Here is a 72,089-nt window from a genome sequence, read left to right on the forward strand (position 1 = left end):
CCCTTGATGGGGCCGCGGCCTAGGGTACACTGGGGCCCCCTCCCCCCCCCACTGTTGAACTCTCTGTTGCGCACTACGGTGTCCACAGAGGGCTTTGACGTGGCGTGGTGTGGCTGTCCTAAGCACCCCCCCCCAAAGCCTGTGGGCTCGTCTACTTCGGTGGCGTGGTCCCGCAGTGCTACGGGCAGGCCGCCGCCCCTTTGCACATGCACAAGGGTGGAGCCGACCCAGGGCTCTTCATTGAGCTGCGTGCCGCAACTGACCCCGCCCCCGGGCGGTGAAGGTGGCCACACGCTCCCTGGGTCGGGCGATGTCCACAGCTGTGGTTCGGGAGAACACCAGGCCTTACCTGGTGATGTGGAGGACGTTGAGCGGGCCCGCCTCCTCAACTCACCCATATCCCAGGCTGGCCTCTTCGGCGGCGCGGCTGAGAACTGCGCCCAACAGTTCTCGGCCGCCCCAGAGCAGACTGAGGCTGCAACACGTACTGCCCCGGCGGCCAGCTGCTGCACCAGCCGCCGGCCCAGTCGCCTCAGTCCGCTCGCCGCCGAGGGCGCCCTCCCTCTTCCCGCCCGGCCCCAGCAGCAGCCTTCACCTGGGCCGCGCCGTGGAGGTGGTTGAGGATGTCGCCCAGTCCGCTCCCCAGACTGGTTAAACGCCAGGATGGAGGTGGACAACTCAGAGATGGGTTCCAGTTCTTCCCAGGGGATGGTAGCAGGGCCTCTCCTTCCCCCGGTGGAGGGCCGGGGGAAAATCCTTCCGCTGCTGGCCCCCGGGCTAGCAGCGCTTGGGAAGAACTCATGTTCCTGTCTCTGAGCACCCAGAGACCGGTGATGACAGTGCGCGCCACCCTCGGGTCTCGCCACTCGCATCCCTCTCTGTCGCCAGCCCCCTGGCAGAGCAGACCCCAGTGGAACGCGAGTCCTTCCCTGGTCTCCTCTGTCAGGGCGCAGCCGTTAACCGTGCTCCGACCCGGGGACGCCCAACAGCCTCCCCTGTCCGCGCCGGTAACGCTGCCTCGCTGCCCCACCCAGGGTACGTCTGTCGTCCGGATGACCCCGTTGGTGCAGTCTCTGGAAGCCTGGCTTCAGCTTCCGGGGCTGTCCCGCTGGGCTGCCCGGACCATCAGGCTCGGCTACGCGATTCAGTTCGCGCAGGCTCCTCCCCGTTACAGGGGAGTCCGCTATACCATGACCGGGGCCCATGCCCCCGTCATGCGTGCGGAGATTGCCACTCTACTGGCGAAGGGTGCGATCGAGCCTGTCCCTCCAGCCGAAATGAGGTCGGGGTTCTACAGCCCCTACTTCATTGTACCCAAGAAAACCGGTGGGTTACGGCCAATCCTGGACCTTCGCATCTTGAACCGATCCCTTCACCGGCTTCCGTTCGAGATGTTGACTGCGAAACGCCTTTTCGAATGCGTTCGTCCGTACGATTGGTTTGCAGCGATTGACCTGAAGGACGCCTACTTCCATGTCTCCATCCTTCCTCGACACAGACCGTTCCTACGGTTTGCTTTCGAGGGGCGGGCATACCAGTACGCAGTTCTCCCATTCGGGTTATCTCTGTCCCCTCGCGTCTTCACGAAGATCGCCGAGGCAGCCCTTGCGCCCCTTTGGCAGCACGGGGTCCGCATCCTGAACTACCTCGACGACTGGCTCATACTAGGCCACTCTCGAGAGCAGGTTTGCGGACACAGAGATCTGGTTCTCCACCACTTAACCCGTCTGGGCCTTCGGGTCAACTGGGAGAAGAGCAAACTTTGCCCCGTGCAGAGGATCTCTTTTCTCGGTATGGAGATCGACTCGGTCGCCATGTACGCGCAGCTTTCGAGCGAGCGCGCGCAGTCTCTGCTGACTTGCCTCCGACAAATCGAGAGCAAGAATGCGGTTCCACTGAAACTTTTTCAGAGGCTCCTGGGGCATATGGCATCTGCAGCCGCGGTAACGCCGCTCGGATTGCTTCATATTAGACCGCTTCAGCACTGGCTTCGCGGTCGAGTCCCGAGATGGGCATGGCAGTCTGGCACGCTCCGGGTCCAAGTGACTCGGGCCTGCTTACAGACACTCACCCCGTGGTCGAACCTCAGCTTTCTACGGGCCGGTGTGCCCTTAGAACGAGTTTCCAGGCATGTTGTTGTATCGACGGATGCCTCTGCCACGGGCTGGGGTGCCATGTGCAATGGACAAGCAGCCGCGGGCTCCTGGACAGGACCCCAGCGTCTCCTGCATGTCAATTGCCTCGAGTTGCTGGCAGTACGGTTCGCCCTGCACCGCTTCCGAGCGTTGCTGAAGGGTCAACATGTGCTTGTCCGGACAGACAACACGGCCGTAGTAGCGTACATCAACCACCAGGGCGGTCTACGCTCCCGCCGCATGTCTCAACTCGCCCGCCATCTCGTCTTATGGAGTCAGAAGCGCCTGAGGTCCCTTCGTGCTGTCCATATTCCGGGAGTCCTGAACCACGCAGCCGACGAGCTCTCGCGGTTTCAGCCTCTCCCGGGAGAATGGAGACTCCATCCCCGGACGGTTCAGCTGATTTGGGAACAGTTCGGCGACGCACAGGTAGACCTGTTTGCCTCCCACGACTCTTCCCACTGCAGCCTGTATTATTCCCTGACCGAGGGCACGCTCGGCACGGATGCACTGGCGCACAGCTGGCCGCGGGGCCTACGCAAATATGCGTTTCCCCCAGTGAGCCTACTCGCACAGCTTCTGTGCAAAATCAGGGAGGACAAGGAGCAGGTCCTTTTGGTCGCCCCGTACTGGCACGGCCGGACCTGGTTCCCCGAACTCATTCTCCTTGCGACAGCCCCTCCCTGGCCTATTCCTCTGAGACCGGACCTCCTTACTCAGAGACGGGGCACCCATTGGCACCCGCGTCCCGACCTTTGGAACCTCCACGTGTGGCTCCTAGACGGGACCCGGCAGGTTTGAGTGGCCTACCACCTACGGTGGTCGCCACCATCACTTCCGCTAGGGCAGAGTCCACTCGGCATGCCTATGCGTTGAAGTGGAACCTCTTCGTCACCTGGTGCTCTTCCCGCCAAGAAGACCCCTGGAAATGTCCGATCGGGTCCGTGCTTCAGTTTCTCCAAGAGGGGCTGGAGCGAAGGCTGTCTCCCTCCACCCTCAAGGTATATGTGGCCGCAATATCTGCCCACCACGATCTCTTGGAGAACAAAAAGGTAAGTCAGCACGACCTGGTCATCAGGTTCCTGAGGGGAGCTAGGAGACTGAATCCTCCTCGCTCTCCTCTCGTACCCTCTTGGGACCTCGCAGTAGTGTTAACTGCTCTGCAGAGACCTCCCTTTGAGCCTTTATTGTCGGTCGATATTAAGTTTCTGTCTATGAAGACGGCTCTGCTGACCGCATTGGCCTCAGTCTAGAGGGTCGGGGACCTGCAGGCATTTTCGGTTGACGAAGCGTGCCTGGAGTTCGGGCCGGCTAACTCTCACGTGATCCTGAGACCCCGGCCTGGATATGTGCCCAAGGTTCCCACCACTCCGTTCAAGGACCAGGTGGTGAACCTGCAAGCGCTGCCTTTGGAGGAGGCAGACCCAGCCTTGGCATTGCTCTGTCCAGTACGCGCTCTCCGCGCCTACGTAGACATGACGCAGTGTTTCAGGACCTCAGACCAGCTCTTTGTCTGTTATGGTGGAGAGCGGAAGGGAAGTGCTCTCTCAAAGCAAAGGCTGTCTCACTGGATAGTGGACACCATTGCTTTGGCTTACCAGCAGCAAGGCCGACCATGTCCCCTTGGTGTGAGGGCACACTCCACCCGGAGTGTGGCCTCCTCTTGGGCTCTAGCGCATGGCGCCTCGCTAGCAGACATCTGCAGAGCTGCAGGCTGGGCGACACCCAACACATTCGCCAGATTCTACAATCTCCGAGTGGAGCCAGTGTCCGACTATGTACTCGCCCCCCCGAGGGGCCGGTGATGGGCCAGGCTCAGGTGTCTTCGCTTGCTCGCCACTCCACTCCACGGACTGGATACGTGCGATATTTTCCTCAGGTGAGCTCCCCGAGAGCCCTGAGCTCCTCCAGCACTGTCGACGCCGACATCAGTTCAGTCTGCCCTTTCGAGCCCAGACCCTCATGTCCGGCCAGGTGCCCCATGTGCATGGTTCCCTCCGGCGACCCCCACATGTGTATTTCACCGTAAGTCTCCGCAGTGAGCGGGGTTCTTCCCTTGGCGTGTCCCCGCCACCCCTAGGGTTAAAAATCCACCTTCGGCTGGTACCCTAGAGATCTTCCATATGCAACCCTCTCCGGGTCATATGTGTCTCTTAAGTCCTCCCCACGGGTAGGCATCTTTGGCATTCCCTCACTGGGATATGCTTCCCAGTGTACCTTGGTATTCCTGTGTTAAGTGGGAGTCCTTCGTCCGTACTAGTCTTACGACAGGGTACTCACACTTACGCAGGGCACTGGAAGACAGCTGAGTGGCGGGATTATATTGGGACCCCCATTCGTTAGTCACTAACGTTACGTCGTAGTGACTGAACGAAAGGGAACGTCTCGGTTACGGATGTAACCCTCGTTCCCTGAGGAGGGAACGGAGACGTAACGTCCCCTTGCCACATCGAGCTGTGTTGCCTGGAACGCAGGAGTTCAGTCTTGGCTCCTCAAGCAGGTAACATAATGCGATATTGCCTCGTACTTCCTTATATACTCACGCAGTGAGGCGGAGCTACGTATGCAAATTCCGCATGCCCCATGGCATTGGCACGCCATTGGGCGTTTTCTCAAAACTCGAAGTTGATAGGCTTCTAAGCGAAACCCCCATTCGTTAGTCACTAACGTTACGTCTCCGTTCCCTCCTCAGGGAACGAGGGTTACATCCGTAACCGAGACGTTTTGCTAGTTTAGAAGTGTTTCTGTTATGTTGGTTACCATCATGGTGACAAGCTCAAACTATGAGCTTAGTTTGAGAACAGATATATGTTAAATTATCTACATCACTGTACTCATCCAGCAAGTGCCATGCTAAAGCTATCAAATCATTGTGTTACCAATTAGTAAGGTAGCATTTATTGAATTAGCTAGTTAACTCTCTGAGGTTGGCAAAGGTGCTGGCGCCTTAACCTCGTTTTTTTCTTTTCTTATCAGTGCAAAAGAGACTCAAAATAATGTCAATTTTGGTAATTCAGGCAAGTGTTATATATCATTATAATCTGTTAAGTTTCTACTTTTATATGTGTATACTCTCAATACTGTTTTGCACAGATTTTATAATAAATCAGCATATTAGAATGATTTCTGAAGTATCATGTGACACTGAAGACTTGAGTAATGGCTGATGAAAATTCGGTTTTACATCACAAAAAATTTATTATATTTTAAAGTATATTAAAATAGAAAACCATTATTTTAAATTGTAATAATGTTTCACAATATTAATGTTTTTTTCTATATTTTGATCAAATAAATTCAAGCTTGATGAGCATGAGATTATATACACTGTATATAATTTAAATATAATAGGCCTATACTAAATTTTGTTCACATGCTGTGCAATATCAGCAATCATGTTTTATTTTAAGAGTGGACATTATATTAATATTGATACAATAGTTGATCCTGTTATCAGTATCCCCACAGATGTTTTTTTTTAGGTGATTTGAGAATCATAGTGACCTGACACTGGCCCACATAGGACATTGTGCCTTTGGCTCTCACTTTATATTGCTGACTATATTCTAAATAAACTAACAAAAATATATATTTATTTTGTCCTGTTCCTTAGATCTCTCTCTCGTATAAAGGCTCATTCATTATGCGGCTCATTGTGTGGTTCTTTTGTCCTCTCAGGTGTGAATCACAGCATTATTCTTGATTATTATTATTCTTGAAAGCCTCTTTGCATATGGGCATGAGAAAACGTCTTGGTTATGTATGTAACCCTGAGGAGGGAACGGAGACGTAACGTTAGTGACTAACGAATGGGGGTTTCGCTTAGAAGCCAATCATCTTCGAGGATTCAACAACGCCCAATGGCAGTGCCAGCGGCCAGCTGTGCGCCAGTGTATCCGTGCAAAGCGTGCCCTCGGTCAGGGAATAAAACAGGCTGCAGTGGGAAGATTCGTGGGAGGCAACAGAACTACCTGTGCATCGCCGAACTGTTCCCAATCAGTTGGACCGACCGGGGATGGAGTCTCCATACCCCAGGAAGAGGCTGAGACCGTGAGCTTGTGGGCTGCACGGTTCAGTTCTCCCGGGATATGGACAGCACGAAGGGACCTCAGATGCATCAGACTCCATAGAACGAGATGGCGGGCGAGTTGAGACATACGGCGGGAGTGTAGACCAGCCTGGTGGTTGATGTACGCTACTGCCATGTAGTCTGACCGGACTAGTACATGTTGGCCCTTCAGCAATGCTTGGAAGCGGTACAGGGCGAACCGTACTGCCAGCAACTCGAGGCAATTGACATGCAGGAGGCGCAGGGGTCCTGTCCAGCCCGTGGTGGAGGCATCTGTTGATACAACAAAATGCCTGGAAACTTGTTCTAAGGGCCCACCGGCCCGTAGAACAGAGGTTCGACCACGGGGAGAGGGTCTGCAGGGAGGCCCGTGTCACTGGGACCCGGAGCGTGCCCCGAACGCCATGCCCATCTCGGGACTCGATCGCGTAGCCTGTGCTGAAGTGGTCTCATATGAAGCAACCGAGCGACGTTGCCGCGGCTGAGGATGCCATATGCCCAGGAGCCTCTGAAATAACTTCAGTGGAACCGCACTCTTGCTCTCGATTAAACGGAGGCAAGCCAGCAGTGACTGCGCGCGCTTGCTGGTAAGCTGCATGCACATGGCGACCGAGTTGAAAACCAAACGAGAAAAGAGATCCTCTGCACGGGGCAGAGTTTGCTCTTCTCCCAGTTGACCCGAAGGCCTAGACGTGCTAAGTACTGGAGCACTAGGACTCTGTGTTCGTACCCTGCTCTCAAGAGTGGCTCAGTGTGAGCCAGTCGTCGAGGCAGTTCAGGATGCGAACCCCGTGCTGCCTGAGTGGCGCAAGGGCTGCCTCGACAGACTTCGTGAAGTCACGAGGGGACAGAGCTAGCCCGAATGGGAGGACCGCGTACTGAAATGTTCGCCCCTTGAAGCAAACCGTAGGAACGGTCTGAGTTGAGGTAGGGGACATGGAAGTAGGCGCCCTTCAGGTCAGTCGCTGCAAACCAATCTACTGGACGAACGCATTCGAGAAGGCGTTCGCTGCCAACATCCCAAACAGAAGCCTGTGAAGGGATCGGTTCAGGATGGGCAGATCCAGGATTGGTCGTAACCCACCGGTTTTCTAGGGTACAATGAAGTAAGGGCTGAGGAACACGGACTTCATTTCAGCTGGAGGGACAGGCTTGATCGCACCCTTCGCCAGTAGGGTGGCAACCTCCGCATGCATGACTGGGGCATTGAGCCCCACCATGGTGAGCGGACTCCCCGGAAGCGAGGAGGAGCCTGCGCGAACTGAATCGGGTGGGGCAGCGAGGCAGCATGACTGGCCCAGACATGGGAGGCGTAGCGTCCCGGTGTGGGGGCACAGTCAGCAGCTGCGTCCTGACAGAGGAGACCAGGGAAGGACGCACGTTCCACTGGGGTCTGCTCTGAGAGGAGGCTGGCGAGAGAGAGGGACGAGAGCGCCAGAGTGTTCAACAGAGTGTTCAACAGTGGGGGGGACACCAGTGTACCCTAGGCCGCGGCCCAATCGAGGGCAGAGAAGGCGGTGGAGGCCAACGAACGGTCACGGGAAGCACAGGGACTTCCGGGACAGCGTGATCTCCTCATGCACCTCGGGAGCGAAAGGCATTGGGGGCGGGACTCAACAGCTGTCGGGTGCAAAAACCAATCGCGCAACCACGAGCACTCGTGACAGGGCGGAGTTCCACACCAGCCCGAGGCTCACAGCTGCCCGAGATAACATGGCTGTCAACTCTAGGTCGGATCCGGCAGCGCTGGCACACCCGAAGGTGGAGCACAACCTAATTGTCATCCCCAGGGGACTCTAGCCCACCTTGAGATGCGGCGATCGACATCTCGCTGCTATCTGGAGTGTGAACGAAACGAACGAGGCATCAGAGACGGGCCGCTGTTTCAGTCCAGCACTCGCGGGAAGCGATGTGCGAGAGGGGGGCGTGGCCCGAGGACCACGGCACTGCCCTCAGGTCACCCTGGCCACCAGCCAAAGTACCAACTCACTCGGAGACGGTAGATTGGGGTGTGGCAGAGGGGACTCTCTCTCCTCACGGAGATCACTGAGTCTCGACTGCGACATCGCGATGGTCACGTTCCCGCAGTGGGAACATGACACATCCACAAACACTGCCCGAACGTGCTGAAGCCCAAACACGTCGAGCAGTGAATGTGTCCATAGACAGCAATGGAGATCGATCGCACCCGGAAGTGCGCGGACGAACCATCTTGAAAAAGACGTGCCACGCGTAAGCTCTTTTTGTGAGAGCTCTGCAGAGTGCCGAAGCGCCCAGGGAAAACACACACAGCTGTTGCAGATCACTGCACAGATCAGCAGGCAGGCAATGTGAGATCGCTGGAATGCGCCGTCACACCAACACCCTAGAGAACCGCTCGTATCTAAGACTGAAGAGAGGACTTCAGAATTCAGGCTTGCAGGAGTGAAGAGATGCTCTTGGCCCCAAAGCAGAAACATAATGCGATGTTGCCAGCGTACTTCCTTATATACCCACGCGGTGGGGCGGAGTTACGCAAGCAAATTCCGCATGCCCATGGCATTGGCACTGCCATTGGGCGTTGTTGAATTCTTGAAGATGATTGGCTTCTAAGCGAAACCCCAATTCGTTAATCACTAACGTTACGTCGTAGTGACTGAACGGAAGGGAAAGTGATTTTCATATCCGTTTGAAGCAAAAACTCTAGGCAACAACACCCATTAGTCAAAAGTATTGTGGACATATATCAGTGTCTTAAATTTTTAGTTTTTTCAAAAACCAGGCATAGACGTTACTTTCTAAAAAATAAAGCATGTACATACATGTTGCTCACATTTTATGGTAGCCCAGTTTGTGCTGAATACAGTGTAATGACACTTTTGCCATTAATATGTTTATAAGCAACTGAAAAAAGCACAAATTTCAGAGTATGTCAAAACTTCTAAAGGGCACCTGGCTCAGACCCGTAGGCGTTAAAACTAGCCAAGTATCCACTACTAAACATATTTAAGTTGATAATTTGAATTACTGAATTATTTACTGAAATTTACTTACTGAAATATTTGAAATTAGCATCAATTAAAATGTATGAGCACAAAATAAAAATATGTAAGTTCTGCTTACTTAAACTTTACATTTCTTAACTTAAAAATGTTGATGTAACCGATTGCCTCAATTCTTTTCAGTTTTGCCAACTTATTCATCTTTACAGTGCATTCATTTCACTGTTTTGAACTAACTCTAAGGCAAGCTCCCCTATTGTTGTTACTAACCCTCTTCAAAACTTCTGTTTAATGACTCATGTAACTCACTAATAACTCAAATTGTGTGGCTTGTTGAGAATTTACTACTGAAGACAAAGACAAAACTTGCTACTTTCTATCAGGACTTCAGCATTTTAAAATGAAATGTTGATTTTGAAAAATAGGTTTAAAGGAATAAGAAGTGTTGTAAATCTGTTTTGAAAGAAGTTTTTCAGTTTTAAGAAAAACAACATTTTCAGAGTCAGTCTTATCAGATTGTGCGTGTGTGTGTGTGTGTGTGTGTGTTTTCTTTTGTAATAGTTTTACTTGCCTTGAAACACAGAAGTTTCAAACTTTTGAATGGTAGTATGGAAAATAAATGGCTTCAAAAGTGTAAAAAGTTCTAATTTGTTACATACTGCATTAAGTTAAATTATTTAACCAAGCCGACATGAATATCATTCCACGTTCCCTGCCCCTATAATGAGCCTGTATATCAAACATTTTGGCTAATGCAATTATAGTGTTATCAGCTACCAATAAGAGTGCAGTACTTAGAGTTAAAGAGTTAACACTTACCATGTTTAAATCCATTCTAGTGAATAATGCAGATTTCCATACCAAAGTCAGTGCACAAACTGCACAAATCAAAATATACATTTTCAACTATAGCAATGTGTTGTTGGCACTTTTAGCCTGGTTGAAGCTATGCAGTTGATAGGGAATCTAATTTTAAACACATGCAAATGCTCTCACATCTCTTCCGACATCTTCCTTTGTAACTAGTCATGTCCTTCCGCATTTCACCTCACACAGACTGACCCCAGAATTTTGGCAGTGTATGTTGACACAATGGCTGTATGATAACTGGGTTCTGGGCTGTCATCCAGAGGTATTCTCTTATTAATTAAAGTGGCTGGTGGCTGTGCCGTCACCCCGTCACACACATACTCGCACACACACATTGCACCCTGTATGAACAACTGTACACCACTGTTCCCATAGACTACAGGACAGTAGTACTTTATGTGAAGCAGTAAATTCTCTCATTCTGTCATTTGCTCATCACTCCTGTAAGAACGGATGTCACATGGGATGTAAATCTGAAATACGACATATCAGAAGCTGAAGTGTGCTAATCGGTCGATTTTAATTTGATGAAATTCCTTGATGAATGAGCTCAATGATTTGCAAGTAGTAGCAATGGAATGTTTTATGGTTTTATCATACATTTTTGCATTATTATTGTTTTCCTGATGTCCACTTATAAAGGTTTTTTGTGCATTAAAACTGTTGTTTATTTTGATCATTTTCAACCCTCTCTGCCATTTATATTCAAAAAGGGATACAGGCAAGGCTGGACTGACGTAATCGTGGACCTTTTGCTTTAAAATTTAGGACCCATCAGAAGAACATTCAGTAAGGTAAGTATGGATGGGAATGACGGAAAGAGATTTAACAATTCTGGTTCTGAATTCAGGGTTTTTAACAGTTCAATTAACAATTCATTTGAAGAAATAAATGTTTCGAAAAGATGATATACTTTCTTATTATTTGTATTTTATATAACAGACATCAACCAGAAATAAATTCAATACAATTAATTCAAGGTCTATGCAAAGACTTTTTAATGACTTTTCACAGTTATTTTTATGGAAGCTTGTTTCCACGACAAAAAAAAAGAAAGAAAAGTAATTGCAAGTTTATATCTCACTGTCACAAGTGCACCGGTCCTCCCTCACTCACACTCAGAGCGCTAATGAGAGACACTTTCTGTTAATTAACAGCTGTTTGGACATATAAGCACAGCACAACCAATCATTCTTTGTCTGGTCTTTGTGTGTGCTATACGGACTCACCTCCTGTTTGCTGATTGTTCTTTCTCATGTTGATGATTACCAGTCTTACTAGTTCTTATGTGCTCTGGACCCTTTTGATGGACAATTATATGGATCTTTACCAGTGGGTTAAAATTATATGGACAGATGTGAAATGCACTTCAGTTTGACAACAAGTTTAGTTACTGTGTGATACTTCCCTTAGTTGTCTTCTCTTTGAGACTATTTATGTTTAACCTTTTGAGAAGCTGCCTGTGTTGAAAATCCTGTGTTTCAGTTTCGCTGGAGATCTGTGTATCTGTGGCTGTTGTATCCAATATCCAGTCTACAAGATACTTACCTGTGTTACTCTCCTGTTGTCAACCTGTATCCAGCCTACTTCGCTCCTGTGTTATCAACTGTATACTCGCCTGCATATTTACCTGTCTGGTACCACAGCTGTTAATAAACTCCTGCACTTGGGCCCTAACGCTATCGTCCTGTTTGGTGTGTTCGTTACACTAAAAATTATGAGATTTGAATTCTTGAATATTGTGAGATCTGAGAAAAAAAGTAAATTTTCACGTCCAGCGCCATGTTGTTAAAATGCCAAATGCACTCGCGTCTATCTGTTTGCCCATGGGCGTGCTGGTATGGAACCGAGGTGTGTTCAGGCGCATTGTTGGCACGTTGCTATTTTGAGGCAACTGAAAACGAGTGCGCCATTGACCAAAAAACCTGTGGTCTAAAGTCAATAGTGCTGTATTTTTTTGTGTTATTTAAAGGACACTCTGCTTATTACACATACAGGGATGCGCAGCAGCACACAAACATTTTAAATATTACAAATAAAAGTATTCCTCTCTGGAGAAGAGTTCAGTCTTTCAGCTCGCAAATTATGCCATGTAAATAGCGAATCTGCCATGGTGCAAGCACAACTGGCTTTTAAAGAGAATGGGAGATGAGACTCTGATGGTTTATTGCATGTTACGCCCAAAACACACCCGTGACTCATTACGAGACTAGGTTCAAACGTTTTGGACCATGCGCCTGGCACGCAGACCGCTTTTTCCGTTGTTAAACTAGCAAAAGTGGATTCTGACTCGCCTGTGCCATGCACTTCAGACGTTTTAGTTTTTTTTTCCGTGGCAGAAACAAGCTTCCATACCTTTTAGAGGCCGTATAAATGCAATCCAACTAACTGGCCCTGATTTAATAAGTACACAACAAATAAGAAATAACATAATACATTAAAGGGGTGGTAAACCACGATTTCACTATTCTAACTTTAACTAGCGTGTAATGTTGCTGCTTGAGCATAAACAACATCTGCAAAGTTACAACGTTCAAAGTTTAAAGCAAAGGGAGATATTTGCTTTTAAAGAAATCCATTTCTAAGAACTACAGCAAACGGCCAGTAGGCGACTACACACATTCCTCCAGGGTTGGTGACATCACCAGGCTTAATATTTACATAAACCCCTCCTCCGAGAATATTAAATAGGGGGGCGGGGGCGCCATTTTGTATCGCGGCGCTGTTGTGGTATAGTTAGGCTGGAGTGTTGTTGCCGCGATGCAGAGGAAACGCTGTTATGTTCATCCGGATTGCAGGTCTGGGGTACTTGCTTTGTTCAGCCTTCATAGGGACAGGGGTGCGTTGCAGAGCGTTTAACATACACCATGTTATATGCACGTGTGTATGAGACAGAAGGGAACAGGCGCGTGCGGGGCTCCCGCAGCACATCTCACGGAGGAAAACTTCCACCATCTTCGCGAGTTCAATGCCGGATTTGCACAACGTCAGCTGCGTGAGACAAACGCGGCCAGTGTGTGAATGCTCGACGCGCGCGGGGCTCCCTCCCGCAGCACATTTCACGGAGGAAAAATTCCACAATGTTCGCGAGTTCAATACAGGATATGCACAACGCCTTGTCCTGAAAGCTGGATTTACAAACAGAAGCTGTTTACGGGCCACAACCTGTAAGTCTGATTTATTTTTCATCAATGTGTTTTCCTGTAATAGGTACATTGTACATTGTACATTGTAGCAAGGAAGTAAACAGATGACAACACTGTTCTGCAAACCAGTCTGTTAGATGCTCATTCATACTTAACGTTATCCGACGAACACCTATTGTTACAAACACCTAATGTTAAAATCTCAACAGCGAACTTGGCATTAGTGTAAATGATTCTTTGATTAGAGCTTTTATGTATTATTTATCTACAGGCTTGCTAAACATGGTTCTGTGTTATTTGGCTAACTTACTAGTAAAGCCAGTGTTTAGTGTTTTGGGTTAATAGTTCTTGCGACAGATATTTGGCTATAATCGTTCTAAAAATACAAAAGTAACAGTGCCATTCAGTAGCGATCACTATAGATCCGCAGTCTTTACTCTTGAGGAATGAACAGGTTCTGCTCGATCATCTTCACTAAAATGTTCTGGGTCTGATTCGGGCTCAGGTTGGTGTGGTTTTATTGACGCCATCGTTTCTAATACTGACCAAAGCACAGTCTACCGGTAAAGGTAAGGGGCGTGACGTTTCCGACAAACGTGCACTGCGGTTAGCGAATCACAACACACTGGGCCAGCTAACCAATCTCAGCTAACCAATCTACGCCCACTGCGTATTTTTGAGGGACTGGCTTCATACAACCCGGAAAGCATCAGACCGTTTTACAAGGAGGGACAGAGCAGTGTAGAATAAAGGTCAAATATATGAAAAATAATGATTTTTTTTTTAAAACGAAGCATGAGCACATGTTACAGTGCACCCCACAAACACAATCAAGCCTTCAAAACAATGTGTTTTACCACCCCTTTAATTTATTCAACTGGCACAAGAGTCATTCATGATGTTCACATCATGAACATCCAGCAGCCTAGGGCTGCAGCTATTGATTATTTTAGTAATCGAGTATTCTACCGATTATTTAATCAATTAATTGAGTAATCAGATAAGAAGAATTTTTTCATTATTAAAGAGCAATACTAAATATACAAGATAAAATAAGACAGACTCTTCAAATTAACAACTAATTTGTTTCCTTTTTATAAAAAATGTAATTGTTATTGCTGAAATTTCTAAACCCATTTAGTGCATTCAATTATCATATTACATTCAAAATGCAAATACAAATATATGAATAAAAAAGGTAAACAACATCAAACTAAACCGACAACCTAAAAAATAATGGTAAAACTTTACAATAAGGTTGTATTAGTTAACGTATCGGTTATGTATGGAAATGTTTCCCAACCACGATCCTGGAGGCACACCAACACTGCACATTTTGCACGACACACCCATTTCAGGTCTTGGAGTCTCTGATAATAAGATGATCATTTGAATCAGGTGTGTTTGATTAAGGAGACATGCAAAATCTGCAGTGTTGGTGTGCCTCCAGGATCGTGGTTGGGAAACACTGACATATGGTTACCCTCGTTCCCTGAAAGAGGGAACGGAGACGTACGTTGGATGTCACCAACGAATTGGGATCACTTCAGAGAGCCCCTATCAGCTTTGAGATATTGAGAACAGGCCAATGGGCCATTGGCGTGCGAGATTTGCATCTTGCGCTCCGCTCCGCACCTCGGGTATAAACAGGAAGCGGATGCAGCGCACTATTGTTTTTCACTGAGGAGCCGAACTAGTGACTCGGCCATGCAGTGATGGTACAGTAACTGTGGCGGCGGGATGTGGCGACGGGATCCATTCCCTCCTTCAGGGAACGAGGGTTACCATACGTAACAGAGACGTTCCCATTCAGTCGGTCAGGTTCGACGTACGTTGGACGTCACAGACGAATTGGGATCCCTTTGGAAAACGCCACAGTTACTACCACTTCCAGCACCCAGCGAAGAGCCCCTCAGACACCGTCTGTTTCGGGCGGGAAAACTCACGCAGGGAGAGTCACTGCTGCTGTTCCACAAGACCCATCCAGAAGACTATTGGATAACTATTGGACCAGCGACTGCCGCAGGTTGCGGAGGACTCAACAGGGTTCGCCGTTCTGGGGAACTCGACTGGAGCTAAAAGTGTAAAGCGCACGTATCCGTTCCATGGAATCCGATGGTAGTGGCCCGAAGTGGGGTCTGAGTGTGCTGTGCAACACTGAACTGCTTCCGCTGAGGGGGCATGCGAGTGTGGGAAGGGTGCTTGTGTGCGTCCCCACAGCCGGCGCCCCCTGCTGGTGATTGGAGAGGCGCCTGAGGGTGACAAGGCATGGGAACGTCGAACACCGTCAAACGCGCTCTCTTGGCACCCAGAGATTTCAGAAACTGCTCTTTTGTTGATAATTTGGGTACAGAAAACAGAATACAAAGGACAACAAATTATTATCCCCTGGCCCTCCTCCGGGGGAAGGAGTGGTGCTGCAACCATCTCCTGAAGAGCAGTTCCCTCCATCTCTGGGCGGCCAGTCCCAGGGTTGCTTACGACGGCGCTTGCTACCTGGCTTGGCAGTGGCCTGAGTGGTCCTCGGCGACGGGCAGGTGGAGGCGCTGCGGCCGGCGTCGGGGTGGAGGCAGCAGCTGGCCCCCGGGGCAGGATGTATTTGATGGCCTCCGTCTGCTTCTGGGCGGCCGAGAACATATTTATCAGTCTCCCTCATGTCGGCCAGGTTGAGCCAGAGATAATAATAATAATAATAAGTTTATTTTATATAGCGCCTTTCTCAAACCCAAGGTCGCTTAACATAGCAGAAGGAAGCATAGCAACAAACAGACAAACAAAATAATATCAATAACAATACAACAAAATAAGCTGTGTATGGAGCTATGTGTTGGGTGTAGAAGAGAAGTGATCATTAAACAAAAAGGTCTTGAGATGTGCTTTGAAGAGCGGAAGAGATGGACAGTCACGAAGAGGTTGGGGGAGGGAGTTCCAGAATTTGGGGGCCAAGGCACTAAAGGACCTGCCACCCAGAGTGGAGAGTCTGGTACGGGGGATGACTAGGCGGTTTTGATCAGAGGATCTGAGTGAGCGGGAGGGAGTATAAGGGGTCAAGAGGTCGCAGATGTATGGGGGAGCAAGGTTGTGGAGTGCTTTGAAAGTGAGTAGTAGTACTTTGTATTTAATCCGAGACCGAACTGGTAGCCAATGAAGTTGATGGAGAATGGGGTGAATGGGAGAATGGGAGATGACGCTCCTGGGCCAACAAAGTGGACATCGCCTGACCGACGGAACAGGCAGTGACTTTTGTTGCCCAGAGGGTGAGGTCCGACGCTGTCTGGAGCTCCCGGAGGAGCTCTGGGTCAGGCCTACCCTCGTGCATGTCCATGAGTGCCAGGGCCTGGTGCACCTGGAGCAACGCCATGGCATGCAAGACATTTGCAGTCAGACTGGAAGAGAACTTACAGGCCTTGGACGGGAGACCTGGGTCACCGAGCCAGTTGGAGGAGGTCGCCGGACACAGTTGCATCGCGTTGCCCCGCTCAACTGGTGGGTTTCCCAAGTAACCCTTGGCTGGCCCACCGCCAAGGGTAGTGAGGGGGGAGGAGCCACTAGGTCGGTTTTTGGCACTGAAGGTGTCATCCACGACCTTGTGAGCTCCTCATGCACCTTCAGGAAGAAAGGCACCGATAACCAATCGTCCAACCTAGAAGGTTGGGGGCGTGGTGGAGGGTTCCACTTAAACCCGACCTTTTAGGCGGCCCGGGAAAGCATAGCCGGCAACTCAGGGTCTGATTCAACCGTTGCCACTCGCAGTATAGCCGAATCTTCATCCTCTGAGGACTGGAACTCCCCCTCCGATGCAGCAATCAACATCTGATCGTCCGCCGGAGCCCCAAAGGTAACCGCTGGACGCCCGTGGGAGGGGCCAGCGAATTCTTCCGGAAGCTCTACCGACTGCGGCGCTTGTGAGGGATCAGGGGCCTGCGGAGGCTTGCCCTGAACGTAATCCTCAGATCACCCAGGCCATCTGTATAAGTAGGTCTATTCTGCTGGGCAGGAATAGCTCTAGATCGAGGTACGGGTAGGGGGACTAGCGCCGAGGGGGAAAAGCTGCATCAGCATGCAGAATGCCCAGACACGTGATACAGCAATTGTGACCGTCAGCAGGCAACAGGTCACGACCGCATCCAGAAACGTGTTGCTCTTTTGTGAGGAAACGCTCTTTTCAGAATGTGCTGAAGCACCCAGGGGGAAACCGCGGCAACACACAGGAAATAGTGCAGCCTGTGTGTGCACTCACATTACACAAACGCATTCACCGAACCAACAGGTTTGCTGTGAGAACAGCAGTTTGTTTTTTTCTTTGCAGATTGCAGCGGTGAGCATGCGGTCGCGCTGATCGTGCCTTTTCACCAACACCAGCGTCCTCTCTTGTTCTCTGAATATCTCTTGCAGATAAGCTCTTTTTTAGAAAAGCAGTCTTGCTTCATCAACGCTGTTCGGGTCCAAAGTGAATGATAATAGTGCACTGCATCCGCTTCCTGTTTATACCCGCGGTGCAGGGCGGAGCGTGAGATGCACGCCTTCTCCCACACCAATGGCCCATTGGCCTGTTCTCAATATCTCAAAGCTGATAGGGGTTCCCTGAAGTGATCCCAATTCGTCTGTGATGTCCGACGTACGTCGAACGTGACCGACTGAAAGGAAACATTAGTTAATGCATTAGTTAACTTGAACTAACCATGAACAACACCTCTGTTCATCATTAGTTAATATTTGTTATTGTTAGTTAATTAAAATACAGCTGTTCATGGTTTGTTCATGTTAGTTCACAGTGCATTAACTAATGTTAACAAGAATCTTGAAATTAACAAAGATGTTAATGTAGTTAACTAATGTTAACTAATGAACCTTATTATAAGTGTTACCAAATTAATAATAATACCTAAACATTGCATTTATGTTGTGCAACTTAACTTTCAAGTTTCAGCCTAACCACAGCTCAGGCATGACATACGCCTTTACTGTCTTCTTGGAAGGCTTTGTGGCCTTTGTCAGCTCTAACGTCACCCGAATCCGCTGTTAAAAACAAACCATCCACCCGCACCTAATATTTTCTCTGATTTAGATATCCGATCATCACATTTATTCAAATTCTCAGTGTTAAGTGCAATGCTATCATTATATAGCCTAGGCTATTATTTCACAGAAGTAGGTTCATAAAAAAAAAAAAAAAACTTGTGAAATTAAATTTCTTAAATAACCTAAACCAGGGGTTGACATAGCACACGGCTGGAACATGTGTTTGTATTTAATTCAGATAAAGTACATCGCACATACAGATCTACATTTGAGGTAATAATTCATCATAGCAACACAGTTTGTTTTATTAAGTTAGGGGCTATAAATATGATTGAAGTGTGAGATTTAAATTATGCAAATCAGTGAAATCATGCAGCTCTGAAAGCATGAGCGTTGCGCATCACGCGCACACTACAGTTAGGTACAGCTTGTTCTGTATTTGTTGCGCTTAGCTTTGAGAATATTTTAATGGTGTACATTTCGGAGATATCAAGTAGGCCTATATAAAGTCCCAGTAAACATTTCACATACACATCACAATGACGATGACGCATGTGCAAACTCCATTTATGCTGGTCGCTTCATGTGTTTCGAGTAGTTCGTATCTCTTCAGGTGACGCGCAAACTGCCGCAAATTAAACTTAAATTTTCAGCGTTGCATCCTGAAGCTCAACACATAGTTTTCTTCATTTATAAATAGTGAGACAAAATTATATTACCAGTGCTGATGCTGCTCTCTCTCGCATTGTGGTCTTCTTTTATAGCTTAAAACAAAAGTAAAATAATGACACATGTTCACCGTGTTTTACCGTGAAATAGTTCCCCGTCTTTATTAAAATCAACACATTAATCTCTCATCCTTGCAATTTTTGGAATATTATTTTTATTACTTTACCTATCTGACCCGCATTTATCCACAGCGTTCGCAGATGTAACTATGGACATAGCACTTTTTTCAGCAACATGACTGCATGTAGTTAAATTGACTAAACGTAGTCTTGCATAGCCAGACTTTCAGACTGAGTGCAGAAGGTCTATGCACCAATGGCTGTGGGCATTGATGTCTGGAGCTGTGACTATAGACTAAATAAAGCTTTGAGGCAAATAATGATTTGTATTCAAGTTACTCAAGGAATAATTTCAGCCCTACACTTTCCCTGCACATTTTTGATTCATGCAAAAGAACCAGCTTATAATTAACTTTACATTATTAATTTACATTATTATTATTGTATACAGCGTTTCTGTACGTCTCAACAAATTCACTCTGGTGATGTCTAATCTTCCCTCTTCTTAATTAAGCAGTATACAATAAAAAATAAAAGCAGTTTTGTCTGAAATGAACAGCTGCACACATACAGCAGGGTTACCTAATCCGACAAGCCAGTATTACAGGTTACCGAAATCTGTTACCCCTCTCTATTTCACATACATCGTCTTAAATGCTACCCAAATTCACTCTGTTGACATCAAATTTTGTATCCTAGAGAGTATTTCTCTGATATGAACAGCTGCAGATATAGGCTACAGTAGTCACCAAGGTAGCATGAGAGTTAACTAAAATATGTTACTCCCCTCTATTTCACTCACAATGGCTTCAGTGTTATTCAAATTCACTCTGGTGACGTCTAAACTTATTGATCTTTTATCCTAGAAGGCATTTCACTTTGATGTGAACATCTACAGCAGTGAAAGATTATGTGTACTTCCGTTATCTTTAGTCAGATGCATTTACATTGTGACTATGCCTCAGGTTACTCTATCACTGACTCTCCATGGGGTGTTATTGTATTGTTTTGGCACATTTGATACAGGTATAAAGGTCTGTTCTCACATTCAGTACCTTGGGTTAAAGGGTACATAACGCACACAGTTTCTGCCAATCTCATGTTAATCTTGATTACCTATAGAGTACTATTGCATCCTTCCTATCCCCGAAGAGTCTTTATTTTTTTATCATATTTATAAAAGACAGATACGCTGTACTGATTCTTTTTGAAAACAGATGAGCTTGTGGAGGCATGCAGTGCTAAAAAGGCACGAGCACACACATACACACACACACAATACATCATGGCATTATCCCTGGATGACTTTTGATATGCTATAGGTTTGTTTTGTTTACATTGTGTGCACTTGCACGCCAGGACAGCTTGAGCTTTCAGTTTAAAACTATCTGCAAATCCAGTGTCAAACTGGGCCTTGTTTATAAAACATTTGACACCAAAATGCCGGGAACAAACAAACACACTTGCACAACTCCATTGATACTCCGGATAACAAACTGCATTCACTGTTCCCTTAATGCTGTGTTCGTTGGGAAGCTGAACAAGGTTATCTTTCCCTCACAACCAAAAACACACTTATTTAGTGACATTGTTGATTTCGTGGTCTAAAAACAAAATGACATCGCTGCCGAGGGCTTCCTTAGACCAAACGAAGCACGTTGATGGACGTGCTCTTGCTCTCACTCTGGTTGACGTACGCACACACTCTTCCGGGAAAAGTACCCATACAAAGAATTCCGCACTTTATGATGTAATACAGGGCCATACTCTGAAAGAAAATTCTGAAATGTATAGGAATCCTGAAGGACTGTATTTGTAACAGATATACTCCGTCATACGTCCAACTCATTTCATGAAACTTTGGCCAGGGTTAGCATGAGAATCCAACTCTTAAACAATGTAAATAAGTCAGAATGCATGAAATAGCATTAGACTTCCCCTTTAAGATTATTTGAAGGATGACATGCTAGCATCGCTGCTGATAAACTTCTACACTACAACATTCCATAAATTCTTCTTTCCATAAGAACTCTGGTCAAGCTTACTTATTTTATGTATTAGAGAAATCTAATACATTGGCGAGCCACCTAAACAACTGCTCAGCCAAATATAGCCAAATCTAACAGCAGGGTAACGAAATTCGACAAGGCAAAATGTGTTACCCTTCTCTCACACAGTTGCTTTTATTTTACCCAAATTCCCTCTGGTTATGTCTAATCCCTTTTGTTTCATACCCCAAAAGGCATTTCGGACTAATATGAACACAGCAGGGTCCCCAAATTTGATAAGGCTGCATTAGTGGTTACCGAAATCCTTTAACCTCTCTATTTCACACACTATGGCTTTAATGTTACTCAAATACAGTCTGGTCATGTTTAAGCTTCTCTCTTCTCTTGGTGCCTCATTTATAAAATGTGCGTACACACAGATTTGATCTTAGATTGCGCTAAAATCCACGGCAACATTCATACTTATAAAAACGGTCTTTGACATGGAAAAGTGCTCAGTGCCACTTCAGTGTCAAAGCAGAGAGTCGTTGTAATGAAGGTATTTGAAAATCTAATCTTGTCGTTTGCCTTTCTCAAGTAAAGGATTTGGACGCTGACTGGTGCTCTTTTATATGTCAATGACAATTATTAGGTGGCATTTCCAAGGCAGAGATCTGAAACCATTCAGCTGCGAACAAAGATCATTTGCAATCTATAGATTTCTCATCTGGAATAGATTAGATTAGATTAGATTCAACTTTATTGTCATTACACAAGTACAAGTACAAGGCAACGAAATGCAGTTTAGGTCTAACCAGAAGTACAATAGCAGCAAGTGCAGGATATACAATGGTTGCGTAAGTGCAGGACATAAAAATGTTCTGAATATATATATAAATATGTATAAGTAGAGAGATGGTTATTACTATAAGTAGAACTGAATTTACAGATGAATATATACAGTGAATAAATATACAGATGGCTATTACTATAAACAGAATTTACAGGTGAATATGTACTAGAATATAATATACAGATGGCTATTACTATAAACAGAATTTACAGGTGAATATGTACTATGAATATAATATACAGATGGCTATTACTATAAACAGAATTTACAGGTGACTATGTACTATGAATAAATATACAGACGGTTATTACTTGAACAGAATTTTACAGTTAGAGGTATACAATAATATGTTAGGCTAATATGAGGAATATAGCAGTGGATTAAGTTAGTACAATAAATTATGGACAGTGCTATCCGAAAGAAAGTGTAAAAGTGCAGTGGAAAGTGGTTGCATATTCCAGTTAGAAGTACGGTGCAAAATGCAAATGTAAACATTGTTACTGTAAATACAGTCGGCAGTGCAGATGAGCATAATCCAGTTACGGTATGGTGGTGCAGAATGCATAAGTAAACAGTTGTTATTGTAATAAACAGTCGGTAGTGCAAATAACAAAGTGAAGGCAGATGTGAGGTAGGAGAGTTCGCAGTTTATGAGGGAAGTGGATCAACGGGGGTTTGAGTTCAGTAAAGAGACAGCTCTGGGGAAAAAACTGTTCTTTAGTCTGCTGGTCCTGGTCCGGTGGATCCTGAAACGCCTGCCGGAGGGCAGGAGAGAAAACAGTCTGTGGGCTGGGTGAGAGGAGTCCTTGAGGATGCTGCGAGCTCGATGCAGACAGCGTTTCCTCTGGATGTGTTCGATGGCAGGCAGTGGAGTCCCTGTGATGCGCTGGGCAGTTTTCACCACCCGCTGCAGTGCCTTGCGAATGCAAATGTATGAATAGAAGCATACATTTGCATGTCTTTTGTGCATACATTCATTCTCTTTATCACACGTATACACGTGTGATAGAATGTTCACAAGATCAAATTAAGGATGGTTTCTGCACAACATTTTATAAATATGGCCCCTGTATTTTAGAAAGTATTTTGGTCTTATGTGAACAGCTACAGATATAGAGTCACCAAATCTGACAACGAATCATAACAGGTTATCATATTTGGTTACCCTACTGTATGTGTACAACTGCAGCACCTTTGCTACAATATTTATTCTCCATTGTGGCATTTTCTTTATGTCTCTCAATGTCATCTTGCTCATGTTCAGAAGATGGTGAATGACATTTGTGCGACTCAGACTAGTTGAAAGTGCATCAAAACAGAAACTGGATTCTAATATCTAAAGGAAAATAGACTACAAGCATACAGCAGTACTCCATTTCGCCCGCTCTCTCTCTCTCTGACAAACAATTGGATGTATGGTGAAAAAAAAAAAGAAATATATATATATATATTTATATATATCTGTCATACATTTATTTCATCCTCAGAGGCAGGAAATTTCCTCTCTAAATTCCCATCTGGTATCTATAAAGAAAGCCGTCCGGCCACATTGGGCCTGTATCTTTCAGGATCAGGTGAATGAGTTTTCTTGCTACTAGCTTCCACAGACAATTGTTGAAGCGTCTGAATAATCCATTTCCCCTAATATCAGATAAACTGGGGACAATCAGTCACTCCCTCAGATGCAATCTCCGTAATACTTTAGCAAAAGGGGGGGCTGATTATTTGTGTTGCCTCTGATCATCGCTGACTCCAAAATCGACGACCAACCTGGCATCCGTAATACAGATAGCAGCGATAACATACACAGGATAAAAGGCTTTCTGTCACTGCCATGCAAATAGTTGGGGACAATACAGCACATCGCCTACTTCATCCGAAAAGCAATTACACCCACTTGAGGAGAAACAGAACAGGTGGTTCAGAATACAGGGATCTTGGGGTTGAAATATGAAACCATTTGTGAATGTAGTTTTCTCACTATAAAGTTACATATTGTTATAAATTCAATGATTATCACATTATCTGTTAGTGGTGCTTGTATTATTGCTTGTGTAACTCCCATGTCATTTGTGTTTACAGACCGAGGAGAGGTGTGTTCTCTGTCTTTGAAGAAATCAAGTTAGCAATCAGAATATCACAGGGCATTAAATAGACTCGTTTGACTTTGGCCAGTAAGTATAGCCACATAGCAACGGCGAGCTATGCATGGGGAACACAAATAATTTATTAATTATTCACTGTCATCCAAAAGTTTGGGGCCAGTAAGATTTTTTTATATAATTATTTTATTTAAACATTTTATTCAGCAAGAATGCATTAAATTGATCAAATATTCCAGTAAAAACATGTTACAAAATATTTCTATTTCAAAATACATTTTGTTATATTGAACTTTTGTTAAAGAAACAAAAAAATACGAAAAACGAATTCTGTACATTTTAAATGTATATATTTTTTGTACACACATTTGATAAAAAAATATATTTGTATTCAACAAGGAGGCACTAAAATGATCAAAAATGACAGAACAGACATTTATAATGTTACAAAATAATTATCTTTCAAATAAATACTGTTCTTATAAATGCTCTATTTATCAAATAATACTGATAAAAATGTATTCACAAAAATCTATATTATTGCAAACTGTTTTCAACATTTATAATAATAATAATAATAAATGTTTCTTGAGCATCAAATCAGCATATTATAATTATTTATGAAGGATCATGTGACATTGAAGACGGGAATGATGCTGAAAATTCAGCTTTGCATCATTCAATTATATAAAAATAGAAAACAGTTAATTTAAAATGTAATAATATCAGATAAATCCTGAAAAAGAGACTTCTTCCTAGAACATTAAGAAATCTTACTGACCCCAAACTTTTGAATGGTATTGTTTCTGCATCTGTTTGCTTATCTTATGTCAGAACTCAGTAGGCTGTGTCTGTAGGCTTCTGTGTATCTTAAGCTGTGTTTCCACTGAAATGACCAGGAACAATTTGTCCAAGGAACTTTTTTTCCCCAGACATGTTTCTATCTGTTTTTCCATCGCGGTCTAAAGTACCGTGAAGATTTGGCAAATTTGTCCGTTGACGTAGGACTTCGACCCGGATCTTCATTTAGACTCTGGTCCCTGCAGTCAAACCACGAACGAGTACTTAGTCCCTAGTCCCTGGGGAAAGTTCCTGTGGTGGAAACGTGGCTTTATTTGATAATTTGATTTGTATTTCTCTTTCACTTTGCAAGTCAAGAGTGATTTTCTTTCAGTCATGCATTTGTAAGAAGAGGCTAAGGAAGAAATAGCATAGTCGTGATGTGAAGACTGACACAGATCCACTTGGGCAGATTCAGGCCTGATAAAGGATCCAACCAAATGCAAGAGCTTTGAAGAAGACTTTACAGAGGCAAATCACTCATGAGAGCCACGGATGTACCATAGAGCTTTCACAACCAAAACTTTCTCACAAACACAGAAAATGTAAGGGTAGAGAGGCCGATCCCACTGCGTGTGTGGACTGGGTATTTTCCTTTTGATGTGAAGAACTGGGACAGCAAAGCAGAACCGGCCCAGATGTAGTGTCTATGCATGCTTGAGAAAATGCAAGTTGGCATAACTGTGTTCGTCTACGGCCGAGAGCAACTCAAGAGATTTCTTTATTTGGTTTGAACTGAAAGATATAAAAAATGGATATAAAATACCCTTTTGCTCAAGTCAGGGGAGATCAAGACAGTCAGTTAATTGGAATTGGCACTTTAAATGTGTATCCCAGGTTTTCTGCGGGGCATTGAAAAGCATTAAAAGTCATTAAGTGTTTTTTTTGCGGGAAATTAAGGTTTTAAATTGCATTAAAAAGCATTACATTTTATTTCTACACGCATTAAAAATGTGTAGATAGTTTTGAAGAAAAAATATTATATATTTATATGACCAATTTATTTTGACTATAGCCTTCATATTTGATAACTTTGATTTGCTGTCACAAAATATGTACATTGGTGTTATCAGTGTTGCCAAGTCCGCAGTTTGAGTTGAAGTGATCATCCCCCATGCCGGAACACGGTTCTGATTTTTGTTTAGAAAAATATTTTTGTTTAGAAAAATATTTTTGTTTTAACCGGTAAAATATTAAAATTTTAACTAGGGATGCACCGAATCCAGGGTTCGGATTCGGCCGAATATTGGGCTTTTTGACTGGGTTCGGTTTCTGCCGAACCTCAGATTTTTTTTCCACCGAACCCGAACCCTAGACTTGCACTATGCGCGCCCCGCTGGTCGAACGTAATGACGCCGCTGTTGAAAGTGAAAATGGATCTCATGAACAGAAAACGTGGCAGTATACTTTAAGTCAAAAGAAGGCGATTCAAGTTGAGCTACGCGTTCAATTTGCAATGCCGATTTGTCTCGTGATGACAAGGACCCTAAACAACAGCCGCTGTTAAAACATTTGCATATGAAACATCTGAGAGAATACGAGTTGTGCATGAAGGAATCTACAGACAGCAGCCAAAATGTATTTTATTTTACCTTGCAAACAGCCTATAGATCTATAGATCAGATAAAATATAAATAAAATTAATAAAATATTTAGGCCTACACTAAATATTTTTCACTTAAATAATTACCAAATTAAGATGACAAAACGAAAATACACTGAATCCGTAAGCTTTGAAGAACCGGAATTAGGTAAATAGGTAGATAATATACTATATATCTTTACATACACTATTCTCTTAAAACCATCATTTCGTTATTTTTACTAACCCAAATAATGATTCATCCGCTAGGTTGCACGTGAGGGGGAAAAATAGGTTCCTTCCACTTAAGAGTTGAGCTCTTTTTATTTTAATATATCTCTTTACATAAATACTATTTTCTACTTTAAAAAAAAATAACTTCGTTATTTTACTAACCCAGTGTTTTGTATGTGAATGCTGTTTCACGTGAATATTACCACAGGAGTGAAGCACAAAGCTTTGTTTAGCCTAGAAAGGAAATAATGGTCAGAGAGCTCTTTTTCATTCTGCTTTGTGATCTGGATCTGGTCACTCGATTTTCCGTGAATTTGAACAATAGGCCTAGTCCATTTTATCCCAATGGACATGGACATCTCGCTTCTTTTCCCAAATCTTCACTCACGTCGCACCCATGTTCGCAGGGGATTATAAACGTTTCTTCCTTTCGTTTGCTTATAATTAAGTCTATTATAACTATTCACATCCTTTACTGTGGGAAAGTATAAAAAACACTGTAAGACGAATACCTTTTTACTTCAACTTGTATTTAACACAGTTTGTTCTTGTTATTAAACTTGGTAAGGCGTGTCAAGTTTGGTTTATTTGAATAGCGCATTTCACACACGCCGGTGATTTTAGTTTCGTTTTCTCTGGCAGTGAATAATCAAACATTGCCTAAATGTCTTGACCCTGTGGAAAATAAAATCCACTCTTCAGACCTTTTACAACAAGTGTTGCTTTGCAACATCAGTAGAACATATGAAGACGAAGATATTCAAGAAGGTGTCTATTCAGTGTCCCATTCCTCTCAAAGCGCAGAGCGGTATATGACGCATCTTTGCGGGGAAATAGTATGAATCAAATATTTTTCTAACTAATATTTAATTTTCATATATTCTTGAGGTTACCATTATTTACTGAAAATCGTTTTTGTTTTATAGGCTGTAGTGTGTTGTTTCACTGACGGAAATGCTAAAATAAACATGCATATGGATGTTTCAGCTTAAATGATTTCAAAATGTAGGCTATATATCTGGCATAGACTACAGTATTTAAAATAGCATATATGCATTAGTTACATTCTCAATTTAATTTACAGAGCAATCCCTGCTAAGTTTTTAGTTTAACTAATAGGCATACGCTGTCGCACACAACAGACTCTCAACGGGGGCGTGGAATCACGATGGTGGCGCTCCATCTTGATGTCGGCACAACCCTAGCGCGCCTCCTGCGCTCTCCGTTGGGTTGTTCTTTGAAACGACAGAGGACGACTCGGGGTAATTTTTCTATAAACCATCATGAAATAGCGTCGAGAAGAACATACAATGTTTACTTTAGTAAACTTGACCAAAACAGTTATAATGGCATCCCTACACTGCTGTGGACGTTGTTAACTTCATTAATGTGTTTACTTTGATAATGGACTGCGGATGGGAGTAGGATTCGGTATTCGGATTCGGATTCGGCCGAATCTTAACCAGTGGATTCGGTATTCGGCCGAACCCCAAAAATCTGGATTCGGTGCATCCCTAATTATTATAGCCTGGTCTATAGCCTAATGTTAGCGTCACTGTTACGCACTTAAGCAGCGCACTTTGGTGTACTTTTGTTCTACATTTCTTTAATGCTAATTTGTTTGGATATGTTTGTATTTTCGTTCAACAGTGACAAAATACTTGTTCAAGATCCTTCTAAGATGTGTTTAAATGAAAAAGGAATAGTGAAATTTGAGGTCAGGGGATGTGTGTAACTAATGATGCGATCTACGCAGCCCTCATACGAGAACAACGAGAGAAATGTTGACAATGAAAATGTTAATTAAAGTTGACAACTTTATTGCATCTTTAAGTTTAACATTTAATAATACATTAAACTGTCAACATACATTCATTCAATATGTAAATACATACAACCAGGTCCGAAGATGAAGAAGAATGATGAAGTTAATCCAAACAATAGTTTAGTTTATTAAATCAAAGTAAATCAGGTAATCCACATTGGTCAAGTCAAGTCACCTTCATTTATATAGCGCTTTTTACATTACAAATTGTTTCAAAGCAGCTTTACAGTGAAAATAGGAAATTAATGCAACAAAGATTGTTTTGGCTGTACAACAGCCAAAGGTTGGTCCACCACCAACTAAACACTGTGCCTACACACAGAAAACACCAGACAATGAACTGAAAGAACTAAAGGCCTAAATACACAAGATACCAAACTGAATGCAAACAGGTGTGATCTAATTAACTAATCCCCAACCTGAGAGGCTCCGATGGAAGAGGAGACCAGGGTGCAGACGAAGAGCTGATGGGACTGAATGACACCAATGGCTTTGGCTTTGGACACCAATGGCTTTGGAGACCAAGGTGGTGCCAATCTGTCCATGGTACCAGAGAACCAAGGTGAAGCCGCAAAGGAAGGCGGAGCCCACTGGAGTCGAAGGGGTGGAGGGGACGAAGCATAGCTGAAGGTCCATAAGTTCGTGGTGCAGGCGTCTGACCAAGATGCAGCCGGGGGATGAGGGAACCCAGTGGAGCCGTTAGGATGATGGTATTTAGTGGAGCAGAGGGAGGGAGGAGCAATAGCAAAGCTGACAGGTCGACAGACAGAGGTGGAGTAATGGGCTCAGAAGCTGGAGGCGATCCGTGGGATTCACTGGACTGCACAGAGCTGGACATCAGAAGACCCGATGCAAATCCACACAACTGAGTAGCGTTAGAAATGAAGTCGAGGGGCTGAAGAGAACCAACGGAAGTAGGGCTGACTGACTGCCTGAATCATAAAGAGGAGGCGGGAGAAGGGAGGCTGGCTGGGATCATTGACGATGACAAAGACTTTGTATAGGGTCTGCAAAACAGGCTTTATACTGGTAATCAGGTAATACACAATAGTCCTACACCAACAAAATAGTGTGCCTACACACAAACAACCCCAGCCGATGAACTGAAAGAACTGAAGGGCGTAAATAGCTAAAGAATACACTGAACTGAATGCAAAAAGGTGTGAAATAATGAATAACCATGGTGACAAGCTAATGGCGGGAAACTGAGAACAAAGACAGACAAAACAGGAACTGAACACAATGAAAATTAAACCAAAACTGAACATAAACAAAACTGTTTCAACAAGGGTCCATTTGTTAACACTAGTTAACTACATTAGTTAACATGAACTAACAATGAAAAATACGTATTTTTTTAGCATTTATTAATGTTAGGTAATGTTAACTTTTTCCCCACCGTTGACAGAAATTTCTGAGTTTTATATTTATTTATTTATTTATTTATTTATTTATTTATTTATTTATTTATTTATTTATTTATTTATTTATTTATTTATTTATTTATTTATTTATTTATTTTTTGAGCAAAATTGCAAATGAACAAAACAGTAGCTTATACATGGTAAGAGATCAATGACAGACATACACATACTCAAGAGAGAAAAACAAAAACAAAGAGAATGAAAATAGTTATAGAGTTGCAGTAGAAGTAGCAAGCATACTAATAATAACAATAATAATAGTTGTAGTACAACCCCAAATCAGAAAAAGTTGGGACAGTATGGAAAACGCAAATAAAATAAAAAAGAAGTGATTTCCAAATTTACTTTGACTTGTATTTCATTGCAGACAATATGAACAAAAATATTTCATGTTTTGTCTGGTCAACTTCATGTCATTTGTAAATATGCATCCTTTCCTGTCATTCAGACCTGCAACACATTTCAAAAAAAGTTGGGACAGTAAAGCATTTACCACTATGTAATGTTGCCATTCCTTTTCACAACACTTAAAAGACGTTTAGGGACTGAAGACACCAAGTGATGAAGTGTTTCAGGTGTAATTTTGTCCCATTCTTCCTGCAAACAAGTCTTAAGGTGGGCAACAGTACGGGGTCTTCGTTGTCGCATTTTGCGCTTCAAAATGCGCCACACATTCTCTATTGGAGACAGGTCGGGACTGCAGGCAGGCCAGTCAAGTACCCGTACCCTCTTCCTCCACAGCCAGGACTTTGTAATGTGTGCAGAATGTGGTTTTGCATTGTCTTGTTGAAATATGCATGGACGTCCCAAAAGATGTCTTCTTATTATGCTCCAAAATCTCTATGTACATTTCAGCATTAATGGTGCCTTCACAGAAGTGCAAGTTACCTTTGCCAAGGGCACTGACACAACCCCATACCATGACAGACCCTGGCTTTTGGACTTGTTGCTGGTAATTGTCTGGAAGATCCTTTTCATCTTTGGTCCGGAGCACACGGCGTCCATTCCTCCCAAATAATACCTCAAATACTGATTCATCTGACCACAGTACACGTTTCCACAGTGTGATGGTCCATCCCAGATGCCTCCGAGCCCAGAGAAGTCGACGGCGCTTCTGGACACTGTTAACATAGTGCTTCCTTTTGGCACAGTACAGTTTTAACTGGCATTTGTGGATGTAACTACGTATTGTGGTACTTGACAAAGGTTTGCCAAAGTAGTCCTGAGCCCATGTGGTGATATCGCTTATAGATGAATGACGATTCTTGATGCAGTGCCGCCTGAGGGATCGGAGATCACGGTTGTTCAGCTTAGGCTTGCGCCCTTGTCCTTTACGCACCGAAATTCCTCCAGATTCCTTAAATCTTTTAATTATGTTATGCACTGTTGAATGTGAAATATCCAAATCTCTTCCTATCTTTCTTTGAGGAATATTTTTTTTAAACATTTCAATAAATTTCTTACGTATTTGTTGGCAAACTGGCGATCCTCGGCCCATCTTGGCTCCTAAAGGATTAGACCTTTCTTGCTCCTAAAGGATTAGACCTTTCCTGCTTTTGTACCAAATCATAATTACAATCACCTGTTGACGTCACCTGTTTCAAATCACATCATTATTTAACCATTTTACCTCATTACTAGCCCTAAATTGCTCCTGTCCCAACTTTTTTTGAAATGTGTTGCAGGTCTGAATGACAGGAAAGGATGCATATTTACAAATGGCATGAAGTTGACCAGACAAAACATGAAATATTTTGTGTTCATATTGTCTGCAATGAAATACAAGTCAAAGTAAATTTAGAAATCACTTCTTTTTTTCTTTTTTTTGCGTTTTCCATACTGTCCCAACTTTTCCTGATTTGGGGTTGTAATAGTAGTAACAACAATAATATTCATTATAATAATAGTAGGAGTAGTGGTAGCATTAGTAGTTTATAATAATAGTAATAGAATTAGTAATAATAATAATAATACATTTAGACCAATCAATAACATTATTGTAGATATACACTATTCTCTAGGTCTGGGAGCTGCTCCATAACTGCCAGTGAGCACAAGCAACAGACCTTGCCAACATAGACACCTCCCTCCGATCCACCTGGGTCCCACCCCCCACCGCCAGCGAAACCCAACCCCAGCAATTAAGTCTCCATGCTCCGCTGAGTCTTCCCTCACAAAGTACGCTGGCACCATAACAGGCACCTCCAAACCAAGCTCCCCTAGACTGGTTGTGACCTGACAGATCAAAAGTAATGTTTTATTGGCCTTTTTCCCCCTTTTTTTTTTCTGGGGCTTGGACCATGGTGTGTGTTAGCTCCCCAGCCAGAGACACCACATTCAACACAAATATCAATCTAACACCGTTATTTTACATGAGAGAAGGGATTGGGGCATTTTCCATAATTTCTGTAATTTTTGAGAAACGCTTCCCCACCATTGACGGAATTCTCTGGTTATACAGTAGGGGGGAGGTGCTATTATGCATCTTCTGAAAGAGTACTGAATCTCCTAATCAAAACACATGTGAAGAAGATGCAGAAACAAGCAATATCATATGTAATCATGTGCTTATGTACAATAACACGATCATCAACATTAAACTGCATATAAATCAAAACTGCCTAATGTTAATGAATGAAATGTCGACCCAGGGCGAGCTATAGGACTATGCAAGCATTTGGGGTCTTGATGGACTCGATCTACTCCATCTATGTTTTGATCATCGTTCTGTATCCGATCTGGATGTAGTCTTTGACAAAAACATGATTTTCTTAGCTTTTTGCTCAAAATGTAGCTTTTTTTATGAAACTTACAAACATTCAAGTGTTGATAAAAAAGATTGCATCCAGCTAGAATGCTTTTCTTCTTTTTTTTCCTTTTTTTAAGCAGACGGTCTGTTCTTTCTTTTGATATATTGCATGTTCAGATATTCACACAACAAAATATACTGGGGGTCATGAAATGTTTGTGAAAATTATCAAAAAAGCTGATGGCAGCTGGCAACTTTTTAAAAAAACGCTGGAAAGACTTAATTTCAACATTTACTACCACATTATTGAAATCAAAAGTTGTATCTATTAAGATTTTGTTTGTGAACTATAATAACCCTGAAGGAAGTTAGCAACTCTGATGATGTGACACAACAGAAGCAATTCCCAATATCTGTACTCACTTCATAGTGAATGATTTGATGGTCCAGCACAGCTGTTAATCCACAAAAGCACTGTAATTTACATTTATTTAACCGTTTCTTACAAGCTGGTGATTTTTCAAAACTCAGTGTTTCCAGTTTCTTCTGAGCTGCTGGTGGGCTCTTTGTAGCATGCAGCTGTGAGGAATGGCAGATGAAGCCATCTCTCTGACAGTTTGGCAGGACCGTATGTAGAAGGGGTTGTTTTTCATTGTGTTCCTGTCAGTGTACCGCCCTCCTACACAGAACCTATACATCAGACTCCCACTACGAGCCACAGATCTCACACCCGGCTGATGAACGCCTGTATGTGCCTCAGTTTAAAGAGAATACTGACTTACTACTGAGGAACCCTGACTAGCTGCACATCATCTGTTCTGAGTTTTCAAAAGGACTTCAGCTCAGGCTGAACATTTATATACAATATATAAAATGTCCAAAGAGAAGATTGTTGTGATTGTGAAGAAAGGTTGTGATTTTTTGTAAAACTAACCATTTTCAGGGGTTTTGATGTTATATAAAAGTCACATTAAAACTATCTTGAAAACTTTTTACCATGCATTTACCACTAACTTTTTCTAGTTTTCAAATTACAGAAATTAATGATGCCCATGACTGTGTTTTATGTGTAAGGTGTGAACTGTTAGATTTTTGGGTGCTTTTTTGCTACTTATTTTTACAGAATTAAGTTTATTTTGTAGCTTAAATAAATTAGATGTTACTCAAATACTGATATACTGTATGTTTGACTTGTCAAAACTTTTACATGCAACTGTCGCAAATTAGTAAATTTTTGACAATTAAGTTAATATTTACCAGGAAATTAGTGATTTTGATGCACAAAGTCTTTTTCAATTGTCTGAATAGAAAAAAACCTATAAAGGAGTGCACAACAAAGGAGAATTCAGTATCACCCCAAAAGGTGCAACTGAGGAGGGAGGGCGGAGGCTCTGGAGGGCGGAGTGGAACAGGAGACAGTCCATGGGGAAGTGGAGGTAGGGAGGAGCCAGGAGCAGAAAGGGGCGAGGTGAAGTTGGGGATCCGGAAGACCACAGTGGAGCCAGTGTGACAGAGGACATCGGTGGAGCTGGAGGGCAATGGTGCAACCGGCAGACAGAAATCCCATGGTGGTACCAGGGCGATGTCTGACCAAGGCATTGACAGGTGGAGCTGGTAGGATGACGGGCCACGGTGAAACTGAGGGAGCATTGAGCCAAGGTCGAAGCAGATGGGTCGGTGGGTCGAGGTGGAATCTGGGACTCCTGGGAGGGATCACAGGGAGAACAGGTGACATGAGGCTGGGCGGAACCAGCGGAGAAACAGGAGTTTCAGAGCTGTATGGAACCAGCAGGGAAACAGGAGATTCAAGGCTGTACAGAATCTGCAGGGAAACAGGACATTTAGGGTGGGGCGGAACCAGTGGGGAAGGGAAGTCCATGCAAGTACTCAAATTCCACTCATAATCCCTCCAGCCGGGTGTTGTTGCCCATGGCTCCGTGCAGGGCCGTGCACAGACACTTGGAAGGGCAGTGGACCAAACCAAATACAGGGGCACTATAGGGGGGTGGAGTATCATCTTAATGTAAAGATTGAATAACAAACCTTTCACAATCATTTTGTAAATACAATTGTTAGGCTTTAGTGCTAAATCAACTTATGTTGTTGAAATTATGCTTCCAAAAAGTTGATTCTGTGCTAATTTGATCTCATATTTAATGTTTTTTTTTGTTGTTATTTTTTAAGTAGCAAATGAGAATTGCTAAAATAATTGAATATATTTTGAGACAAATGTCTTGTTTATGATTTTCAGTTTTGTTCAAAGTAAATAAAGCAACCGTTTTTCAATAACAGAAGAATATGTATGGTATTTGGCGTAAAAGGCACAATGATAATAAATAGTTAGCTGACTTTTCCATTTTTTGACATGACATGGTTCGAATCAGTTGGTAAATGTCATATATTAGATTGGGTGTCCACCTTAGTCCACCATCATATTTATAATGAAACCATCAGATTTAAAAATATGATAATATTATTTCATATAATAAAAATATATTTATTGATTTTTAGTACTGTAAAGCTTTAGAATCTTTACTTCATTTTTTTAATGTATTTTTTAAATATACTTAACATATTTTACTATTTATTGAATAATAATGACTTTTTTGTGAAATTTATTTGAACAAGTATTAATTTAGACATGATTAAAAGCACATTTGTCTTAGGGTGTGCCTTTAGCCCCATTGTACCCCACTACAACTTATATAGAACAACCTTTTTTAATTGAGAATATTAATATGGCCTTAATATCATATATCTAAATATAAATAATATATATATATATATATATATATATATATATATATATATATATATATATATATATATATCATAATGTTATAGATACTCATTTAACTCTCACAATTGATTATGACGGGAAATATACTTTACAGGAGTTAAAGTGTGACAAACTGTGACATATATTCTATATGATGATTTACCCGCTGGAGCTTTGAATCCAGCAAAGGGCATTAGTCTCCCTTTGCTCGTTCTTCTTTATTGTGAAGTCATTGTTTTTTGTCTACAAAGTGTACTGGCAACAGCAAATTTGGTGTTATTTATATAAGATCAGTTCAGGTACAATAATTTGATTTATATAATTAATTATCTTCCAAGAATGTGGATATTTTGCACAAGTTATTAGCACTATTAAAAGACCAGGAGCAAATACCGACAAAAATAAACTACCAAATTACTAACTTCGCGGATAAAGCACTGTCTTTAATGTGGATTGTAGTTTGTAATCGACCTGTTAATGGGACGATATTCTGGAACTGTCGTCTCCACAGAGAGCGGGCACTGCCACAGACTGTGAGCGATGCCGCGGAGCGAGCAGGAAAACACATAGCGCATTAGCGGAATTAGTGTTTTTTATGGTTCTCATCTGGGGGTAAGGAAGGGAAGGGGAGCAAGAGGGGCACCTCAGCCGATGAGGGCAGAGGGGCAGGGGCTCTAGCCACCGGGCCACCCCCCTGTGCATGGCCCTGGCTCCGTGTCTGCCATTTTTTTGTTTAGCCTGGTCACCCCTGAGTTTAAATCTAGACCAAGGAACAGTTAAAATCAGCTGATCAGAGGATCTAAGAGATCTAGTAGATGTGCCGTTTTACCAGGTCTGCAAGGTAAGGTGGCGCCAACCCATTTAATGATTTAAAAACAAGCAATAAAATCTTAATCTCTATTCGGTAATGTACTGGCAACCAATTAAAGGGGTCATAGAATGACATTTTTGTACAAGTTAATATGATTCTTTAGTGTCTAAATGAAAAGTTTGTAATATACTTTAATTAAAAATTCTCATTAGTATTGTGAGAAAACTCTCAATTTACCTGGTCAAAACCAGCTCAGTTTTCAGCAAGTCATTTCAGTGTATGTGACTTTAAATGATAATGAGCTTTGCTCACCCCGCCCCCTCTGCTCTGTGGGGTGTTTGGTTCGACCCGACACAACACCACAACACACGTGGAGTGTTGCCTTGACAACATTTGAGGGTATATTTTCGAGAAATAATGGCAACGGGAGTCTCTGAAGACACATCTAAGCAACCTTATCATTTTGAACCGGAGTCGGACCAGGAACAGATGACGAACCCATCGAAGTTCGAACAGGACGTTTCTGAATGGTTGGTTAACGTCATGTCACTTTGATCTATCTTTGTACTGGCAGAGTAGCGTAGTTGCTATGTGTTTACTGATGTGTTAGTTCATTGACAGATTGATGTTATGTTATAAGATTTTTTTTTTTTACATTACTTCTTAATCAGTAACAGACACCGTTATAAACCATGTACAAAAGTAAGCTTAGTGTAGTGTTACCACGTTAACTTTATCACCCGAGTACACAGTTTGTAATAACAAACATAACGCGTTGTTCATTATAAACGTGGGATTATGAATTATATTGAGAACGTCATACACAGAAAGCATGCCGTAATGTAACTTACCCTGTAAACTTTAGCCTCATTCATCGTGAAGCGTGCAAGCGATTTGCAAAGATTAATATAAAGGTTAATAAAACGTTACACTCACATCTTCGATCTTCCTGAGGTGCAGCAGGAACACGATCCTTTTTTCAAGAGCAGCTTATTAGCAAAACCTGCTTTATACTGACGCTCGTTTATAAAGCAGTCTGCTGAGAAATGATTGCGCAAACATTGACGTTGATCGGGGGGGAATATTCCCTTCTAAAACAAAACTCAGCACTCCAGCCACTGGGTCTTCAGCAGTTCGGATTTAGGAACATCAAAATGACTGCTGTGTTCGTTATTACACCCAACAACACAACACCACAATCGCTTAGACGCCATTCTGCTCCAGAGTATCAACAATGGCGGACTGATGACAGCTCGCTCAGGGCGGGTCTGTGTTGAAACGCTGCTGTCAATCCACAATCTTAGGAGGGGCGTACACCGTGTAACATCACACGGTCAGACGGCTCGATTTGAGACAGGGGAAAATATATAAGGAGATTAAAAAAAAACACTGGATGTATTTTTATCATTATAGGATGGTTGTGTACAGGCACTGCCAACACACATTTCCGTATAATCAACTTGTAAAAGTGCATGTACCATTCTATGACCCCTTTAAGAAATGATAAAATAGGAGTAATGTGCTCTCGTTTTCGCGCACCTGTCAGCATCTTAGCGGCTGCATTTTGGACTACCTGCAAACGTGACAGCGCTGCCTGACTGACTCCCATATAAAGAGAGTTACAATAAACAAGCCTTGAAAAAATAAAGGCATGAATGACTTTCTCAAGGTCCTTAAAAGAGACAAATGTCTTGACTTTAGCCAAAAGTCTCAAATGAAACAAGCTGGATTTAACAACCGCATTTATTTGCTTTTCAAATTTAAAAGCGTTGTCAAATAAAACACCTAGATTCTTCACCACCGTTTTATTATACGAGGCCAGTAAACCAAGATTAATAGTAGCGGTTGATTCAAATGTAATAATCTCTGTTTTACTTTCGTTGAGTTTTTAAAAATTTAAAGACATCCAGTCTTTTATATAATTTAGACAGGTTAGGGTATTTTTGTCATTATGTTTTAACGGTAGATAAATCTGCGTGTCGTCCGCATAACAATGAAAAGAGACATTGTGTTTCTTAAAAATAGATCCCAAAGGGAGCATATACAGAGAAAAAAGAAGTGGAGCAAGAATGGAGCCTTGAGGAACCCCACAGGTGAGAGGAGCTGAGGATGATAAGAATTCACCAATATTGACAGCAAAGCTTCTATTTGACAAATAAGACTTAAACCACTGAAGGGCCACTCATCGAATTTCGACATATTGCTCTAAACGAGAGACCAAAACAGTGTGATATATGGTATCAGATGCCGCGCTAAGATCCAGTAATACTAAAATTGCTGACGCTCCGGAATCTACAGTTAATAAAATATAATTGTAGACCTCCAGAAGTGCTGATTCTGTACTGTGTTTTGCTCTGAAACCTGATTGGAAAACCTCAAGTACTGAATTTTTCTCCAAAAAGACTTGTAATTGGTTGAAAACTTCCTTCTCCAGAACCTTTGAAAAATAGGATTGTTTACTTGAAACTGATTAAAGACAGCAAAGCATGTAAATGGGACTGATGGATCATAATCTGGTAAGTGAATAGAAGATCGAGTATCATCAATCTTCTCAATAAAATGTTTAAGAAAATTTCCGCATGTTTGTAAAGAAGCATCAAGACCGTCAGAAATAGGAGGATTAAAGGGTTAGTTCACCCAAAAATGAAAATTCTGTCATTAATTACTCACCCTCATGTCGTTCGACACCCGTAAGACCTCCGTTCATCTTCGGAACACAAATTAAGATATTTTTGTTGAAAGCTGATGGCTGAGAAAGGCTTCAGATAGGCCTCCATTGGCATTCAGTACATTTACACTCCCAAGACCCATAAAAGGCACTTAAAACGTTGTTACAAAGTCCATCTCACCACAGTGACTCTACAATAATTTTACGATGCGATGACAATAGTTTTTGTGCGCAAAAAAAATTCAAAATAACACCTTTATCCAACTTGTTCTTGTCTTCCGTGTAGGCCTCCACGACGCATGCGCAAGAATATGACGCAGATCCGGCGTTCAGACACATGACCCAGAAGCGATTTGTTTACAAGCAGAGGAAGACGCGCGTATCTAAGCTGTTGAATTCTACATTGATCGTGCTTTAGGTCTCGGCGTAGTTCTCAAAATGGGGTTAAAGTGTGCATTTCATGGATTCCCGAACCCAGGCACTACGTCATATTCTCGCGCATGCGTCGTGGAGGCACACACGGAAGACAAGAAGAGGTTGAATAAAGTCGTTATTTTGATTTTTTTTTGCGCACAAAAACTATTGTCGTCGCTTCGTAAAATTATTGTAGAGTCACTGTGGTGAGATGGACTTTGTAACGACGTTTTAAGTGCCTTTTATGGGTCTTGGGAGTGTAAATGTACTGAATGCCAATGGAGGCCTATCTGAAGCCTTTCTCAGCCATCAGCTTTCAACAAAAATATCTTAATTTGTGTTCCGAAGATGAACGGAGGTCTTACGGGTGTCGAACAACATGAGGGTGAGTAATTAATGACAGAATTTTCATTTTTGGGTGAACTAACCCTTTAATAACATAATTAAACGTATTAAATAAAACTCTAGGTTTGTAGTGATTTTTATCAATAACATCTGAAAAATACGAGGCCTTCGTTCTTTTGAGCATTTTCTGATAATTAGACAGCGAATCCCTAAAGATCTCATACAAACTTGAACAGATTTAGGTTTGGTACACTTTGGCAACATAATCTAAAATACTGGTACACGTAGAGTTAAACCAAGAGAGTAATTCTTCAGCACATGGGTTTACATGATCCAAATTGAAGTTAAAAGCACTATTAATATAGGCAGTACAAAAGTCATTAATAGTAACAGAATTCACAGTACGAAGATAGCGGGCAGACACATGGTTTTAACAGCAAGACAAGGGAGAGAAATTTCAAACAAAACATACTTATGATCAGAAAACCCATTATCAAAAGTTTCAATGTCACAAACAGAAAACCCATGGGATAAAACCAGATCCAGGGTGTGACCATGTTCATGTGTTGGACCTGTCACAGACTGAACGAGATTAAATGAATCAATAAGGTTTAAAAAGTCTTTAGCCAGAAAGTTGGAAGAACAGCAAACATGAATATTAAAATCCCCAAGAATCAAAAATATGTCATAATTTGTCATAATTCCTCCTAAAAATTCAGTAAACCCAGAAATAAAATCCTTATTCAATTTAGGTGGTCGGTAAACCAACGCACACAGCACAGGGTTTACTAAATCAATTTGCATCAACTGCAGTTCAAAACTGGAATATTCATCAGCTGTCAGAAACCTGCACTTTTAAAAACTGATACGAGCCCTCCGCCTCGACCCGTGGTTCAAGGGGAATTAAAATAGGAACAATCCGATGGTACAAGTTCAGTAAAAGGGCTTAGGTCTCCAACTGGAAGCCATGTCTCAGTCACAAATAAAAAGTCCAAACATCGTGAGGTAAAAAAGTAATTTAATATTTACTGTGATGCATGACACAGTGGGCGGAGGTGCGTTAAATCCACACCCTCTGCGAAAACGAGGTGAACATACCTGAGGGGGAGTTGCATAGAAAGCAGGTACAAGAGGTCGAATCCAGCAGTACAGTGGCTCCAGACATTGCCAGGAAAAATAACAATCCCGAACCAGCTCATATCGACGGACAGAGGAGAACGAATGAGGCACAGCAAAGGATACCAGGTACAATCTGGTGAGAGCACCACCTCACTTTCCACATCTTCGTCGTCGTTTTCTTCCAGGAAGAGCGCAGGATAACCGGCGTACACTTTCCAGAATATCGGACAAAAGTGGAGGAAGACTGGTGCCAGATTCCCTTAGATCCTGGTTGATCAATACCTTGACAGAATTTTGGATATTAAATGTTTGCTTGTCATAGACAAGTGCAGTTGTAACAAGTTGAAAGATAAGAGATAAAAACAGAACAATAACAAACAAACAGGTAGGTTGTAGACGGCCACACACACATTGGCGCCATCTTGAATTTCAGATCCAGGTCCCAGGTGTCTGTGGTGGAGTTCAGTTTCAGCTCCGTCTGGATGGGTGATGGCTGACTGGGCTCTGGGTCTGGTGGAGTGGTGCTGTTGGGCTCCATGGGGCAGATGGTGAAAGTCGATTTGTTATGTACCAGCACCCATTCCACAATTGCAGCAAAATCGTCCTTTGGACCGCTCACTGGAAGCCGTGCCTTGGACCGCTCGCTGAGGCTGGTGTAATAAAAGACTCAGAGATAGTGTGTTTGGTGCGCTAGTTCTAAAAAGTCTAGAGTGTGTTCTTCCAGTGAGCTATCTTTCTGCTCCAGGCACAGAAGCTGTACAGTGGGGAGTATAGGTCTGGTGTTCTGTCACGTGTGACTGCTATAAATGAGCACACAATGAAGGAGAATTCAAAATCACAGTCTTTAATAAATCCATGCAGGGGAAACACAGGAGAAAAGGAAAACACATCCACTAACATTGACGACGCCAGACAAAGAACAGAAGGGCAATTCCATGCAAAGGTCATCCTTACCATGAAAAAATACAGTTTTTACCGGAACAAAACCCTTTTTAAGTTGTCCATTTAGGTCTGTAATATACTGTATCAATGTGCTGTAACAGAAATTTTAAGAAAATTGCCTTGTGTATCCACCACATATGAGGTGAGCAACAATGCTAAAATTACATTTTCAACCAACCATATTTCATGCTTTCAAAAGAGGGATCAAATACCCCCCTTTTTAAACTTTATTTTAACAGTAGGCATTTTGCAGAAAGATGGAGGCATGCTTGAGAAATGAATAAACTGATTTTGTCCTAACAGCACTTCCTGTTGAATTTATAAGGGCTATAATTAAGAGGTCATGGCGCTTCAGTGCTCTGTCACGTCCATAACGTTTTAAAGGTTAAGTTTATATAATTATAAATACAATTATAAATACAAATAACTTGATATACAGAGCTACATTATGTCTATGCTTATTAGGATTGACAATTCATCTTACTACTTTGCTCTGAACAGCCATAAAAATGTATTATGGACATGACCATTACGGATGCTTCATATTAAATCATATGCATATGACTATTACTGTGATCTGTTTCAGGCGAACCGTATATCAGTGCATATCCAATAATCGCAATAATATTTGTGCTTTGTTAGTTTTAATATGAAAAAAGGTCTCAACTTTCAAGTTCAAACAATAGCCTAGATGTGGCGCTCTTTAATGAAGCGTGACTGTAGCGCCATCAGTGGAAGCGGCAGATCAAGCGGATCAAGCGCACATAAATCGATCTGCTCTTCTTTTCCAGTTACAAAACGAAATATGAATGTCAGAAGGTAGGTTATATGATAAAGTACAACTTACAGAAGAGCATTGTGTCTCATTGGACACTCGGGATATTGTGACTCACGACTTGTACTTTGAACTGCATAAACCGGCCAAAAACTGTGCAATCATTTAGACACAAAACATATAAAAGTAAATCAGTTCACCTGACTGTTTGGGAAACCTGCGATTTGAACTCATATATGATGAACATTCATATTTCTTTATGAATTTTAGCAAGCAGTTGTGTTAGAAGGAAAATCATGGTCTCTAAATTGAGTCTTGAACAACGCCCGCGCTTGTCAACATGAGAAATCCATAACCATTTGAAATACAGCAAATTGGTATAATAAAGTGGATTAATTGTGCAATCTTACCATACTGGTATCGCAGATGTCAATATTTGGTGGTTTAAATGCCCACTTGAGGTCTCTGTTAAAGTTTTAAAGCAGTCTTTCAGTGCCGCTTTCAGACTGGTCACGTCCGTAACGGAGATCTGTCACATCCGTAACACAGCTTTTTCCTCATTAATGTGAACACGAAAAAAAAAGAAAAAAAAAAGAATATTTTATGTTCTGTGAAGAGCCTACCCTTCTTCATTCAGTGGGTATTACTTTTGGTTTACGCAGTGTAATTCACAGAATTCACACAAATTCACGTCCATAACGCATGTATATTCCCCTAATCTAAAATATAAAACGTGTGTGTAGACTGAAAATTGTTTTAATGTCTGGACTCCTTTATTAAGGGACTATGAATATATAAAAATAACTTATTCAATATATTGGTATTAAATTAATTCTCTAAGAATAATATTTAAAGTTTTGACTGCAAATGTCACATCCATAACGCTGGAATTGCCCAGAACCAAACAGGGAGTATGAATACACATGGAACTAATGTGATAATTAATGGGATCCAGTTGAATAAAATACATCAATCAAAGGAACAAACTGAAACACTCTAGGAAACTGGGTAAACTTAGAATTATAAAACTGAACATAAACCCGACACAATGAAAATGCAGATCCTTTTGTAAATAATATGGAAACGACATTGGCTGATATGTTGCATGATTTGAAAATAGAATTTTATATTCCCAGTTTAATAACCTCTGTGCTAGACTACTGACTTGAAATTACACTCACCCTTTTTGACACATTGTATCTGGTTTGTGAATGGTGGAGCATTATGGTTATGAATGGCTTGTGGCTCATAAAGCCCCTCTAGGTCACACTGTGTGAGACAGGAAGTTTGCTGTCATATGAATAGCGGCATGATGGATTGCTCTGTAGATTGTTCTGAACCTTTTTGAAGGAGTCTAGGAGATCCAAACAGCTCTGAGAGTCTTTTTAGCGGCCGAGCGTTGTGATGTGACCTCTCTCTGTACATCTTATGCTACCAGTATTTTGACCTTGGAAAAAGTGACATTAAAGCTGTATTTGATAGAAAGCTGACAGCAGACGTGCACTTGAGCCTAAATGATCTAGCATAGCTCAGGCCACGAGGACGGCCTGTAAATTATTAATAAACTTTATCTCATTCGAACTCTGTTGCGGAGGCTTATTGAAATGCGCTGACCGTAACAAAAGAAAACTCGCAGACTCAGTGTGTCAGCTGCCTGAAGTTCAATATTTAGTAAAGTTTGATTAACCCTATAGAGCCCCTTTTTCTGGAATCTGTGCGTGCGTTCACACACATCCTGTAAAGATCCCATAAAGACACATGACATCAGAATGTCTCCACAGCATCTTAAGTTTGCTTATGATCTGTGATTTCTCTCTCGAGAAACCATGCTTGTAATTTTTTTTTTTACCTGATTCTATTATAAAGTAGTGTATCGCGTACCGTTCCACTAAGCTGGCAAACAATCTCAGTTTCAGCGTCATCACTACCACACACCCCATACGGAATTGATCCTGCCTTTTTTTCACACAGGGCACGTTCCGTGACTGATCCTGGGCAATGTTACTAGGCCCGGGACATGTTTGCGTTCACACAGAAGGCACTCTAGCAATTTTATGGAAATTTTCTGGGATCAATGCTCTGTGTGAAACGGGCTTAGACAGTCAAAATATTAACGCTTTCACATGTAAGTTTAAAATATTCTAGCTGACCACCCAGAGTGAAATTTTTTAAGGGGACCTTTATTTTTAAATGTTTCCCGTTATTATTTCCATGACACACCGCAGCCACAATAACACTGAATAACAGATGTATGTATCACTTTTCGTTTTTCCTTTTTTATTCAAAATATTCAAACTTGCTCTCCTTGTCATCAACTATCTGATGTTCCGATTCTCAAATATGTATAAGTGAGTATGTTTTGTTGCTTAAAAACCTTTATAAATTATCTTGATCTATAATGTGAGATGGGTGCCACCATGTTTGTTTGCGCCGCAGTTCAGAGAGTTCCGTCAGTCGGATTTGCAGGACGCAAATTTATCAGTTTCTCCTGAAATATATGTAAGTGGATTTGCAGCACGCAAATTCATCAGTTTCTCCCAAAATATATGTAAGTGGCCGATAAACTGGGAGAAGATTAGAGTAAACGATATAATTACTTAGGGCCACCATATGTGTGTCTGATAAGAATAAAACATGTCGGCGTTATTACACATCTTCTGCAAGAGTACAGAATCTCTCAATCAAAACACAGGCGAAGAAGAAGCAGAAACAAGCAGTATCATATGTAATCATATGCATATTTAAAATAATGTGATCACCAACATTAAACAGAATATAAATCAAAACTGAGAAACGTCACTGAATGAAATGTCGACCCAGGACGAGCTACAGGACTGTGCAAGCTTTAGGGGTGTTGATGAACTTTTTTCTGCTTTTTTCTCAACAATTTGTTTTTTTATGAAACTTAACCATATTCAAGTGTTTATTAAAAAAAAGAATGTATGTTGAGTTGAGAAGCTAAATAGATTGAAACTGTAGATTGTTGTTAATGCACCTCAAGAACAATCAGATCCATGTATCATATTGTTGCTGTAACTTGTAGAGCATATGCTAGCAATGGGACATTTTTATTTGCATGAAACACTCAAAATTACCTGAGAGAATATAATGTAAAATAAAGCGATATAAGGTTTTAATATCCCGAACAAGAGAAAGTCTAGGTGAAGAGGACCATAACAAGGCCATCATGGCCTTTCTGAGATGGGATCATTTTATAGGCTTATGCATTTTTGATCATGATCTAAGAGTAATTGGATTAACTAAAGTGTCATTTGTGTCGCAGTGAAGGTTGGACCCGGACAAATCCACTTGAGACCTCATTAGCCCTGTCTATGCCCCTCTTTACTTTGTGCTAGACATGAAACGCATGAGTTCTTCAGGCTTCTGAGGACAAATGAATATGTAAATTGTAAAAAAAAAAAGAAAAGGAGAACAGAGGACAAGGAACCTCTGTTCAATAATTTGAACCTCTGTCATGGACAATCCCTCATCTGACACTGTTGTTAATACATTTTATTGTATTCAATATTCACTAAAAGACTATATACAAATATGGAAGTTATGGAAGCATATGTGGTAGCAATTTTCAATTTTAAATGCAGTATGCAAAATGGCAATGCAATATGTAAAATGGTAATGTATTTCTGGATTTAAATTTACATTTTCCATAACCATGTGTGCTACGTGCAAAATGATAATTCAAATTCAAGAATATAATTTACATTTGCTAATTCCTACACTAGTTTTAACATATAATTTAAACATATATGTTAAAGTTTTATAAGTTGCAAAATTAAAATGTATTACAGAAATTTGTTTGACATGTTCAAGCTAAAGAATTCTTAATTGCATTCATACTCACATTTAAGATGCTTGTGATTGCATTTTCATTAAATGTTCTGCAATGAATGTAGTACAATTCAATGTGGAATTGAAAATCCAATTCAAGCCGATCATGTTCCTGCAGAGCTATTAAAAGTGAGGCGTTTACTGGCAGATGAAGTGGAGCAAGAACAGAGAAATTTCAATATTATATATTTTGATAATTATAATATAAAAAATTATAAATAGTAATAAATAATATATTTGAATTCATGTGCTTTAAATGAAAGACAAATGCTGTACATTTTAAATGAGTAGGCCTATATATATATATATATATATATATATATATATATATATATATATATATATATATATATATATATATATATATATATATATATATATATATATATATATATATATATATATATATATATATATATTTATTTATTATACAATAGCATACAAAAAATTATCACTATTTGTTTTGAGAAAATAATTTCTTTTTTACACAAATTGAGAACATCCCGTAGTTGTGTAGTTGTAAAATGTATTATCATTTTTATTACTTTAATAATTGTGTATATATGAATCAATCAATCAATCACTTTATATATTCATTTCAAATTTTCAGTATTTGTCTTTCGGAAAACAGATTAATCTTGCATTAGCATGTAAACTCAATATTATTTAAAAAATATTGAATGCTAAAGTGGCATATAGCTGTTTAGTGAAACCATTTCACTTTGACATATCAACTGGTTTCAGCTATGCACTTGGGTCTGAGTGTGAGAGATGTGCCAGATTCCCACCTGCACACACACATTAACACCCAAACACATGCTCATTAGCATGTTCTTTGTTGCTCTTGACATGTCAGCTGCAGCTCAGTGACTGACTGAGCACCTGAAACAATCCATCAATCGTTGCTCTCCAGTGATCTTGCCGTAAGACCTTGTCAGCCACAGATATAAAGCACTGAGCATGCTAACTAGCTCTGAATGGAATCAACCGCATCCCACAATTTCTCAGTGACAGATACACCGCTTTAATACCCTGTTTCTGCCACCTGTCCCCCTGAAGCCTGTCACTTTTACTTTCCACCACCATAATCGCTGGAGTAAACTGGGATCTGTTGCAGGTGTGTGTACTGTGTGTCAACATTTTTTTTTTTTAAGCATTCAAAGAGAAACATCTGAGATGATGATGATAATACACTACTGTTCAAATGTTGTTTCTTTTTTTAAAGGAATTAATACATTTAATTTGTTTAAATTAAATTTGTTACATTTAACATATTAAATTGATCATAAATGAGAGTAAATACATTTATTATCATTATTATTTATTATTATTTATTATTATTATTATTATTATTATTATCATCATAATTGTTATTAAAACATTTAACATTTATATTTCAAATAAATGCTGTCTGCTGTTTTTGATCTATCCTTTCATCATATCCATTTGTCATATACACTATATTGCTAAAAGTATTGGGACACCCCTCCAAATCATAGAATTCAGGTGTTCCAATCACTTCCATGGCCACAGGTGTATAAAATCAAGCACCTAGGCATGCATACTCCTTCTACAAACATTTGTGAAAGAATGGGTCACTCTCAGGAGCTCAGTGAATTCAAGCGTGGTACTGTGATAGGTTGCCACCTGTGCAATAAATCCCTTCGTGAAATTTCCTCACTACTAAATATTCCACGGTCAACTGTTAGTGGTATTATTAAGTGGAAACAATTGGGAACAACAGTAACTCAGCCATGAAGTGGTAGGCCACATAAAATCACAGAGCGGGGTTAGTACATACTGAGGTGCACAGTGTGCAGAAGTCGCCAACTTTCTGCAGAGTCAATAGCTACAGACCTCCAAACGTTGTGTGCCTTCAGATTAGCTTAAGAACAGTGCGTAGAGAGCGTCATTGAATGGGTTTCCATGGCAGAGCAGCTGCATTCAAGCCTTGTGGAATGCAAAGCGCTGTATGCAGTGGTGTAAAACACGTCGCCACTGGACTCTAGAGCAGTGGAGACGTGTTCTCTGGAGTGACGAATCACGCTTCTCTGTCTGGCAATCCGATGGACGAGTCTGGGTTTGGTGGTTGCCAGGAGAACGGTACTTGCCTGACTGCATTGTGCCAAGAGTAAAGTTTGGGGGAGGGGGGATTATGGTGCAGGTTTGTTTTTCAGGTGTTGGGCTTGGCCCCTTATTTCCAGAGAAAGGAACTCTTAATGCTTCAGCATACCAAGACATTTTGGACAATTTTATGCTCCCAACTTTGTGGGAACAGTTTGGAGATGGTGATGTTCCATCATGACTGCGCACCAGTGCACAAAGCAAGGTCCATAAAGACGTGACTGGCCTGCACAGAGTCCTGACCTCAACCCGATAGAACACCTTTGGGAGGAATTAGAGCAGAGACTGTGAGCCAGACCTCAAATGCGCTTCTAGAAGAATGGTCAAAAATTCCCATAAACACACTCCTAAACCTTGTAGAAAGCCTTCCCAAAAGAGTTTGAAGCTGTTATAGCTGCAAAGGGTGGGCCAACTCCATATTAAACCCTACGGATTGAGAATGGGATGTCATTAAAGTTCATGTGCATGTCCCAAAACTTTTGGCAATATAGTCTATATGCATATTCCACAACCACGTAAAAGTTTGATTTTGTAAAAATGTCTTGTGCTCACTGAACAGTGTAGTGCTGCTTGAAAGTTTGTGAACCCCTCATACAAAATGAGTTATTTTTTATTTAGTACTGTCCTGAATAAGATATTTCACATAAAAGATGTTTACATATAGTTCACAAGACAAACATTTATAAAAATGACCCCGTTTAAGAGTTTATGAACCCTTGATTCTTAATACTGTGTGTCGTTACCTAGATGAGCAGTTGAACTGCTCAATATTCTTCAGAAAAATCCTCCAGGTCCTGCGCATTCTTCAGTTTTCCAGCATCTTTTGCATATTTGAACCCTTACCAACAGTGACTGTATGATTTTGAGATCCATATTTTCACACTGAGGACAATTGAGGGACTCAAACACAACTATTTAAAAAAGTTCAAACATTCACTGATGCTCCAGAAGGAAACACAAAGCATTAAGAGGTGGGGGATGAAAACTTTTGAACAGGAAGAAGATCAATTTTTTCTTATTTTGTTTATATATATATATATAGTAGAGAGATGCTGCAAAGATGCAGGTAATTCACATGCACATCTGTTAGAATTCCTTCTAATTCATTCAAATAAATATTATTATACAATCAAATAAATGTAACCTTACTTTATCTCTGTGTCTGATTTTAAGGAGACAGAATGCTAGATCTAACAAGCCGTAGGTAGCTGACCAAAATAACTTTATTTTAACCCTGCATGTTAACCATTTTAACCCCCAGGCAAATTTAGCACTATAAACGGCTAGCTGTGCATTAAACGGTTCAAACCACTTTGTGTCGGGTGGTTCTTTGTCTCCACGTCATGCATTAAAATTATTTAATGCACAGCTAGCTGTGGATTATCCCTTACATATATGCTAAACTATATACATTAACTAATTTATGTATCTAAAACCAAGCAAAAACATTAAGAATTTATTATTAATTATTACGGCAATTATTAAATTCTGTGATAATTACTCTTTTTTCCATCAAGTATTGATGTGTGCAGTTATTTTTTTAGGTTCAATGGTTAAAGCTCTCTCCATCATGACTGTCAGATATAGATGCATGAAGTTATGCTCACAGGCCCACTGGTGATTTTGTGGTTTTGGATCTGTCATGCCGCTGTAGGGGAGTCTGGCTGTTCAGTTCTGCAAAGATGAACTCATGGAGAGTTGTGATGCCCATCACATCTTCCTCTTTAAGTGTGTGTGGGACATTTTTTCTCCATGTAGTCTCTGTCTCAGAGGGCACATAAATAAGCTGGATAAAAGCGGATCCACTGTGAAGAAAACATCGCTCTCAGCCATTCAACATTTTAATTGTGAATAATCCAAAGTTCAATGGCTGTGTGGGGGGGTTTCAGCCTTTCTTAGGAGGTGAGGGCTGCAGGGAAACCTTGTGTGTTCTGTTTTATTCATGTGATGAAATATACAGTCTCTTCAGTAAGATGAGAGGGACGAGGGAATGATTGTCTGTAAATATCAAATGTGCCACAACTGGTAACATGCCTTTGGCTCTGCGTAGTGTCTTCATGTGCTGAGCTATTACTAAAGAAAGCGGAGCCATTACAATTCAAGAGCTCTTCATGCACAACCCATTTTACTTTAGTAATGTGACACGTGTCAGAATGAAACGGCAAGAAAAAAAAAAGTACGACGGGACTTGATTGGATTGTGTAAAGTCTGTGTTTGGACTTCACAACATTTGAATGATTGTTAGCCTTGTTCAGACTGTCAGTCCAAACCTGATATTATGATTGGAATATGATCATATTTAGCAAGTGTGTGTATGGGGCGTGGTGGGGGGGGGGGGGGGGGTGCAAAATATTATATATTTAAATCTTAAAATGTAATTATAAAATCTTTAAATTAATGATTAAACTAAATCCCATGATGGGAACCCCTAAAAGGTTCTAAACTGTATAATATGAAGACCCTGACTGAACTGGTTAAGGTTCCCCTTACGAAAAATACGTTTATTCAAGTGTGCTATTAGTATACTTCTTTTAAACTAAAAATAAGAAATTATTATTTCAGTCTACTTTGTATGTACTCAGAAATATACTTAATGTACTTCTGAGAAATATACTTGTAGAATACTGACAGAAAAGTATAAGTATATTTGGCCTATACTTGTCAACTAAACCATTCTGTTTAGTTTTTTTCATGGACTTTCAGTTTGTTTTTATTTGTCACGTTTCTTTGTTCAGTTTCCTGCCACTCGTCTGACTCCCTGGTTACCATCATTGAGTTAATTTAGTTCAGCTGTGTCTGTTTAATCATCTCATTTGTGTTCACTATTTAAGTTGCTCCTTCTCCTACATTCCTTGTCTGGTCACTGCTAAGTTGTGTTGCCTATTACCTGTCTTTGGAGTATTTATAATTGTGAGATGGTGGTCCAGTGGGTTAAACCATAGAACTGACACTCAGAAGGTTGCTGGTTTGATCCCAGCAGTCACCACCAGTGTGTCCTTTACTCCATGTTGCTCCAGGGGGATTGTCCCTGAAATTAAAACTATTTGTAAGTCGCTTTAGATAAAAGCGTCTGCCAAAATGCGTAAATGTATAATTAAACTATGTTTCGGGAATTGTATTTACCTGTCTTTGTCTTCCTGCCTGCACACACCTGTGACAGATGACCGGACCTCCAAAATGGATTAAGCAGCAAGATTTGCTATTGCAGCTCAGGAGTCTTGCCATCACTAGCCACTACGATGATGAGACCCTGAAGTCACTGTTCTGGATCGGGGCAAATGAGTGAGCCCGCGACACCAGCAGCCAAGGGAAGGGAAGCGGGAGACTGGCTGAAAGATTTTGATGGGGACTTGACAACTCCCATCCTATCCCACCTGGTATCTGAATCATCTTTTTTTGTCAAAAGAGAACTGTGACTTGGCAGTCTGTTCAGAATTACCACTGTGTTTGATTGCTTCACCACCACAGAGCTCAGCCAGTCCTCGAGCCCCAGCGATACTGGATGAGTGCAGTCCTGTGCCGTCTGTGGGGATACCCTGCCAGGACATCAAGCTGCAGGTAATGCAACCACCAGCAGCACCTGTCCAGGAGGATCCTGCGGCTCCGCCTCTTGCCTCGGATCTCTTTGATCCATCTCGGCCCTTTAACCTGTTGGCACCGTCTTGGCTCCTCCCACCTTAAGCTCTGCCAGAGACCCTCCGCATAGTTGCTCTTCCAGGTTCCCTCGTCCCACCGGCTCCCCCTTGGTCAGTCATCACACCACTTCCACCATGGACTTATGCGCCATCCGCTGTGCTCCATCCCTCCACCCCTTCGGCTGCAGCAGGATGAAGATGAACCCATGAAGATGAAACTGACAAGCTTTGGAGGTGTTGATGGACTTGATCCACTCCATCTATGTTTTGATCATCGTTCTGAATCTGATCCGGACGAAGTCTTTGACTAAAAATGTATTTATTTTTATTTTTATGAAACTTACCCACATTCAAGTATTGATAAAGGATGCATGAAGCTAATAAAAATAGTTTTTAAAATGGAAAGAGTTAAAGGTATTTCAAGTACACAAAATTAATACCTGAATAGGAACATAGGAGTATACTTAAAGTGCAAAAATAATATATACATGGTAAACTGTATGATGTTATGTTCACTTAAAGAGAACTTGCAGTATAAAACTACTAAACTAGTAGTTTACTGAGAGTAAACTTCAGTGTACTATCATAAAAAAAATTTTTTTACCACAAGTATTAAAACAGTAAACTACTAGTAGTTCATTTGTAGTACAGATGCAGTACAAATGAGAAACGTAGTTGTGTACTCAAAGTTTACTACTGTTACACTTAAATGTATACTTTTATGTACTAAATTATTAGTACACAGCAAAAACTCCAGTGTTAAATTAACTCTCCTGGGAGTATATGTGAGACCACACTCAAGAGTGTTAAATTGTTAAAATAAGAGTGTTAAAGTAACACTGAAGCAGTGTTAAAGTTAATGAGATAATTAAGTGATTAATTGAGTTATAATTGGCCATTATTGAAGATACCTGATGATAACAAGCAGAATCGCCAAAGGAGAACACCACAATTCTTAAGTCACCATTATGGTGATCAGTGGTTGATTTAGTTTGGATCTTGACCCTTGACATTTAACACATTACATTTTGTTTTGGTTGCTTTAACAGCCAGACAAGCAAAGAGTAAAAGTTGATCAGGTGGTGTTAGTTGTTTTGACATAGTCATCAATTGAGCTGAATCATTGATTATATCCTTATATCTGAGTTACGTTTTCACCAGCCTTGTGATTCCAAGGGATAAAATAAAGCTTTTTCAACTCAATCCAAAGGTTTTCTTAAAAGTCGTTCTGATCAAAAAAACAACATTTTCACAGACATCAAGAATCAGCCTGAGAATCTCAAAAGTGGTGACCATCAAAAAGCATGTTGCAGTGCATTCTGGGAGGCATCAATCAAAATTCTTCCATGGCTCCCATCATTCATTGCTGCATGAATAAATTATGAGCTGTTTGTTACCATTGTTAAGATTCCTACACTGATGCTTGATTTGCGTGTGCCTACATTTTTTTTTTTTTTAATCAGAACAACTTTTAAGAAATCCTTAGAATTAAATTGAAAATGCTGGATCTTATGTTATAATCAACAAGATAAACCCATTTCAGAGACTAGGCTCTAAATGAGGTTAGTGATTCAGGTCAAGTAATGCCGATGTCAAAACATAACCGACACCAAGCAATCAGCTTTTGTCATTGCTTGTCTGGCTGTTACAACTCAGTTACAGCACCAAACAAAATATAATATTAAAAAGTCAAGGGACAAGATCAAAGTTCAAAGATTCTGCTTGTTATCATCAGGTATCTTCAATAATGGCCAATCATCACTCAATTAATCACTTAATTATCTCATTAACTTTAACACTGCCTCAGTGTTACTTTAACACTCTTATTTTAACACTTTAACACTCTTGAGTGTGGTCTTATATATACTCCAAGGAGAGTTATTTTAACTCTGGAGTTTTTGCTGTGTAGTAAATTACTGCTTGGGCTCAATTTAGTCCCAAGCAGTATTGAAATGGTACACTTACAAGTTTACTACTAGTACATTGATATTAGTATACTTACTAAATAACGTATACCTAAAAAAATACTTGAACATTACTTAAGTATACTTAATAAAATTAACTTGAAGAATACTTTTTCGTAAGGAAGATAGAAGAGTTGCGATGTTATGAAAAATGTTTGTGTTCTCCAAATCTTTCTCCTGGCAGTTGCAATGTTAAATAGGTATTTCTGGGCACTGAAGCATCTTCGGCTGACAGTATAGAGAGGTCATCAAGGGGTCGAAGAAAGTTCGCCTTTGGTCCAATTTTGTGAAATTGCTTTGACAGCACAGAGCTCTTTTGCTAAAAACAGCATTAATTTACTTGTATGTTTTAATGTTATGCATTTCCAAATTTGTCAAAGAACATTAACTACACAGATAAAGGTCTGATGTGGAAAATGACACGTCTGCTGGACACCTGATGGATTTTACTCTGTGATGTGTTTTACTGCTGCTTGTAAACACACACTGTAAATTTCTGTTGTTGGTCATAACATGATAAACTTGTAATTTGTGGTGTGTTATATTGGCACTCGTAAACAGTACAGCTGTTTCTCTCGGACTACAGAGATGGTGTTTGGTGTGTTTTAGATCTTTAGAAAAGATACCTCCAAATGAAGCACAGATATTTAGATGTTTTACATCCCTTGGGTTTAATGTCAAGGAAATGTATAGAACATGATTTTAAACTAAGTATACATTCCATTTAAAAGATTATTTCACTTCAAAATGAAAATTGACAGTCTTGAAAATGAAAATGAAAGCTTGCTTTCTTCAGTCGAAAAGAAATGAGTTTTTTTGAGGAAAACATTTTAGAATTTTTCTCCACATAATGGTTTTCAATGGCAATCAACAGTTTGAAGGTCCAAATCAATGCCGTTTCAGAGGGCTCTGCATGATCCAGCTGAGGAATAGGGTCTTATCTAACAAAATGATCTGTCTTTTTCTAAAATAAATAAACATTTATATACTTTTTAACCTCAAATGCGCAACTTCTGTGTTCTGCTTTTGCATGACGTATGATGCCATCACGTCGGAATGGTCATGCACAGGACGTACATGGAAGTACCAACCCAGTGTTAAAACAAACGTGCAAAGACTAAATCAAACGCTATTTACAAAAATAAAGGTAACTGGGTCAGTACTTCCACCTACATCAAGGGTGACCTTTCCGATGTGATGACGTCATACGCCATGAAGAAGAACAACACAGAAGTTGCGTATTTGAGGTTAAAAAGTATATACATGTTTGTTTGTTTTTAGAAAATAACCAATGGTTTCGCTAGATAAGACCCTATTCCTCAGCTGGAATCATGCAGAGCCCTCTGAAGCCCTTCAAAGCCTTTTGAAACAGCACTGATTTGGACCTTCAACCCATTGGTTGCAATTGAAAACCATTATGTGGAGAAAAATCCTGGAATGTTTTCCTTAAAAAAATATTTATTTTTTAATTTATTTTCGACTGAAGAAAGAAAGACGTGAACATCTTGGATGAGATGGGTGTGTGTAAATTATCAAGAAATTTTAATTTTGAACTAATCCTTTAATGCATTCTAGAGAGGAAATGCCTAACAGTTTGTGGTTTGTCCCTTCTCAGACCACTGTTGATAAGTTTTCATCCCTGCAGACTGGGAGGAACTCACAAGCCTTGCCATTTCAAAGATACTCTGACCCAGTCGCCTTGCCAGAACAATTTGCCCTGTGTCAAAGTCATTCAGATCTTTATTCCTGTCCATTTCTCTTGCATCCATTTCGTTATTGTCTTTAATATTTTTTGAACAAAGTCTTATGCATTTCTATTTTAATTTATCTTAAAATTAAATTAAAATAAAATAAAATGAATTTATTCCTGTGATGGCAAAGCTGAATTTACAGCATCATTACTCCAGTCTTCAGTGTCACATGACCCTTCAGAATTCAGCTGTCACTTTTGATTAATTTAATGCATCCTTGCTGAATAAAAATGTGTAATTCTTTTTTTTTATCTAATAAAAAAGACCACAGAAAGTCAATGACAATTCTAAATGAGTTGACAGTTTGCATCGTATCATCATTAGCAATGCTTCATAGGATGAAGACGTTAAGTGCACACACACACACAAGATAATTCATCTTAGACAGGACAATGACCCAGCAAAAGTCACTCTGGACTAATAGGCTTATGTCCAGTGTATGTCCAGTGGAGCATTCAATCGAACATCTGTATAATGACTTAACAATTGCTGTTCACAAATGGTTTCTGTCCAGACTGATGAAGCAAAAGCAATTTTGCCAAGAAGAATGGGAAAAAAATCTCAGCTGTAATTTCTGCTATTAACTATAACAAATTTTGCTGCTTTATATTGAATTTAGTCAAACTTTTTGTAGCCCTTTACCTTTGTAAGTTTTATACTTCTTAGAGTATTTGTATAGGTAAATCATGAAAGGGTTAAAAACCGAGGTAATTGCTTTTATAAGCAGGCATGCCTATTTTAGAGGATGTGTGAAGATGTGGAAGAGAGATACTGTATATTCAAAGTATGCATTTATATTTTTATGTTAACTATCTCCTTGTACAGATGTACCAAATCAGACCATGTCAAACTTATAGTCAACAATCTTTGAGATCTTAATTAAATCTCTTATATTAAAATAGCAGTGATCCATGAAATGGTCCATTTAAATTAAACACTAAAACTGGCAGATTTCACTTTTTTATCTTCAAAAGTCACAGCATTTCATGACATGCATAATTAAAAGATGGATTACATAAAAAGGCATCTTCGAAACCTCTTGGTGCACCCCGACTTTAAAAAGGCATAACACTCATGGCCATAAGCCAGATGTGCTTGTGTTAGGCAAAGAAAAACAGTCTGTTTTAGAACAAAACAAAACAACTGTGCTTTCTGTGATTGGATGTGATGAATGTGGGCTGACTTTAATGTAAGTCAGTTTTCTGTACTTTTCAAAAGGAGTATTTCAAACATTTAGAGATTTTGAAGCTTGTTTGGAAAATTGTAAATGTATGTGTTCCAACAAACGAAGAAGACATCAAATGGATAAAACAATGATGCCTTTATGATGAGAGAGAGAGAGAGAGAGAGAGAGAGAGAGAGAGAGAGAGAGAGAGAGAGAGAGAGAGAGAGAGAGAGAGAGAGAGAGAGAGAGAGAGAGAGAGAGAGAGAGAGAATTATGAGATAAAATACAAATTACAAATAACAAAAATAATTTTTCTTTTGTTTGTTTTTGGTGGAAATGGGCTTCCATACTAATATGATTGGTTGGCTTTACACAACTTCTAGGATAAGTAGTCTATCAAGACTTTAATAATAATAATAATAATAATAATTCATTTTATTGTTTCCGCGCCTTTCAAGACACCCAATGACACCTTACAGAACAAAAATAAACAAAACATTAATACAAGCCCAACAATTTTATAATAGTTGAAGCAAGTAGTAAGTAAAATCTGTTACACTGGTTAAAAACCATTAAGTCTATAAAATCAAGGTGGACATGGTGAAAGTTATGTATGGAATGCTAATCTAAACTGGTGTGTTTTAAGTTTTGATTTGAATTGATGAAGAGAGTCCAGTTGACGAATGTGAGGTGGGAGAGAGTACCAAAGATGTGGGGCAGAGCAGCTGAAGGCTGAATGTTGGTACAGTTAAAATTTCAGCTGTGGAGGAATGAAATGTTCGGGGAGGAGTGTAGGGAAGAAACAGGTATGGGGGGGGTGGGGGGGGAGTTTGGAGGGCTTTGAAGGTTAGCAGAAGAATTTTGTAGTTGATTCGGTGGAAAACAGGAAGCCAGTGGAGCTGAGTGAGGAGGGGTGAGATGTGGTCTGTTGACCTAGTGTGGGTGATGATCCGAGCTGCAGAGTTCTGAAAGGATTGGAGGAGATGGAGCAGTTTATTTGTGGTGCCATTGAGGAGGACGTTGCAGTAGTCAATGCGGGATGTGACCAGGGCATGAATAAGGACCTGTGTATTGTGTTGGGAGAGGGAGGGGCGGAGTCTGGAGATGTTGCGGATGTGAAAGTATGCAGTGCGAGTGATTTTGCTGATGTGGGGGCCAAAGGGTGAGTTTTTGGAGAGTGTGGCACACAGCCATCTTTAAAAGCACACAGCCATCTTTAAAAAAAGATTTGAACTTCCGTTTTGTGATGGCTCTGTATATTTCTGTCATCGCTGTCAAAGAGTTCTGTAATTAGCTGGTGAAGTGGATTTACTTATTTTAGAGTTAAATAAAGTTATCATGAACATTGTAATGTTGGAAGCAGATGTCATAACAAATGACATCATTATGCACACCATTTTGTCGGTAAAAGGCCAATTGGATGGAAAAAGGCTAGAGACAGCAAATCTTTTTTTTTATGCATATTCACTTTGTCGATAATTTTTTTTATTATTGCATAACAATAACAATATACATATAGAGAATCGCACTGCATTCAACTAGTATTTATTACATTCATAATGACATCAAAGGAAACAGAATGTAGTATATATATATATATATATATATATATATATATATATATATATATATATATATATATATATATCAAGCTGTGATATATGTATATATATATATATATATATATATATATATATATATATATATATATATATATATATATATATATATATATATATATATATATATATATATATATATATATATATACAGGGTATAACTTACAAAAACATCCAAAGAAAAAAGGATAAAACTGTGCAAAAAGTGGATGGAAACTTGGCAAATGATGCCTAGCACTGGGGCAGGACTACATACAGCGCTGGATAAAACAGTGATGTCATCATCCAGCAGCTCAGTACAGTTCTCATCCATTAGTAATCAAATCAATAATATGGCTGAATATTAAGTCTTTTTGTTCAGAATAATTTGCAAAGTGGACCAGGCGGTAAACAAAAGTTACTCTGTTTTTAGCCAGTATGGTGAAGACACTGGACCTCCGTGGCTAGACACTGAATGGTCTTGACAATATATTACTATGAGGGTGATTGTATGAGAAAGGCAAACCAGACAAAACAATGTTGGGTACTCGACACCTGCTCATCACACACAGCATTAACCTTCTTCTTCTGTCACTTCTAGGCTCAGTGTTTTGTCAAGCTCCTCTGGAGGTGCCACACTGTGAAGTTTTCCAGTCCCAGAGCACCCTGGAGCTGCTGAGGAGACTTGATCTCTGATCAGAGCTGAAGCCTGAGTCGCTCGCTTGCTTTTGTCATATCCTGTCAAGCCTGTATGAACTTCTTTCATGTGCCGGTGCGTGGAAAGAGAGAGGTCCTATTTTGGAATTTGATGATACGGTGCATATTAAAGTGGAAGAGAGAGTGTGGGTGTGAATGCGATCCTAAAATTGTTCAGGAGTCAGTTGCCGTTTCCCTTCATACCATATAAGATAATGAGAGGGGGAACTAGAAAGAGAGCTGGGGTGGTGAAGAGAAAAGAGAGAGCAAAACTTTGATGATGGGAGAGAGTTGCGTGCTGGGTGGGGAAAAAGAAAGAAAAGTGAAAGACATGACTCAGGGGAGGAGGGAGTAGATGAAAGAAGAGGTGTCCAGTGGTCAGATGATGCAATTTAACAACAGTCATATGGCATTTTCTGCTGCCTGCCTAAAATACACCTGGTAAACAGATACAATCAAACTGTCCAAAAATCAATTACTTCACTGAGATTGCTCTTGCCCAAAGACATGCTTTAGATGTCTAGAGGTCCCGGAAGGAGTAGGAGGACCCTTTTTAGAGTGATATCCTGCCAGGGGTGACCTTTCTCACAAAGGGCACTTCTAGTGAAGTGCAAATAATCATGGATCTGAAACATCAAAAGCCCAGAAGATTTTATTTACATGGAAATCATTTCATCAAATTTAAACTTCCAAACTAATTATCAGTATGCTTATAGTCATCCCTAATGTGAATTTAATGATTAATTCAGTGCATAAATATATACATTTATGATCGTATTTGACCAATACATTTAGGTCACCCTAAAATAATCGTTTTTAAAATAAAAAACAATTTTGATATTTTACAAAATAACTATTGGTGTAAGAACTTTTTAGTTCCAAATATTTTCTCACAGAGAGCACACACACCTTTCAGTGCTTCAGATCTTATCAGTGAGGGACAGTTACATTATTTCTTGTATTTTACATAGTTGTGGGAGATAATTCCACCAATTTACAGGCAAAGTATGGTATGGTAACAGAATTGTACATAACCTCATTTGATCATATTTCACCTATATTATATATATATATATATATATATATATATATATATATATATATATATATATATATATATATATATATATATATATATATATATATATATATATATATGTACTGTGGTGTATTTTATATAGTTCAGATGCAAAAGCCGCTAAACGCCAGCTCAGTCAAAAATGAGATAATCATATTGATCGAATAATCATATAGTATAAGTTCATTTCGCTTCAAATCCGTTAAATCCTAGCATCAGCACATACAGAAATACAGGTTCATTGGCAGAAATAGCAAAAAACGAACACCACTTCCCTTTGTCAGCCAAATCCTCTTAGTCCACAGAAACCAATCAGAAGACGTGAATCGAATCATATGATTTAAAGATGAATGACGGTTTGTGTATGAGCTGGCTTTCTATGGCCGAGCTGCAAGTTTTTATCATGTTTTGTCCATTGTTACAGAGGCAATGACATGATTTCAGCAAGTAAACACAATTGTATTCCTTGTGCTGCAGTAAATCTCTGGCAGAAACGAATGTGGCATGCACTTTGAATCACAGCTCCCCCTACTGTGTGTATCAGTTTCTTCATTTTTACATTTTGAATTCTACTTTCATCACTTGCAATGTTTCCAGTAGCATCTTTAGTGATTTTGCAACTGTTTACTAGGTCTTGCTGTCCAAAGTAGTGGACGTTTATGCCAAAAAAAAAAAAGTACATGGACTTATCTGGTTTTGCAGCAAAATACATTTATTTTATTATTATTTAAATAACAATGAATTGACTACAGTGACATTTTTGAAAATAAGGCCTTTCAATAACTGACTAATACCTCTGCATTGCAATTAAAGTGAATTTACTGAAGCCTAATAAAAAATTGCTCATTTATGTCGGACTTAGAAGTTTTTGCATCTGAACTCTTCATATATATAAACACTAACATTAACTCTGTTATTGACCTAAATTTAATTAAATGATAAATATCCTGAATATGAGGTGAATTTTTACTTTGTGTGGAGCTGCTTTCCATTTGACATTGAATTTGTTTCATAAATGATTCATTTTGCAACACTAACAATGTTAATTTATTATGTTTTGTTTATGTCATTTGAAACAATCTGTACAATATAAATAAATGTGATGACTATATAAAGATAATGCATTTAATATTACATATTATACTACAGGGCCGTTGAATGATTGAATCTGATTGGCTGATGAACGTTCTGAGGTGTGCAATTATTTTCTGGGAAACGCACAGCGAAAGTAGTTCCAGGCAGCTCTCTTGACTGCATTACAGTTCTATATCACTTAGCATAGTTAACTGTAATAACGGAAATTACAGGACTAAAAAACAACAACATAACAGACGATTTTCCTAAAGAAAATCTTAATATTTATGGTGAATATAAAACGTTCAACAACTGGGCGGCAGCAGTATTAGACAGTCCAGATGAAAAACAACAAACGGAAGGGGACATCAAAGGCAAGCTTTTCTGTCTCATTACTGCAATCACATGTGCTCGCACACGTACACTACAGTTTGCACAAAGAGGTGTTGTCAGCGCTGCCCATTATAGTGTAGCAACTTAAAGACTACACATGACATTTTTTCACTAGCGAGGTAACAGCGCTGTTTAGAGACGCACAGAGGTAGCCTTATTCACACAAGCACTCTCTCTCTCTCTCTCTCTCTCTCTCTCTCTTTCTAATAACTTCATTAATAACTGCAGTAGAATGCTATCAACGGCTCAAGCCTCCGTTAAAAGCTTGAAAATGACGTTTCGGAACTAGCAAAAGAGCCGTTGGATGAGACGCGGAAGAAATAGTCCTACTCACAATAGCGATTTAAGTACAAAAACCGGACAAATCCCTTTAAATATATCATCGGATCGATGTCTTGAGGTGTGGTAACCGTAGTATAAGCGGAATAATTGACGAAGGGCCGTTGAATTATTAGAAAAATAATGCACACATAATGCGGGTGTGCATTATTTTTCTAATAATTCAACGGCCCTTCGTCAATTATTCCTTACATATATATATATATATATATATATATATATATATATATATATATATATATATATATATATATATATATATATATATATATATATATATATATATATATATATATATATATATATATATCTTTATCAATGAGGGGAAGAAGCAGTGCTCAGAAACACTGTTATACACATAGTGCAATCAAACCAGACAGTGCCAGACAAAACACAGCGAGTACAACGGCATTGCTTGAATGCATTAGCGGGGTCCATGAAAGAAAGAAAACTCATTACTCCTTACTGATGTAACAGCGAAGAATAATGTGGCTGTGCACAGCGGGAAAAGCAGGAGACAACGTTTTATTTTCTGCTGGCAGCAGGGAAAGGTAAATGTCTAGCTGGGCTTCTTTGAACACTATGGTAGAATAAATGAGGGTTTAAAGGAGCTCCAATATTACAGAAAGGAATTGCCCATTATGAAACAATTTTTCCACTATTCTGTACTCTCCCAATGAGTCCAAAGTTATTCAGCGCCATCTGCAGAGACTTGCATTCACCTGAGATGGTGTTGGTCCTTCATACTGTTCAGATATATTACAAATAGATGGACTGCACCACCAGTAAATCCTCCTTTAGTGGTTAACCCTACATCAAAAGTTCACTGTTCAAAAAAACGTCCAGGGTTTTTCAACTAATTATTAGTGCAGGGTGGGTTACACTATGTAAAACAACTTTTCTAAATCACGTAGAAATGGGTCTAATTTTGCAGGTCGAGGAACTAGATGTGTTATTGAAGTAATTTCTGTCAGAGCATCAACATTTACATTTATGAATTTGGCAGAAACTTATCCAATGCAACATTCTGTACATTGCATTGAAGACATAAATGTATTTATGACTCAAAGCATTCCTTGTGAATAGAACCAGACATTGTTGTCGCAAGCAGCATGCTGTATTGTTTGAATAACAGGAAAGGGCATGCAAATCTAACCCATAACCCTAACCCTAACCTAACCTTACCTAACCCTAATCCTATCATCTCTAGAAACAGCTGTATTCAACACAGGAAATGGAAAAATCCCTATATTTTAAATGTGTGCTGTCAAAGTTGATATTGTGGCCTTATATATGGTCAAAAACTTGCTTGTGTCATTATAGTATTACATTTTTTACCTATAATCAATAGGTCATATACACTGTAAAAAAAAATTCAGGTCTCCAATTGAATATTTTCTAGTGACCGATCACATCTAAATTTTTCAGTTGGCCAAATTGAATTTCTGTGAATTGATGCAATTTAATTCAATTAAAATTCAAGAAATTCAATTTGGCCAACTAAAAAAATTTGGTGTGATCGGACACAAGAAATTTTTCAATTGGAGACCTGAATTTTTTTTACAGCTTTTGGATCAGCACATTTCTGAGAATTCCAGACATATACATGTTTAGTCACCAGAGCTAAGTCCCAAGAGGGTTCCGAGTTTGGACGAGGAGGATTTAACCTCCTCGCACCTCTGAGGAACCTGAAGATTAGGTCGTGCTTTCCTACGGACTTATCTTCAACTGCATTGTGATATGCCGCTATTGCTGCGATGTACACTTTGAGGGTGGAGGGAGACAGCCTTCGCTCCAGCCCATCTTGCAGGAAAGAAACCACGGCTCTAACCGAACATCTTCAGGGGTCTTCCCGGTGGGAAGAGCACCATTCAACGAACAGGTTCCACTTCAACGCATAGAGGCGCCTCGTAGAGGGAGCTCTAGCAGAAGTGATGGTGTTCAAACATAATTCCACACAAAACCCAACTCAACACTCCAGACCCTTTTTGAAAAAAATCAACCATCTATCACCAGAAAGACGTAGGCTCTATTCTGTCTGACACACCCCAGCTACCGTAAGTGCTTTATTGCCCTGCAAACTTTGACCAAAAACATAAGATAACGGCCGGAGTTGTTCGATCACAAGACAAAGAAACAAACCAGATCTTCGTTTTCTCAACAACCTTTAAATGAACTCTGAGTGACAAAGGAAACAATCCACAAGAAAAAAAACACACAGAAAATGTTTGTTACCTATAAACTGCATAGAATCATTCAAAGGATTTATTGTTGGACTTGCATTCAACTGCCTTCAACTGCATAATTGTATATCATGTCTATAATCAATACAAGTGACCATTATGCATATATATATCTCACAATTCTGGGTTTTTGAGGCGTACTGCTAGCAACTCTAGGCAGTTGATGTGCCATGCAGTTTGGGCCCCGTCCACAGACCCGAAACTGCATGCCCGTTGTACGTGGCCCCCCAGCCAGTGGATGAGGCATCCGTGAAGACCACAGCATGCCTGGACACTTGTTCTAAGGGCACTCCAGCCCATAGAAATGAAGGGTCTGACCAAGGGCTGAAGGTTTGGTGACAGTACGGAGTAACTGGGACCCGGGTACTTGCCGCTCTGCTAGGCCCATCTCGGGACTCTGCCATGAAGCCAGTGGTGAAGCGGTCTCACATGAAGCAATCCAAGCGGTGTTACCACAGCTGCAGATGACATATGCCAAAGGAGCCTCTGAAAAAAATTCTGTGGGACCGCCGTACTGCCATTTGAAGGTATTCAAGCAGTTCAACACTGACTGGACTCGCTCCTCTGTGAGGCGTGCAGTCTGGTTGACGGAATCCAGCTCCATACCTTACCCATACCTGATCTGGACAGAGTTTGCTCTTCTCTTGGTTGACCGGAAGGCCCAACAGGCTGAGGTGACTAAGCGACATGTCCCTGTGTTCGCACAACTGCTCCCGAGACTGAGCCAGTATGAGCCAGTCGTTGAGGATGCGAACGCCGCATTCTCTGAGCGGAACAATGGCTGCCTCTGCGACTTTCATGAAGACGCGAGGTGACAGGGACGGCCCGAAGGCAGGACTTTGTACTGATGTGCCCTCCCCTCGAACGCAAAGCGTAGGAATGGTCTGTGTCGAGGGAGAATTGAGACATGAAAGTACACGTCCTTCAGGTTGATCACTGCGAACCAATCTCGGGGATGGATGCATTTGAAAATGCATTTCTGTGTTAGCATCTTGCTAGCATCTGTGTTTCTGTGTTAGCATCCCATGCCGTCCGAGCCGGATCCCTGCGTTCCGCCTCGCTGCCCCGCTGCGGGTACGTCTGTGGTGCCGATGGTCCCCCTTGCTCGGAGTCTGGGAGCCTGGCTAGCGCTTCCCAGCCCGTCTCGGTGGCTCATCCGTACCATCAGACTCGGCTATGCGATTCAGGTAGTAACTATGCCGTAGTAGTAAACTATTCTTTAGGGAACGAGGGTTACCATACGTAACCGAGACGTTTTACCAACAGTTTGAGGACCAATTGGAGTCAAAAGGTTTTGTTACAAGAACTTTTTGATTGGTTAAATGTTTGCAAAACTGACAGACAGGTTTTTATGGTAAAGGGTTTTTTTTTATTAAAAAAAACATGGAGATGCCAGACAGATGCGCTATGCAGCTACAGACAGATTAATCCTTATCTTAATCTTGCAAATGTTCAGCTGCGAGTTGTGACTTAACTTTTGCAAGTGTAATATAATAAGGGTAAAGCGTAAAGAGTGAGGGCAGTTCATCGATGTCCAAGTCTCACAAACTTCCAGCTGTCAGTAAGGAAGCTTCCAAGTTGAATGGGCTGGTGTTGAAGGCACTGGAGGAGTCAAAGAATGCAACACTGTGGAACCAAACTTATCCGCAGCTTCGTGATCTGAGTCTAGAGAGCAAATGGCCTGTAGTCTCTGGAGAGCAAGACGCTCCGTCATTGACACCAAGACCATGCAGGGAGACTTCCAGAGCCAAGGCACCTTCCTCATCCTCACAGAGAGAGAAAAGAAGTAATGAAGAACCCCACTGCACAACTGACACATGTCCTGGGGGCTTCCTGTGGCCTCCATCAAGGCCCTGGGCTTTATTTCTGCAGAGTTTCCTCAGCTTTCTCCGCAGCTAATCAAGCCAGATCATCTCGAGCAGGCCTTGAGACTTCAGAAGGATGTTACAAGGAAGTGAAAAGGTAAATATTATTTATACTTTTTATATTATTTATTATGTCTTAATCAATGTAATGCATCATTGATGAATACAAGTATTCATTCCTTAAGGCGAGACACTACAGGTGAATAGGGAATTTTTTTTAATTACAAGATATTACTGTGAAACTTTTCCAGTTTATTACTGGCATAAACATAAGAAAAAAATGTATTACAAGTTTTGTGTAAATTAATGTTTTAATATGCAAATGAGGCCTTATATACTTAAATATACGCTCATTTACATACTTTTCCAAAAACAAAATCTGGAAAATGGAAAGGACCATGTTTAAAATTCTTGGTTCTATTTGTTGACATGTTAGATGAGAGGGCTTTTACAGAGGGGATTCTGGATATCTTATTTTGTGCTTTAGTAAATTAGAGAATACTGACAATAGCCTTAAAAAATCAATTTTCGCCATGTTTTTTGGAGTTAAAGGACCTATAACTCAGGATAGGAATGATATATCAACAAATCCCTCTGTAAAAGCCTTCAGAATATAGTTCCGTATAAGACTGCAAAAGTTGGTGCTTGTTGGTGCAACTGAAGTGGATATATCTGACTCTGAGTGTGAGAAAAAACTCATTTTGAGAAAACGGCCTTTAAAGTTTTATACTCTACAACTGCATACATTTCTATAAAACCCCCAACCTACAAACAAAATATATATTCAGTTAATTAATATCAGTAGAGTATAATATTTAAAACACGTGGAAATTGATAAATGAATAAATTATTAATAGCAATAGCTATTAGAGAACTACCTTAAGAGAACTACCTTAACAAACGCCAGTCACAAAAACTGCAGATGAACTGTCCCTGTTTGTTGTATTGGTCCATCTATAACTATTTGAATCTAATTCTGACGGGGTTTCGTAGTGTAATCTGTTGTTGTTTACTTTCTTTTTACTAGCTCTTGCTACTTGGTCTTTTCTGTGAGCGTTTATGAGCCGATTTCAGCGCTGTCTGCACTTTCTCTCAGGTGGAGAATACACAAGCAATCTGCAGCGCGTGAGAAATTTACATCGACCAATCAGATGTGGTTTTTGGCTGCAAACTTTCGCGGTTGGTTAGTTTTACAAAGGAAATGTCCATATTTGGATTAGACAGTGCCGTGTGTGAGACTGAGAGCTTTATAATGATACCAAGCATGACATGTTTCTGTGAATGGAGACGGCACGAGAGATCGCGCTAGAATAACGTTTGATGATTTCGGGTAGAAATCTAAAGGCGCACGGTGACAAAATATAATGAAATAACCACCTTAATGTGTAATGTTGACATTTTTTTTATTTTGACATGAAAGCTTACATGTTAAGGGAGCAAACTGGCCCAAAATCTCAAAATTGACCACTGCATGAAAAAACGATGTTTTCACCTGCCGTGTCTCGCCTTAAAAAAACAAAAACAAAGCTTGCTGACTTTTTTGTAGCCATTCCTAATAAAGGCACAGACCAGCTGGCAGTTAATTCTCTTTCCTGACCAATGTCAATTTTAGGCACATTTGGTGCTTGATGTTTTTTTTTTTTCGTTTAGCTGAGCTCAGTATATGATAACAGCATGAGAAAACTCCTTTGACAGTTAATGTGTAGCTTAACAGCAAGTACCACTACTTTTATGGCACAACCCTACTTTAACTTCATATAAAGATCACCATTACCTCAGAACTATGTAGGACCTTTCCCACAGAAGCCAATTTCTCCTCAGAGCTCATATTGTTCCACCATCCCTGAAATTATCTGTCCTTTCTGTCTTCCCTCATGGAAAGTCCTGCAGTGAATAGCATGTCTGCAGCAATTAGTGGGTGTCAAAGTGTTACTTTTGTGCTTAGATTAAATGTAATTTCCAATTAATGACATGCATTTACAACATTCTGTACGCAGCAGTGATCTGTTCAGTTCAGAGTGAATGGGCTGATGGTGTCTGTGAAGTACATTTGAAAGTTCAGAGATGGGATGAGGTGACCCTTAGAAAAATACTGCTTTAGTAACAATTTTTTTGGTAATATGAAGAGAAAGTGGAACCATGAAGTAGATGAATCATAGGAAGAAATGGGACAATCTTCAATAAATTTAAATACATTTGTATCAATGTAATGAAAAAAAGTAAAATTTTTGAACAGTAGTTCAAACACACACGCTCACTCACACACGCACACGCACGCACGCACACACAGAGTTTGTTGTCAAAAGTGGTCCGGTCTAGGAAAATTGACATCTTCACCTTTTCTTCAAATATTTTTTAAAAATTGTTAAAAACAAAAACAAAACTTTTTTCAACAATTTCTTCTCTTCCGTGACATTTTTATAAAGCACACAAATACGTTGTGTGAACAGAAAAATTCAGCTCATGAAAATTGGGGGCAAAAATAAAAGTGTCTCGTTTATAATTTTGTTCAGTTTACATTTTTTGTCCTTTAAAACTTTTATGCAGTAATAATAATAATATTTATAAATACATAACTTTAATATCATCCTAGGGAATTGTAAAGTTCCCTCCTAAAAAGTTTGCATACAGAAAGAGAATCTGACCGAAAGGAAGGAGAGCTCCGAACTGAAGTGGTCTGTCATCTGAAGATGATGGCATTTGCATTAACATGCCTTCAAAGCACTGGCAGAGGGCAGTCGCTAATGGAAACGCTTTAAGGTGGCATTTTGGCTGCCCACTCCTTGCCATCCTTCAGTGGTCATAATATTCATGTTGACAGGCTATTAGAACACAACCCACCCCCAGATAGAGGAGGCGGTGGTGGATCAGGTCGCAGCGAGGGGGAGGACGGGTTACGGGATGTAAAGATGCCGTAGGAAATGATTGTTTATGGAGGACTGACCTTCTTCACCTCTATGCATGCCCTCCTCGTATCAGTAGCAAGAAATTATCTTCTTTTTGGTCGTTATTAATTAAGAGGCGTGACTTGCTCTGCTGGAATGGAGGGATCACAGTCATGCTGTATTTAATATCAGATGTTATCATCTTTGACTAAAGATGTCATCAACAGCAATATAGCAATGCAAATGCAGCGTGTCTGCTATAATTGTAATTGGTACTTCATAGAGTATGATGGGATATGTGATCACCACTGAAGGGCATCACAGCCACTAAAGAACATTGCTGCCAGCTGCCCACTATCATGTCAACATATATTGCACATTGTTTATTTAGCTGGATGAAAAATAAATTATTGCACATAGGGATTTAAACAGTGACATAATCAAGACTGATGCATCCTGGGCAGCAAATGCTGCTGCCACAGGCCTGGACCACATGGCACCTTGAGGTCCGACCTAAAGATGAATTATCTACACATGCATGTTCTTACTGGCACTCGTTTATGGCATAATGTACCACCTAAACCTCTGTAACAGGAGTATTCAAAGTGCTTTTTTTAACACTTAAAGGTGCAGTGCAGTATTCATGAGGATCTACTGACAGTAATGCATTATGATATACATAACTACAGTATGTGTTCAGTGGTGTATAAAGACCTTACATAATGAACCGTTATGTTTTTATTACCTTACAATGAGGCATTTCTATATGCCGCGGGTCCCCTTAAGTCGCCATTGTGCGCCGCCATGTTTCTACAGTAGCCCTAAATGGACAAACTGCTCTACAAAGCGATAGCTATTCCCTGCTGTCTCAGACGACGACAACCTCAGACATCTTTGTCCTGTGTCGGCCACCGTAAACTTCTCTATGTGCTTTGAAAGGGAGGGGTGAGCGCCACGGTGGGCGGTTGCAATTCACAATCTCACCACTAAATATCGCTAAAATGTACATAGTGCACCTTTAAACACATACCACATGTCTTTAGTGAATATATATATATATATATATATATATATATATATATATATATATATATATATATATATATATATATATATATATATATATATATTACAATAATAAAAGAATGCCTGTTTCCCATTCATTTTTGTAAAAATTGTATAGGGTCGGTAAAGACCCGAGGTGTGTAACAGTGTAAGTATATTTTTTTTCTGCACAACAATAATTTAATCTTTGATGACTGAATAAGTGCAATTGACCTTTATTCCACAAGGTGGCAATGATGATACTCAATGATGAAGTGATGTTTCACTCATAGTTACCGCAAGCAGAAAACAAAAGAATAGGACATATCATCAGCAAAACTTGAAATGGCTCAGCGATTTAGTGCAGAGCAAGTACTGAACGCAATCAAATATTACTGTCACCTTATGGTGAATCTGGTGAAGAAGCTGTCAATCAAAATATTGATTTTGAAGATGTTTTGAGAATAGTTTGTAGAATATGTTTGAAAAAAATTATGTTATTTCGAACATTCTGTTCATCATCAAGATTTCTGAAAAAAATTATATCATGGTTTCCCTAAAATTATTAAGCAGCACGACTGTTTTCAACATTGATAATAATAATAAGAAATGTTTATTAAGCGGCAAATCAGCATATTATAATGATTTCTGAAGCAGGGTGACACTGAAGACTAGAGTAATGATGGAATGACAGGAATTAATGAAATTTGAAATATAAATAGAAAAGAGATATATTTTAATATTGCACAATATTACTGCTTTTACTATTGTTTTGATCAAATAAATGCAGCCTTGGTTAGAGTATTTTTTTTTTTTACACTTAATATAGTAAACTATTTTATAGTAAAATAAATGTAATAAAATAAAATGTAGATTGATGCATGTTATATTATAATTTCTTCTTTTGATTTTGGGGTCATATATATCCCAGACATGTTCTTGTTTTCGTGGCATTCATCCAGGCAGAGCTCAGCATAACACTGGAAGATCTTAAATTGAATGTGGCCTCTTTCCATCCTAATCATGTGAGATCAGCCTCTTGTTTCCACACATACGGCCCCCATGCCCTCCTGGACCCTCAGTGGCAGCCTGACCGAACAACCCTTCCCTTTCTGCTGGATGACAAAGTCCCTGCCCAGGGACAGCCGATGACTCTGAGCGTGTCAGACAGATGGGGTGGCAGTGCCGCTGCTCACCCTGACTATGTTGAATAATGAATAGAGAGATGAGAGAACATAAAAAATAATGAAAGACTTCTTTTCTTCTAAACATATCACCTTTCCTCTGCACTGGTTTGTCCTTACATGCAATGTGCAAGCACCTCTCGTGGCGACTTTGAGAACACAACAACGTGTGAAATGAAGCCTGCTTAGCTAAAGAATCTGCAGTGATGTACTTGTGTATGTATACAGACATAATTTTCAGATCATTTTAACCAGTGTTTCCCCAGAGTGGCTGCTCAATGACTTGTGAAAGAGCTCCATCACATTGTCTCCTGTCTCATCAGGTTAATCACAATGACCTGTTTAAACATTCATCTCGAAAGATCCGATCACAAGTAGTCAGCCGAGACAGACTACCTGGTATTAACTTGTCTCCGTGACCACTTAGATTTTGTCAATATTTTTAAGGGAGGGCTTTGATTTCCCTGCATGTGTCAGGTAAAGATCTAAGACACACACTTCCATATTTGATTGTTGTTGCATGATTATAATGTTACTGTGACAGTAATATCTTATAATTTGAGTAAAGAGTACAAATATAAACAGGAATTTGTTGCCCAAACCCTTTTGGAAAAGAAGTAGAATGTAGCATAATGTTAAATAGAGTAGGCCTACTTTTTACGGAAATAATGTACTTTACATTCAGCACTTAAGTTTATTATTTTAATGTTTGCAATTAACTGCTGTAATAAGCAGAGTGTA

This window comes from Gobio gobio (assembly GCF_949357685.1).
Source record: "Gobio gobio genome assembly, chromosome: 9".
In the NCBI taxonomy this organism is placed as follows: domain Eukaryota; kingdom Metazoa; phylum Chordata; class Actinopteri; order Cypriniformes; family Gobionidae; genus Gobio; species Gobio gobio.